Genomic DNA, 72,089 nt, shown 5'->3' with positions numbered 1-72,089 from the left:
TAAGCAAGTTTATTCTATCTACACTAATAAAAGAGAAACATGCAAATTGACCATCACTCCGCTACACCCACCAGCCAATCAGGAGCGAGTATGCAAATTAACCCAACAAAGATGGTGGCAGCCATGGAGCTGGAGTGAGCAGGAGGCTTGGGTTGCCCTCAGCGATGGAGGAAGCCAAGTTTCCCACCCGCCCTGGCCGGCCCTGGCCTCCGCTCAAGACTACAAAGTTTCAATTATAGAAGGTAAATAAATCCCAGATACCTTCTACCAGCCGGCCCTGGCCTCTACTCAAGGAGGCACTGGAAAAAAAAAAGAAAAGAAAAAGAGGAGGAGCTGGGAGCTTGGGTCACCGGAGGGTGTGGCCAGCCTGCAAACAGCCATCAGCCCCTCACCCAGGCTGGCCAGGCACCCAGTGGGGACCCCCACCCTGAAGGGGGTGTGGCCAGCCTTAAAATAGCCCTCAGCCCCTCACCCAGGCTGGCCACACCCCCATGGCCTGATCCCTGTAAACGGGCAGTCGAACATCCCTCGAAGGGTCCCAGACTGGAGAGGGTGCAGGCTGGGCTGAGGTACACCCCCCCCCGTGCATGAATTTTGTGCACCGGGCCTCTAGTATATTTATAAAAGGCTAAGTTGATTTGTGCATGCATGATACATATAAAGCTCTCACTGGTGCTAATCACACATGTGTGTTTTGATCTGTCATTGTCGATTGTGAATTTGGTTGACACTTTTATTATAGGGAAAGAGCGAATAGCAATATTAAAGTATTTCTTCTAATTAATTTCCTTTCAATGTGCATGAATCCATGCACCAGGACACTAGTATGTTCAAGTTGACCAATGTCACCCCAACAAATTTAACCCTTTGCACTCGCTTGCTTTTTTCTCAATTCCTTTATTCTACTCGGGATTTAATTTTTTAAATACCCCAGATTTTACAAAGCGCGGCAGTAGAATAAAAAACTGGAGTTTCTTTTCATACAAACTTATTTATTTGGATTTTTTTATATTTCAAATTATTGATACATTCAAAGAGTAATTTTAATCTCGACATCCGAGTGCAAAAGGTTAATAAATATAAAAAGTTAAAAATAATTAAAAATAAAAATCATTATTATAGAAACACTAAGGTTGGCAATCATTTCACCGATTGATCCTAATGTAAGACTTGCCATTTTTCAGAAGTGACTACTTATGCATAGGCCAGTGAAACAAAGTACTGGAGTAACAGAATGAATTTAATTGTCTTTAGTAGAGAGCTGAATGATCAGAAAGTCTGTGTGTAGCTTTTCCTCTCTGTAACTTCAGCCAACCAGTCAGACTCATTTTACAAGGAGAGGAAATGAAAAAACGGGGAGTTGTACACATAAGTAATAACGATTAGGAGCTGGGACACTCTCCCACTCTCCGTGGGAGGGAGGGAGATACTAAACTAAAATGCATTACAGCTCAATTCCTGATGAAGTCAATCCAGCCAAATTGCCTTATATTAGTGCCATGACGGCTCCGGGAGAAAGGCATCCTGCATGCCAAAATCCAGAATGAGAGCTGCTTTCTGTGTCTCTCTCCACAGATGCACCACAGCCTGAGAGCCACCGAGAGAGCCGAAAGGTTGTCTGGAGACTAAACAATTACCCCTCCCATACTGTGCTTGCTTTTACACAAAAGCAAATAGAACCTAAAGTGAACAAAATTGCCAAAGGTAGCGTTTGAGTTTTCATTCACAGGCCTTTAAGAGACTGTTTATCCCAGGGATAGAAATTAACTTGCTTTTTATAAGGTACTAAGCTAGAATCACTTTATGTTTGATCGCAGTAAAGATGCTGTTAATTTTCATTTATTCCTCACCATTAGAGGGAGGGGGGAAATCAGCATCATGCTGTTTAAATTCTAATTTTGTTCAAGGAAATAAACTTGCCTACTTCAAAATCTCCCTGACTCCATATCCCCGTCACATCCTCTTCCCCCACCAGCCCATTCCTGAAATATCTTAAATACAACATTATTTTATGCTGAGAAGACAAAGATAAAAACCCAAAAGGACGCCTTTGTGATATCTGAGATTTTAATAACTATTTTCCAAGAGGATTGATTCATACTTTCTGTTTTGGTCCATTGACAAATTTTTCTCTCTGTTCTCCCAGATCAGAAAATAGACACTGAAGTGGCCATATTAAACTGGAAACTATACCTAATAAGGTTAAAGTAGTTTTATGAGTATAATCAACTAATGTGTGTGTGTGTGTGTGTGTGTGTGTGTGTGTGTGTGTGTGTGTGTGTTTGGTGCGGGTATGTGGTGTTGGGGGTTTGGGGACCAGGGTCAAGGTGGGGAGTCCAGTCAGAGACAAAGCTGAAGAGACTGCCTATCACCAGATGAAGAAAGAAGAAGTTGCTGAACCAGCTCAAGGAGTTTGAATTTTCTCCTCTGGACACTATGAAGCCATTGGGTAAGTCTGGGGAATCCTTCGTGGTGTAATAGAATTGATGTGAAATAGGAAGGCACTAAGAACTGAACTAAGATGCTTGTTAAATAGAAGTTGTAGGATATTTTTAAAGGGGCCTTAAAAGAACTGATAGGGAGAGGGTCCTGTACAGGAAAAAGCAGCTGGGAATAAGAAGACCAAGTTCAAGATCACATGCCTGTACCACATTAACACCACAGATCATCAATTCTCCCTTTTAGGAAGTGCAGCAACTGCCTCTCACCTATGGGAGCATTAAATGAGACAACATACTAACGTACAGAACATTTTGTCATCTGTGATAAGCTGATCCAGCAGTAAATCCCGACCACTTTACCTTTGAACTATATCCCGAATATCACCACTTCCATAGCCTTTATGCTGGTCCAACTTTAACACTGACTGGATTATGGCAATTACTTTTTTTTTCATGTACATATATTTTGAGATTATTAATAATTTTTTATTGTTGAAAGTATTACATATTCATGTACACATTTATAATTTTATTTTTATTGTTGACACTATTATAGATGTCCCTGTTTCTCCGCCCTTTGTTCACCTCCACCCAGTCCCATTGCCCTCTGGCCATCACCACACTGTTGTCAGTGTCCATGGGTTATGTATATATGTTCCTTGGCGAATCCCTTCACCTTCCTTTATCCAATCCCCTTTGACAGCTGTCTGTCTGTTCCATGTATCTATGCCTCTGTTTCTATTTTTATCATCCATTTATTAGATTCCACATATTTGTCATTTTTTGACTGGCTTACTTTGCTTAACATAATAATCTCCAGGTCCATCCATGCTGTTGCAAAAGGTAAGACTTCCTTCTTTATTACAGCCATGTAGTATTCAATTGTGTAAATGTACTACAGCTTTTTTATCCACTCATCTACCAATGAGCACTTGGGCTGTTTCCATATCTTGGCTTCTGTAAACAACACTACTATGAACATAGAGGTAATTACATTCTTTCCAATTGATTTTGGGGGGGATTCGTGGGATATATTCCCAGAAGTGGGATCGCTGGGTCAAATGGGAGTTCCATTTTTAATTTTTTAAAGAAACTCCGTAGTGTTTTTTATAGTGGCTGCACCAGTCTGCATTCCCACCAACAATGTACTAACTAGGTTTCCCTTTTCTCCACATCCTCATCAGCATTTGTTGTTTATTGAGGGTAGCCATTTTGGCAGGTGTGAGGTGATACCTCATTGTGATTTTAATTTGCATCTCTCTATGATTAGTGACGTGGAACATTTTTTTATATGTCTATTGGTCATCTGTATGTCCTCTTTGGAGAAGTGTCTGTTCAGGTCTTGGCCCATTTTTTAATTGGATTGTTTGTCTTCCTGGTATTGAGTTATAAGTTCTCTATAAATTTTGAATATTAACCCCTTATCAAATGTATCATTGGCGAATATGTTTTCCCAGACAGTGGATTCCCATTTTATTTTGTCGATGGTTTCTTTTGCTGTGCAGAAGCCTTTTAGTTTGATGTAGTCCCTTTTGTTTATTTATTTATCAGCAAAAAATATTGCTATTAGAGATGTCTGATATTTTGCAGCCTGTTTTCTTCTAAGACTTTTATGGTTTTGTGCCTTACATTTAAGTCTTTTATCCATTTTAATTACTTCTTAATAGGGCTCTCTGCTTCCATCTTTGCCCCCACTACCAGCTTCCTTCAGTCTATTCTATGCAGAGTACCTGGAGCGTCCCTTTTAGTACTCAGTTGGATCATGTCACTCTTTCCACTCAAAAACCCACCACTGGCTTCCCCCTTTCATGCAGATAAAAGTCAAAGCCCTTACATTGCTCTAATGACCCTATGTATTCTGCCCACCTTCCACCCCCCACTTCTGTGGCCTCATCTCTTCCCTGGGTCTTTTTGCTGCTCATAAAACAATCTGGATGTTCCTGTCTCTGGGACTTTGCAGTTACTAATTCCTCTGCTTGGTATTCTCTTCCTATAGATGTCTTCTTTGCTCTCTCACTCTCTTCCCTCCTAACTGGACAGTGAGGCTTCATGGGATCACTCTACATAAATCCCAGGATTTCCTTTACGTAATTAATCAATGCTATCAATTCTTAAGTGTCCATAATAATGCCAACTTAATGTTGCTGTTCTTTAATTCTGTCTTCTCAGAAATTCATACCTGGAAATGTTACTTTGTGTTGGGAAATTCTGAAGTACACCATTCAGCTTCTAGCTCAAGGTTCCTTTCCAGCTCTATGCTGTTGATATTACCCTCAGGGTCTCTTCCAGAGCACAATCGTACACTGCTATGTTCTCAGCATTTTCTCATGCAAAGAACTGTTGTTTCTTCAGGGTGTCCCACCAGGCAGCCCCAGCCTATCCTAGACCCATGCCAGCTGATTGTACTGGGATAGCCCGCTATCTGCATGCAAATATGCTCCCCTAATGGAACTAATACAGGCCAGGTAAGCAAGAGAGCAGTAGGCTCCATAAAATAAAATAATAATTCCACACTTCTCATACCCTCCATCTTGCTTTATTTTTCTCTATTACACTGTTACCATCTCAAACACTGTATATTTACTGGTTTATTTATTGTCCATCTCCCTTCCCTAGGATGTATGCAAGGAAAGGTACTTCGTGTTTTGCTCACTGTTGCATTCCCCAGTGCCTGTAACAGTGCACATAGTAGACACTCAATAAACATTTGTGAAAATAGTTTTAAATAACTGAATAAATATTTGTGAAGAATGGAAATCTTCAGGGAGCCAATACAGTAGCAATTACATTTCATAAGTCCTTCTATGTGTGCATCCTACCCCTTTAAAAGTACCTGTCCCCTCTTCTGTTTCATCCATTCATTGGAATTGTGCTGGAGATCACAGCTCCAAGGAAAACTTAAAGCACACACACCTACACCCACACACATTCACACATACAAACACTTCCAAAGCCACAGACCAAGATCATCACTGAGACGATGTGTCTTAGGATGATGAAAACATATGAGGGACTATGCTCCACATTTTATATGGATATTTTGAGGAAATCTCTAGTAAAAAGAGTAAATAACTTCTCCAAGTTCCCACGGAGAACCTATTTGATGAAGGCAGTCCAACCCCACAAGCCATGCTTTTATTTTTTTTTAAATATATTTTATTGATTTTTTACAGAGAGGAAGGGAGAGGGATAGAGAGTCAAAAACATCGATGGGAGAGAAACATTGATCAGCTGCCTCCTGCACACCTCCCACTGGGGATGTGCCTGCAACCAAGGTACATGCCCTTGACTGAAATCGAACCTGGGACCCTTCAGTCTGCAGGCCAATACTCTATCCACTGAGCCAAACCGGTCAGGGCACAAGCCATGCTTTTAACTGTCATACCACTTATCTTAGCCTTTGTCATGCTTGAGATCTCTTCTTGGATACATACCAAAAGTCCAAGGCATTTTTGTTTGTTTGTTTTTATTGTTGTTAATCCTCACCAGAGAATTTTTTTTTTCCCATTGATTTTTAGAGAAAGTGGAAGGAATGGGGAGAGACAGAGAGATAGAAACGTTGATATGTAAGAGACACATTGATTGGTTGTCTCCCAAACACACCCCAACCAGGGCTGGGGATAGAACCTGCAACCCAGGTACACACCTTTGATCGGAAATTGACACTCTAAGTACTGAGCCATGCCAGCCAGGGCTATGACATTCATTTTTATGCTGTTATAGTACAGGTTACTGTGTTGACTTATATAGAATTAAAGAATCATTAGCTTCTGCATATACATGGCTTGTGCTTCTAGATTTGTGTGAAGCCAGACACTTTAACTGCATATACTGCATTTAACCAGGTAACAGAAAATTAATAATTTGGGATTTCAACAAAACTGTGCTCAAAATATGGTTTTAACTAATTAATTCTCATGCTAGGATTTTGTCAGCCATCTGCAATGGGAGGAAAGATGGGGGCTTTCTATGAACTGAAGAGAAGACAAAGAAGGCAACTGTTAGGAAGGTAGCAGAGCTCTTAAATCAGATTCTTGAGATTAGGGGGAAGGAGAGTTTGAGAAGGGCAGAGACCCAAGACAGAGGAGGAAAATGTAGCACTGTGGCAGAAGAGAGGAGTGGGGAAGAAGGAAGAGACTGGAAAGGTTTCAGATGGTGTAACAGATGGAATCTTCTGAGTTAACAGCTGAGGGTGAGGAGCAGTGAAGGACTGAGAAACATCTCAGAGTCCCAAAAGGTTTCTACTCATATAATCGGGTACATGTTTACATGGTGCTTTAGTTGAGCTGAAGGAGTTGAGTTTAGTGATTTCAATTTCATCGATGTCAACTAGTTACCTAAGGGTTAATCAACTAGTCATAAGTTCATCATGGGGAACTATCATCCTACAAGCTTGGTTTTATTCACATGAATATTATTAAGGTATCTTTCAAATGCTAGCTGAAATCTAGATACCCTTTGTATAGCCATTCTCTCATGTACCAATCTATAATTGGAAATAAAAATACTCTATAACTTAGCAGTATAATATAATACCATCCTATATAATAAAAGGGTAATATGCAAATTGACCCTAATGGCAGAAGGACCGATCACTATGATGCGCACTGACCACCAGGGGCAGATGCTCAATGCAAGAGCTGCCCCCTGGTGGTCAGTGCACTTCCACAGGGGGAGCGCTGCTCAGCCAGAAGCCGGCTTATGGCTGGCCAGTGCAGCGGCGGTGGTGGGAGCCTCTCCCGCCTCCACCGCAGCACTAAGGATGTCTGATTAAGGGCTTAGGCCCGCTCCCTATTGGAGCGTGCCTAAGCCCTTAGTTGGACATCCCCCAAGGGCTCCTGGGCTGCCAGAGGGATGTCTGACTGCCAGCTTAGGCCTGATCCCTTAGGGAGCAGGCTTAATCTGGCAGGTGGACATCCCCCGAGGGGTCCCAGACTGCAAGAGGGCACAGGCCAGGCTGAGGGCACCCCCCACAAGTGCAGGAATTTTCTTGCACCGAGCCTCTGTCTATATTCTATATAATAAAGATGTAGTATGCAAATGGTCATTATGCCATGAAGCGTAACGACTGACCGTGTAACGACCGGATCATGGATCAGCAGGAGGGTGGAGCAGTGAGCTACAAGCAGGCTACAGAGAGCTACAGGAGGGGGCAGGGCAGCAAGCTATGAGGAGGGGGCGGGGGCGGAGGGAGCTACAGGAGGGCGAGGCAGTGGGCGGAGAGCTACAGGAGAGCAGCAGCAAGCTACTGGCTATAAGCAGGCAGTGGAAAGCTACAGGAGGGGGCAGGGCAGCAAGCTATGAGGGGGGCATGAGGGAGGGGAGCTACAGGAGGGTGGGCAACAGGCGGAGAGCTACTGGAGGGAGGCAGCAAGCTATTGGCGAGCTACTGGCACACAGCTTCATGTTCAGGGCTACTAGTCCTAGCTAATAAAAGAGTAATATGCAAATTAACCATCACTATGCTACACCCACAAGCCATGCCCACCAGCCAATCAGGAGCGGGTATGCAAATTAACCCAACCAAGTTGGCTGCAGCCATGGAGAGAGCAGGAGGCTTGGGTTTCCCCAGCAATGGAGGAAGCCAAGCTTTCCACACTCCCTGGCTGGCCCAGGCCTCCACTTAAGGCTACAAAGTTTCAATTATAAAAGATAAATAAATCCAAACAAAAATGGCGGCAGCCACAGAGCTGGAGAGAGCAGGAGGCTTGATTTGCCCCCGGCGATGGAGGAAACCAAGCTCCCGCAGCCCTGGCCTGCCTTGGCCTCCACTCAAAGCTACAAAGTTTCAGTTATAGAAGATAAATAAATCCCAACAAAAATGGCTGTGGCCACAGAGCAAGTAGGAGGCTTGGCTCCACTCAAGGCTACAAAGTTTCAATTATAGAAGATAAATAAATCCCAGATACCAGGGCCTCCACTTGGGTCACCGGGGGGTGTGGCCGGCCTGCAAACCACCACAGGCCCTTTGCCCCATGCCCCAAGAAAACCCCCACCCTGATCTGGGACACCCTTCAGGGCAAACCATCTGGCCCCCAACCATGCACCAGGCCTTTATCCTATCTAATAAAAGAGTAATATGCAAACTGACCATCACTCTAACACACAAGATGGCTGCCCCCATGTGGTCAAAGATGGCTGCCCCCATGTGGACACAAGATGGCTGCCACAAGATGACCAGCAGGGGAGGACAGTTGGGAGGGACCAGGCCTGAAAGGGAGGGCAGTTGTGGGCAATCAGGCCAGCAGGGAGGACAGTTAGGGGTGACCAGGACAGCAGAGGAGGGAAGTTGCCCCCGGCGATGGAGGAAGCCAAGCTTCCACAGTCCTGGCCTGCCTTGGCCTCCACTCAAAGCTACAAAGTTTCAATTATAGAAGATAAATAAATCCCAACAAAAATGGCTATGGCGACCAGGCCTGAAGGGAAGGACAGTTGGGGGGGACCCAGGCCTGCAGGGGAGGGCAGTTGGTGGGGACCAGGCCTGCAGGGGAGGGCAGTTGGGGGGGACCAGGCCTGCAGGGGAGGACAGTTAGAGGTGACCAAGCCTGCAGGGGAGGGTAGTTAGGGGTGACCAGGCCTACAGGGGAGGGCAGTTAGGGGCAACCAGGCTGGCAGGGGAGCAGTTAGGCATCAATCAGGCTGGCAGGGGAGTGGTTAGGGGGTGATCAGGCTGGCAGGCAGAAGCAATTAGGGGCAATCAGGAAGGCAGGCAGGCGAGCAGTTGGGAGCCAGCAGTCCTGGATTGTGAGAGGGATGTCCGACTGCCCAATCGAGGGGTCCCAGATTGGAGAGAGTGCCGTCTGGGCTGAGGGACATAGCCCCCCCATGTATGAATTTGTGCACCGGGCCTCTAGTCCTACCTAATAATAGACAAATATGCAAATTGACCGTACCTTCGCTATGCCCGCGATTGGCCAGGAGGCGCGGGGGGGGCGGGACTTGGGGTGGCCGGGGTGGCTGATTGGGCCGGCGGGATGCTGAGCTCGCCTCGCCAGCAGCGGCTCGAGCTCAGCGTCTGCACCATGGCTGTGCTGCGGCACAGAAGGAGCCTCTGGGGCAGCGAGCTCACATCCCACCGCGGACCATCAAAAGTGGGGGAGCTGGGTGCCTGTCAGCTCAGGCACCAGGCCTTTCAGAAGCCTCCGCAGCGAGGGAGGCTTCTGAAAGGCCTGGTGCACCAGCAATCAAAAGCAAAAGCGTGGGAGCTGGGTGCCTGTCCGCTGAGGCACCAGGCCTTTCAGAAGCCTCCGCCCCGCCAGACGCTTCTGAAAGGCCTGGTGCACCAGCGGACAGGCACCCAGCTCCCCCCTTAAACGTGCATGATTCAATCATGCACTGGGCCTCTAGTATGTATATAAAAGCCTAAGTCACTGGTCGACCAGTAGCTATGATGCACACTGACCACTAGGGGGCAGACACTCAATGCAGGAGCTGCTCCCTGGTGGTCAGTGCGCTTCCACAGGGGAGCACTGCTCAGCTGACTAGGATGAGTAGGGCCAGGATGAGCAGAAGCAGCTCCTCCCTGGCCGCCTGCCACTTCCCGCACTACTACATCCCTTGGAGGATGTTGGATGCTGGTTTCAGCCCTATCCCCACTGGCCACGCCAAGGTACCCCAATGATGCGTGAATCCATGCACTGGGCCTCTAGTTTAATATAATGTAACTAATGATCCGGTGTATGAAATTCATGCACATTAAAAAGGAATTAATTAGAGGAAATATTTTAATATTGCTATTTGCCCTTTCTCTATAATAGGAGTGTCAGAGATGAAAGAAAATTAGTAAAATATATATGCAAATCTTCCTCCTGTCAGAGTCTGGGGCGCACCACGGGACCCAGAGTCAAGTTCCCACCAACCCACCTGTGCCTTGAAATCACACAAGACCCAGACCTGGCAGCCCCACCCCTATTGGGTTAGATCCAGATCCGGCCAGTCCCACACCCGTCAAGCCCCGCCAGCCGGGTGGCGCAGCATCAGGTCCCCCGGCCCGGTGCCGGGGCGGGGTGCATGACCTGAGGTCCCCCGGCCCGGGCGGGGACAAGGGGCACGCCTTGAGGTCCCCGTCAAGCCCTATGGGCGGGGGGCATGGCCTGTGGTCCCCTGTCAAGACCTGCCAGGAGGGGGGTGCAGCCTGAGGTCCCCCAGCCTGGTGCTGGGGCAGGGGGCGTGGCTTGAGGTCCCCTGTCAAGCCCCACCAGGCAGGGGGTGCAGCCTCAGGTCCCTGCTGATTGCTCATTAAGGCTTGTTAATGGAGCTTGGCCTCCACTGTGGGCGCAGCCATCTTGTGTTACAGAATCCCTGCCTCCGCTGTGGGCACAGCCATTTTGTTAGGGTGTGAAGGTCAATTTGCATATCCCCTCTTTATTAGATAGGATGTGATATATAGAAAACTATCATAATCTGTCCTGTTAATAATAACAGATCACCACTACTGAGCACTTACTGTAAGTCACACATGTTGTTTACTTCTAGTCTCACAATAAACATATGAGTTCGGCAGCACTGAAATAAGGCTTTGAATGGTCAAATAACTTTCCCCCTTCACAAAGAAGTGGGTGAGCCATAATTTAAGCTCATGTTATTTGATTTCAGAGCCAAGGTGCCTAACAACTAAGGTATCTTGCTTTTCTTTTCACTTTCTTTTAGTCATTCTCCTCAAAACATTTGTTAACTTATTAGAGACTTTCAACCCTTATACTGTATTTTCCGGCATATAAGACGACTGGGCATATAAGATTTTCCTGGGTTAAAAAGTCGTTTTATATGCCGGAAAATACGGTAGTCCAATATATCTAATCCATTATATCTAATCCTATCAATATAGTCCAATATACTGTATTTTCCAGCGTATAAAACAACTTTTTAACCCAGGAAAATCTTATACACCCAGTCGTCTTATACGCCGGAAAGTACGGTAACTATTTTTCATGTGATTTCTACTCACTATACTTGCTTTAATATGTTTGTAAACAAAACATCATTGTTAAATACATGAAAAACAAAGTTATTATTTTAATTCAGTCACAGGAACTAGAATTATATAGATTAGCAGATTGGTATAGAATATTTCTTTTTATTCTTCCTCTCTAAATTATCTTTACATTTTTATGTCTTGTGGTTGAAATTTTCACACTTAAATATTTGTCTTGATACACATAATTTAATTTAGAGCAATTCAAGCTTAAATGGCTACATTTTGACAGCACTAAATTAAATGCATGAGTTACAGTGATGGACTAAGATAGTATATAATTTTTGAATATCACTACTGAAATTTTACTCTCTGTTGCCTGAGCCCACCATGCTAATTTGATAGATTTAAAAAGAAAAAGCTCTTTGATTTGGAAAGATGCAGCAGAAAATTGATGAGCACAAATCTGGCATTTTGTCACTCAAGTGAATATGATAATGATGGTATCATTAGGCAAAATAATGTTGACAGTTTCATCTGATGAAGGAACAGAAAATTTAAATGGTGAGCACCTGGATTCCCAGATGTTTACCAGTTTCAGCCACACAAAAACCTCTGCTAACCTGTGCTTTCTGAATAAGAACTTTGAAAGCTATTAGCTAAATATAGAGCAGAGGCCAAAACACATAATCAATGCTGGTGGTGGGGGGATTAATCTTCCTTTGTTCATTTGTTAAGATCAATTTTTTTTTACCCAATTAGCGTATCATAATTTGGATTACTTCAGGAAGAGAGACAATGGAATCCAGTTGTGACCTTCATTTTCTAATAACTTTTAAGTACAGCTGTTCCTTTATAAAGAATATTTTCCATCTCCTATGCATATCAGTTTCTTCATATGTAAACAGTCTTGAGTGTGTGTGTGTGTGTGTGTGTGTGTGTGTGTGTGAGAGAGAGAGAGAGAGAGAGAGAGAGAGAGAGATGGGGTGGGAGTATCTTTCTGTTGGGAGTGATTTTTCTCCCCAATTAGAAACAATCCCACCTTCCTCCTATTGTCCCATGATTACTGGTTTACAGAAGCCCAGGGTTTTATGTGGAAGCCAAGTTCCTGAGTGGGCAGTGTTTATTCACCCCCTTACTTATATAGGTGTCCTGGCACCTGGTGGAACAGGTAATTACTAAGCTTCCTCTTCCATTGTCCTTCTAAGGTCCCGCCTTCTCTTTAGTTGAGAAATACAATGCAATCACCGAGCAGGTTTGAGGAAACAACTTTGTTCAGGTGGCACCAACTGTTCTTACCCAGTTCTGCAAAGCAATCGCAGGGCGCACACCTGCTTACCAACAGTGATAAGCAAATCGTGCCAACTTCCTTGTGCCCTTTGTCAAATGAACTTCTCATGCAGAGAATTCTAAATCCCAGTTCTCTAGAATGCATGCACATTTGGAGCAAAATGCCTAAGTAACCCTGATGTGCCTGGAGGTAAAACATCATTGGTATGCGGTAGCGGTTCCCTTGAGGCTGCCTTTTGGGGTCACTGGGACAGCCTCGAAAACAGTGATGCTCGGTTCCCTCCTAATTGGTCTGAAGTGTAGCCCAAGAGTCAGCACTTTTCAAAGCTTCTCAAGGGATTCCAATGAGCAGCCAAGGTTGAGCTCTTCCAGTCAATCTGCGTTCACTGTTTGAATGCCCTCTGGCCATTGGTTGTGGTTTTCCACACAGATATGGGCTCACTTCACTGACTCAACTACTTACAATTCTCAGGACACAGCAAATCACTCATTGGGAATGTCAATTTGTTGAAGAGTCCCATTAAAGCAGAAAAGATTAGAGTTTTTGACGCTAAAAAGAAATCAATCTAAGCTTATTTGCAAGGGATTTAGAAAGGATGTGCAAGTTTTCTTTCTTGTGACCATTCTATCATTAACATGTTTAGAGGTAAAAGAAAAAAAAAGGCAGAAAATTTTTACTTTGGGGCTGTTAGGCAGAATATTTTTAATGTAGAAAAATGACTTCTACCAATTGGTTTAGTTAGTGTTCTTATGACTTCTAATAAAGAGAACAAGGAGTGATTGATGAGCCTCAGTTACCTTTCTGGAGGTGGGGTGACTTTCAAGGGAATATAAGCAGTCATGACGTCTTACAGAAACTTCTGTCTAGATGCAAAGAGTTTATGGCTTTTTATCAAACAGGCTCCCTCTGCGGTATTCCTATAAAAAAATAAAAAATACATTTGAGTGGTAAATGTTAGTATTTGCTAAAAAATGTCACTTTGATTTGGAAAACGGCATCTGCTATTCACAGCCAGATGTCTAGGTCAAAGAATCTCATATCCTTCTCTCAGCATCTAGATCCTTTCCTGATTCAAACAGTTAGAAACTCTCCAGTAAGCTGAAAGCCAACCTATGAAGTCTGGTTTGATTAACAGATGATTTACTGTATAGGCTTTCCAGATTTTCTTAGGCTTGAGATGGCATCATTCGAATGTCTGGGGATAAGTTCAATTAGAAACTGGCTTTTCTACAAGCCAAGATCCATATGTAAACATTCTGCCAGGTTTCCAATTTTTCCAGGAGAGTTGGCGGGTTGCAGGCATACACAGCAAACACCGGAGCAGGCAGAAATCCGCCTGGCCTGGCTGAGTGGTCACGCCAGAGTCAGAACGCGAGTCCTGGAGAAAGCAAGAAAAAGGATATTTTTGAGGAAGGGCAGCAGAGAAGTGGGCTTCCCTAGCTTTGTTTGGGCCCAATTTTAAGCTTCTGACATTGAGATCAGGCAATCAGTCTTGATTTAAATGCTGCCAAGATCTCTATACTATGCATACCTCTGCTATGATATTGAGGGTCCTTTGCCTTGGTTGGCTTATAGCTCCCCTATGACACAAACTAGCCTGAATATTTGCCCAACATAATACCGTGACGCTTTCCTTTAAGGTCTGAGTAATGTGTTCTGCCTCCAAAGTATACCCCCTTCTCTCCACTGCTTAGTCGAAGTCACCACTTCATTGGCTGGACAGCTGGCATAGCCTCCTTATTAACGGCCTCCTCTCATCCACGTCTGCTGCTCTTCCCCCCACCACCACCCGCCCCCACCGCCCCCATCTATTCTTCACACAGTAGTCAAGTGATCTTTGCTCTGATCATGCTGCTTCTCTCCTTAATTCTCTCCACTTAGAATAAAACCCAAGCTCTTTACCACCCCCCTGCCTTCCTCCCAGCCGAAACTGTGCTCTCCTCTCCCGCCTCTCGGCAATGCAGGCTTTTCAAGGTCACAAACTTGCGAACATCTCAGAGCCTCAAGCCTATTGGTTTAAAAGACAGTGTTCTCCCCTTCAGGTCAGACACAGAGATAAACCCACAAAAAAGGAGGCGTTTATTAGTCTCCTAATTATCTCACAGGATTGTAGTGAATGTTAACTATACACGGAAATACTGATAGATGTATTTATATTATGTTTGATCCTCTGAAAGACCAGGCACATTTTATATGTGGCATGCAGAATATATTTTCTGAATTCAATTAAATATCATTTAAGTCTTCTTTTTAGCAAGTTTGATTAAAAGCAGCATTAGGGTTGGCTGGCAGAAACTTATAAACAGCCAACAGCAAGAAATAATGAGAGCCCCGGTCAGTGTGGCTCAGTTGGGCATTGTCCTGTGCACTGAAAGGTTGTTGGTCGATTCCCAGTCAGGGCACATGCCGAGGTTGAGGGCTCAATCCCCAGTGAGGGGGGGGGGGTGGGTTGGAGGAGGCAGGCAACCAATTGATGTTTGCTCTCTCGCTGATGTTTCTCTTTCCCTCTCCCTTCTTCTCTCTCTAAAAATTAATTTTAAAAAAGAAAGAAGGAAGGAAAGAAGAAGGGAGGGAGAGGAGGAAGGGAGGAAGGAAGGAAGGAAGGAAGGAAGGAAGGAAGGAAGGAGAGAAAAAAAGGCCCAAGAACTCAAAAAACAGCAACAAAGAGGGCTGGGCTCATGTCATGTAATAGCTCAGAGCCCTTTTTATAGCAACAGCCCCAGGCGCCAAACCTGTGTGCATAACTGTAGCCCACAATTATTAAAAGAAAGCTAAATTGTGGTCCATGTATCCTGCTTAATGTAGTAAAGAAATGCAAACGATACTTAAGTGATAGCTCCATCTAAAACATTAAAACTGTCCACCAAAATATCATACTTTAATTACCTAGAGTCTAGGTAATTAGACCAATGGTCCTAGACCATTCCCTTGGGTGGAAAATCTAATTCTTGGTTTTCTCTGGCTGCTGTAACAAATTAACCTCAAACTTAGGGGACTAAAACAGTTCAAAATTTACAGTCTTACACTTCTATAGGTTAGAAGTCCAACACATGTTTAACTGGGCGAAAATCAAGTGGACTATGTTCCATTCTGGAAGCTCCAGGGGAGAATCTATTTCCAGGCTGTGGGAACCTCGCCAGAGTCCCCAGGCAGCCAAGGCCACTCAGAGCATGGAGGCCTTAACTCTGCTGGAATGTCCACGGGCCGCCTGCGCTTAGGCCGAGATACCATAGCAGCTGCAAGGCCACAGCGGTCTCACGGCACGCAGTGCCCTTCTGTAACCCAAATGATTGGTGTCACTGTTGGCAACGAGCCTTCTTTGTCCCTAGAGTAATATACAGGTTACTGACCAGCTAGTGAGCGAGAGAATAGGCTGGGGTGGGGGTTGGGGGGGGGGGGGGAGCTAGAGAGCTTAGATGGAGCTGGGAGCTGGTACTGCTACGATGTAAGGCTAAGAGCTCAGATACAGCTACCATGTTAACCAGCCAGTGTGCTGAGAGAGAAGCTCAGAGGTAGTTACTATGTGAGGCTACAGAGACCGGCCACTGTGCTGGGCAGGGGAGACAGGAGAAGCTGCTGAGCCAGAGAGACAAGAGAAGCTGCCGAGGCAGAGAGCTCAGATACCGCTACGATGTGGCGGTGAGTCTGGAAGCGGCTTGCAGAGGCCTAGATAATAACTGTGGTACAGAGGCTGGTGCTGCTTTGTGGGAAAGAGATGTATTTACCAGCTGGTGTATGGCTGCCTGATTGGGACACTGTTATGGACTGAGTTGTCTGATGGCTATGTGGCCACTGGCTCCTGCAATAAAGACTCATTCTTATACACCCACAACCTCTCATGGCTTCTCTAAGATCCGGCGTCCAAGGAGGTCCTGCCTTAGGCAGAGGGGCTCCGACCCAACACCTGTTACTAGTGAGCAGAGGCTAAAGGAGGAACTGGACTAAGTTCCCAACTGTTAGTACAGTGGCCAGGGTTCGAGAAGGAACTGCCCTAGCGTAGTTGGGATGAATTTAGAAGAATATCTGGACTCAGAGCAGCAGAGCTGAGCAGGGCTCTGACTGTGTTCTCACACTTGCCTTTTCCCGATTCCAGGGGCCACCCACACTCTCTGCCTCCCAGTCCCATTCCTTCATCTTCAAAGCCAGCGACAGGGCTAGTCCTTCTCACACAGCATCACTCTGACCTCTTCTGCCTGCTCTTCCCCTTGTGAGTTCCCTTGGGTTTACAGTGGGCCCACCGAAATAATTCAGGATATACTCCCTATGTTAAGGAATTGGCAAACTTAATTCCATCTGCAATCTCAATTCTCTTTAGCCATGTAACTTTAATAAATTCACCGAATCCAGGGATTAGGATAATGATGTTTTGGGGAAGGGTGGGTAGGTGGTTATTCTGTAGACCACAAGTGTTATATACACTGAGTGGCCAGATTATTATGATCTCTGAACACATCATAATATGGCCACTCAGTATACTGAGTGGCCATATTATGATGTGTTCAGAGATCATAATATATATCCCGGTGCATGAATTTGTGCATGGGTGAGGTCCGGCCAGCCTGGCCAGGGGGAGGGGACATGGACTGTTGGCCAGCCTGCCTGCTGGTCAAACTCCAAGTCGAGGGGACAATTTTCATATTAGCCTTTTATTATATAGAATATACACTGAGTGGCCAGATTATTATGCGTTCAGAGATCATAATAATCTGGCGACTCAGTGTAGTTAAGTAATGTTTGTTGAAACAGCTTATAAGGAAAAAAGTGCATTGGGACAGTCATCAAGATTAATAATACCCACCTCACAGGGTCATTGTGAAAATTAAATGAGGAAACATTCATGAATATTTTTTGTTTGGAAACGACAAATTCCCCTTAAAGTTAAGTGCATGTAATGAGTCTATAAATGTGAAGAAAGTTCTGGAATCGACACTGGCCAAGATTTTAGACTTGCCAAAATGTCTGCTGTTGTGGTGAGGTTTGATGGCGAACGGCTGTGCTGCTGTATGACTTGTTCTTAGCACAGGCCAGGCTGCGAGGAGGCAGCCTGTGCCCCTCCTGTAACCACCCCCACTTGGGCAGAGGAGACACTCACTGAGAGCAGGGTGGGATCCTAATGAAGGCCTCCCGGCTGAGTAAGTCCAGACCAATGCCCCCCCAGCCCCCAGCTGGCCCAGCAGCAGGTGTCAACATAATATGCAACAGCCACACCTGAGAAGCCAGGGACCAACTGTCCAAATTAAGACTGTCAGCTGTGAGACTGCTATGCCTGTCCTGAACGCACAGGCTCCCATCCTGTGTGCGGCCGCACATGTGCTACAGAGGTGCCCAAATATTAACCCTTCAACTCCAGTGTTCTCTCCATACGTATCTGATCAATTTCTATGTAGACCTTGATGCAGAGAAAGAAGAAAACAAGACAGATACTATTGCAAGGTCAAGTAGTCACCTTGGTGCCTCCTCACCCCCACTGCAGCGACCTCATGACCATCAGGCCCCTCGGCAGCACTTCAGTCATTTCCAATGGAAACTCTCCTCCTCCCTTATTCCTCTGCTCGTTTTAAAATTCTATCGTGTGTACCATATTCTTGTAGGTCAGTTTAGTTCTACTAGGAAGCTTAAAAAACAATCTCACACCAAGACGCTCACTTTGATCATGATTCAGTGTATTTCCATTGCCCCCAAAGAAGCTTGGCGACCACTGTCTTTGGGTCCTGCCGAAGTGAGGGATGCTGGTACCTCAGTCATGGGAGCAAGCCCGAGATGAACTGACTTTGAGGAAGCGCTGTCACATCTGTGACCATCTTCTCCACCATCAAGTCCACTCTGTACGGCAGGCCCATTTTTATCCACAGTTTTAGGCTTTCGCAGACATAAAGGCCAGAACATAAGAAGTCGAAGTTACCAGTTACTTATTCAACAATGAGGCCAATTTTTATTATTGTTCCTGAGAATGAGTTATTTTTAAAATCTTGCCTTTAAGTTCCAGGTTCCATAACTTCTATAAAAGAACAACTCCAAATGAAAGTTAAGTACGTATTAAGGATATATGATTTCTGTATTTTCTGCCTCCAAACTCCTGCTGAGTAGCTTGTTATAAAGGAACTAGAGGCCCGGTGCATGAAATTCCTGCACAGGTAGGGTCCCTAGGCCTGGCCGGTGATCAGGGTCAATCTGTGGGGTGACCAGCAGGGCAATTGGGTGGGTCCCACTGGCACCTGCCTTGGCTGGCCTGGGGCCTGTGGGCTGGGGGCAGCTCCTGTGTTGAGCGTCTGCCTCCTGGTGGTCACTGCACATCATAGCAACCGGTCGTTCCACCATTTGGTTGATTTGCATTGCATATTAGGCTTTTATTATATAGGATGAAGGATCAGCTCTCCCCAGTGACTTAGAATGTAAATAGCTAACACTCTCATTCTCAAAGCTTCTTTCTGGATAAAGGCAGCAAATTACACACTGACCAGAGTGATTACTTGGGAGCAGATATGTGTATATATTTGTGTCCATGCCTATATATATATATTAGACACCTAGTGAACATTGAAAAATAAGAAAATAAGTTTAACAGGCATGACTTACTGCCTCCTTCAACGTGGCTAAATGAATGTGTCACTGCTTATTTCGTGAGTTCCCAGTTTGCTTTAATCACTTCAGATACCTTTCTGGGGCCAATTCCACAAAGGCATAGTTACATTCAGATGCATGCCCTGTGTATCCCAGCAGCAGGCAACTGACTAAACTTAAAATTGAGTTTCTTCCCTGGACTCTAACTTCTACATTTCTATTCCTGCTGCAACTGTTACATAGCATTAGGTCTGAGACTCATTTCTCTGCATCCTCCTGTAAAATATCGTACTATGGATTCTGAAGGAGTGACCCAAGTCCCTCAGTGCTGCTCAAATACCAGGAACCACATTCTGTACTGAAGGGAAATTGCCGTGGAGGAGAGCAAGTCTATTTCCGCGTCCTATAGCCACGCAAAAGAAAGCCTGATGTTTCAGGAGAGGCAACAGAGGGAGGAAACAAATACAACTTTCACATGTCAGAGGGGGCGAGGGGAAGAAGTGCTTGGGCATGAGTGAAGAGCCAAAGTGATCCATTTTGAGGCCATCATTTTACTTCGAGTCCCAAAGGGAGAACATGAGGAAATCCTAGTTAATGTCCTCATTACAAGTGTGTGGCACTCAGAAGTGTTGATTTGGTCTTTCTAGGATAGAAAAAAAAAACAAAAACACCTTTGAAAGTCATTATAGAAAGAACAAAATAAAAATGACTTCAAATTTCTGGTATGAATGACAGGACTTGAGAAGGAAAAACAAGTATTTAAGCAAATAACAGAGAGCTATGGCTAGGTAAATCCTATCATACAGAACTTCATTTTCTAAGCCCTGATATCAACTGGGAATAAGGGGCCAAAATGGGCTTTCCTTAGCAAAGGGGTAAAGCTCAGTTTCTTTTGAGTCCTCCACCCCTTCCCCTAAAGAGTATTAAATTACACAATTTAAACAGCTAGGAGATTACTTTTAAAAATCAAATTTCGATGTATGTCTCTTTTCTCTGACCTGCAAACTGCTCAGAGCCGAGGACATTGTAAACAATTGGAAATGCAACCTCCTTCTACTTTTTTGCACTCAGACCAAAATGAGAGATGCTGTTGAAAGGAGTTTTTAGGGGTGAAATAGGCAGGTTTAGGAAATTTTAGAAAATTAAGGGGTCCATGGAAAAAGAATAGGGCTACAGAGCTACAAAAGGTTACATTTCCATAAGACAAGGGAGCTGGGAGTGGCAGAAGTTACATTTCCGTAAGATAAGGGAGCAGGAAACAGCAGAAGGTCTATATTTACAAAATAAAGAAGGAGGAAGAAAGCCCAAAGGGAACAGGAAAACAATAAGGGAGGAGGGGAGGAGGGCCTCTCCTATCCCATGTGAGGTTGGACCTTTGAGCTCAGGAGTTACTATAGTAACCAGTCTAAGGGAATAGTGACCAATCAGAGGAGATACCAAGGCACAAAGATCTGAACCTTTATAAACCTTAGAGAAAAGGGACTCAGTGGGACTCTTCCCCTCCCCATGTGAGAGTCTGTGCTGTGGGACTCTTTCCCCCTCCCCACGTGGGAGTCTGTACTTGTTCTTCAATAAATCTCCACCTTTGCTATACCACCTTCCGTCCTTGGTTTCATTCTTTACTCCACCAGACAAAGAGCCCGGGAGACCATCCTGCCCAGAGGAACACCGCACATTCCAGTCCAACTTTCCCATATCACTGTCACACACTAGACATGATAGTGTTTACCAGGACATTTTTGAAAAGACTCAAAAGAAAAAAAAATCTGCATTTTATAAAAGGCCAAAGCCACTTGATTTCAACAGATTTGCACTAGGAGCCCTGGCCATGGTGGCACAGCTTGGAGCCTGTGGTTCTGCCTTCGTATCTGGCTTCCCTTGCTTGCTGGGGAATTCTGGGCTTAGTTTGTATCTCTCTCTCTCTCTCTCTCTCTCTCTCTCCCCAGACACATACGGGGAGAAACAGGACTGTCTGGCATCAGGAGAGGAACACGAGGGCGGCTTACTCTTAGAGGTGCTTGCAGCGATCATTGTTCCTGCGTGGGGGTGCGGGACACGGAGAACCAGGGACTTCTCAGGTTCAGAGCAGCCATTGCTGTTTGCTCCACCCTGGTGATTCCCAAAGACCCCTCTCTCTCTCTCCCTCTCCCCCCTTCCCTCCCTTCTTCCCTCCCAGCTTTTACTGTATTCAAATGGAAAATCAAGATCAAGTGAACTTTGGCCCTTCTTTGTATGGGAGGTTTCTGTCCTCCCTGAGCTCACCTTAGTTAGGTTTGCTTTTTATTAAAATGAAGAGATTAGAGAAACCAAGATGGTGGCATAGGTAATCAACTATACTTGCTGCCTCTCACAACCACTTCAAAACCACAACTAAACAGCAGAACAACTACGACCCAGAACCGTGGGAAAGGTGGCTGAGGGGAAGTTCCACAAAAAGAGAAATGAAGAAAGCTCATCGAAACCATAAGAGGTGCGGAGGCATAGAAAGTGATGCACCTGGGTGTGCTGCTCTTTAAACTGGGAGGGAGATACAAGCTCCCACTTGCTCTGAACTCCAGTTCCGGGCAAGACTCTGGGTGACCCAGACACATACAGGGAGAAACAGGACTGTCTGGCATCAGGAGAGGAACACGAGGGCGGCTTACTCTTAGAGGTGCTTGCAGCGATCATTGTTCCTGCGTGGGGGTGCGGGACACGGAGAACCAGGGACTTCTCAGGTTCAGAGCAGCCATTGCTGTTTGCTCCACCCTGGTGATTCCCAGAGACCCCACCCCACCCAATTTACAACCACACCCAAGCTGTGAGCAGTGGCTTTTGCATATGAATGGCCTGTTCTTTTGCCTAAACAAACTGCAGCTGGGTCAGAGAGCCCCAGAGATTCCAAAAGAAGGCCCACAACCTGGCAGCAGCAGCCTTGCTTCACAGCTGGGCCTCATCTGGGCACTTCCAAACCCCATACAAAGAGGAGGAATCTGCAGATGTCTCTGTAGCTCCTGCTGGGAAGCCCCAGACAGTGGCTGACCTTGCACCTCCTTGGAGACCCAAGAGCCAGTGTACCCAGTGGTCAGAGTGAGACCATATCGGAATACAACTCTTCACATCCATAAGAGACACACTCAAGGGGCAAACTCAGTGAGCACCAAAGCCCCACGGAAGCAAGTCCTGCCCCATAAGGGTGTCCCCGGTGCAACAGATCTTCCAGTGTAGACACAGCTAGTCCTCACAGCCAACTGGCCTGGAGGTCAATCCCTCCCAGTGATACCAACAGCAATCAAGGTTTAACTACAACAAGACTGTGCAAACAGCCCACAAAGTAGTGCACCAAGAGCATCCACCTCAGGTGACTGGGGAGGCTGAGACACTGGGCTCTATAGGACACCAACCATATAAGACCACTCTATCAACTCAAGGAGACTTAGCAGCTAACCAGTACATAGAAACAAACACAGGGAAGCAGCCAAAATGCAGAGACAAAGAAACATGTCACAAATTAAAGAAATGGATGAAAGCAAAAGACTAGATATAGAGTTCAAAACCACGGTTATAAGGTTACTCAAGAATCTTCTAGAAACCTCCGAGAAATTTAGTGAGACCCTCAAGGCTATGAAAAAGGACCAATCAGAAATTAAGCATACACTGACTGAAATAAAGAATAATATACAGAGATCCAACAGCAGACTAGAGGATCCCAAGAATCAAGTCAAAGATTTGAAATACGAAGAAGCAAAAAACACCCAACTGGAAAAGAAAAAAGAATCCAAACGTATGAAGATAGTGAAGGAGTCTCTGGGACAACTTCAAGCGTACCAACCTCCGAATTATGAGGGTTCCAGAAGAAGAGAGAGAGCAAGATATTGAAAACATATTTGAAGAAATAATGACAGAAAACTTCCCCTACTTGGTGAAAGAAATAGACTTACAAGTCCAGGAAGCACAGAGAACCCCAAATAAGAGGAATCTAAAGAGGACCACACCAAGACACATCATAATTAAAATCCCAAGGGCAAAAGACAAAGAGAGAATCTTACAAGCAGCAAGAGAAAAACAGTTAGTTACCTACAAGGGAGTACCCATAGGACTGTCAGCTGATTTCTCAATAGAAACTATGCAGGCCAGAAGGGAGTGGCCAAAAATATACAAAGTGATGAATAGCAAGAACCTACAACCAAGATTACTCTGCCCAGCAAAGTTATCATTCAGAATTGAAGGGAAGATAAAGAGCTTCACAGACAAGAAAAAACTAAAGAGGTTCATCACCCAAACCAGTATTATATGAAATGATGAAGGGTGTTCTCTAAGAAGAGGAAGAAAAAGGTAAAGATAAAAATTATGAACAACAAAGTGACAACAAATACATATCTATCAACAAGTGAATCTAAAAATCAAGTGAATAAAAAATCTGAAGAACTGGTGAATATAATAGAATCAGGGGCATAGAAAGGGAGTAGACTGACAATTATCAGGGGGAAGAGGGTGTGGAGGGTGCAGGAAGAGATTGGACAAAGATCTTACACCTATGGATGAGGACAGTCGGGGGGCGGGGGTAAGGGCATAGGGTGGGATGGGAACTGGGTGGAAGGGAGCTATGGGTGGGGGGAAGAGGAACAACTGAAATAATCTGAACAATAAAGATTTAGTAAAAAGAAAAATGAAGGGACTGAACTAGATAATGATCTTCTTCTTCTATTTCTTCTTCTTCTTCTTCTTCTTCTTCTTCTTCTTCTTCTTCTTCTTCTTCTTCTTCTTCTTCTTCCTCACAAATTTGTAGATTCTTTGCCACTTAAGACTTGTTTGCCCCTCGCCCAATCATTCACAAACATGAGTGCATAACTCCATAAGGCACTGGGCTTTAATATGGTGTCCTTGGGGTTGTCTGTGATTCCAAACAAATGAATGTCCCCCCCCTCCCCCCTCCAGGAGCACTGAATTGTGGGAAGTGGTTGGATTAGGAACTGTGTTAGCAGTTAGAAGAACAATTTGGGAAAGCTCTCTGACAGGAGAAGAATTCACCCATCAACCCACTATTCCTGTGCACTGAGCATTAGAGAAAAAAGAATCTCCATACTTATGACTAGACAAAGGATTGTCAAGGAAGCAGGTGATTTGGAATAAAGCCTACTTAGTAAGAGAGAAGAGACAAGTGGAAGAGTTTGGGGGCCAAAAGGAGAGATTGGAATGGGCAGGAAATGAGGCAAATCAGAATAGCACCTGGCCCCTGTGGGAGAGTCAAGAAAACGTCAATAGGGCCGCACTCCCATCACCACACTCCCATCACCACACTCCCATCACCGCTCTCTGCTCCGCCAATAGGAAGAGTTGAGTGGTTTTTTTTTACATTTTTCACCTAGAGGTTGAGGTTCCTCCAGCTGAAATAAATAACTATTTCATTCGCATACTTTTACTAATTGGGAGGTAAAAGATAACATTCCTGGCCCTGGCCAGCGTTGGCTCAGTTGGTTGAGAGTCCTCCAGTGCACCCAGAGGTCCCCGGTTTGGTTAAGGGTGAGAGTACATGCCCAGCTTTCAGGTTTGATCCCCGGTCTGGGTGTGTATGGGAGACAATGAATCAATGTTTCTCTCTCACATCTCTCTCCCTCTCTCCCTCTCCCTCTAAAATCAATAAAAACATGTTTAAAAAGATAATATTTCTAAAGATGCTTCAATTATTAGAAAAGGAAGATCAGAAAGGAAGTAGTGTCTAAGTCTTGAAAGAATGGATTAAATTTGCCAGGGAGTTTGGGGGGGCAAGTTTATCATCATGAATGGTCAATTTACACCACAACCATTACATTTTAATGTATCCTGAGGTTTCTATCTTCCCAAGTAAAGTACTTACATTTGCAGTTTATATGACAAACAATCCTGAAATATGCTTAGTGAAACATAGTTTTATTAGCTAAATGTCTTTCAGATTTACAAATAGAAAACAATAATAAGTCATCTCAAATCATCTCGATGGATCTATATTACCACAAAGGGTCTCGCAAGTGCATATCCTCTTAAGAAATTAGAAACATGCTTCTTTTTATTTTTAAAAAATCTTTATTGTTGAAAATACTACATATGTCCCCTTTTCCCCCTCATTGATCCCTTTGATGTTAATACAAAAATTTTAAAATCACTTGTTTTAGAGCAGTGAAAATCACAGTTTTCAGACAAGGCAGTGCTGTTTTTTCTATTGTTTTTCTCCACACAGTGATATCTTAAAATGTCATCCTTTTCCCCATGGTTGAAATCAGCTTCCCCACCCAGACTGCCTGAAAAACGCATCCTTCAAATCTCTGCTCAGACACTACCTCCTGTCTGAGATTTCTTCCTGAACCACCCCCACAGCCCACAAAGGAGGGTTTCATCCTACTTGCCATTATTTGTTTACCATCTCATCTGCTCAACTTTGAGCAACTTAAAAACAAGTAATAGCAAATACGAAAGTGATATGGGATTTTTGGGCTGGAACATGCGGTGTTCCCCTGCACAGTATGGCTTCCCCAGATCCTTTGTCCATCGGAGTCAAAGAATGAAACCATGGATGGAAGATGGTATAGCAGAGGTGGAAACTTATTGAAGAACAAGCACAAACTCCCACATGGGGAGGGGGAAAGAGTCCCACCGAGTTCCTTCCCCCCCCCCCCCCCATTTATAAAGGCTGCAGATTTTTATGCCTCGATATCCCCTCTGATTGGTCACTATTCCCTTCTGATTTTGTCACTAGAGCAACTCCTGAGCTCAAAGGGCAAACCTCACATGGGACAGGTGAGACTCTCCTTCTTTATTATGTAAATATAGACCTTTTGCTACTCCTAGTTCCCTTGTCTTATGGAAATGTAACTGCTGCCTCTCCCAACTCCCTTGTTTTGTGGAAATGTAACTTCTGCTGGCTCCCTGCTCCCTGTCTTATGGAAATGTACCCTTTTGCAACTCTGTAGCCCTGTGTTTTTTCCATGGACCCCCTTAATTTTAAAAATTCCCTAAACCAGCCATTTTCACCCCTAAAAATTCCTATTTCATCAGGAATAAAATGAGTTATCATTCCAGGGCATCTATTAGAGTCAACAAGCATAATACATGATCAATTTTCAACTATACCCACCCACCCTATTTACTTTGATAAAATATTTTGCATTTGTGTAAGCAAATTTCATGGACTCCTTTAGATAACTTCCTAGGCTATGGAATCAGCCTATGATCTAAACCCCGGACCACCCACCACAATGAACTTATTCAAAATTTCTGAATCCCAGTCAAAAGAATACAACATGATTGGGCAATTTTATTGTTCTATCATTCACTGAAAATCCTTTTTGTCTTCATTTCATCACCTGTAAAATAAAATAAAATAAAACGACCTACAGAATGGGCTATTGTGACAATTAAATAAGAAATATATATATAATGTACATTGTATTATCTAGCACATAAAAGGTGTTTATAAATGGTATCTATCAATTCTATTGCAAAGTGCAGTAGAGGGATTTGGTCTGGACCAGAAGATACTACTACATCTCCCTTCCTCCTGTGCCTATTCAAGAAAATATTTCTCATTTCCTTTCCTCTGTGCCTACTTAAGTATTCAATGTTTCACCACTCCTATTACTACGGTATGACCTGCCATAAATCTTGGGTGGTTATTCTTTATAACAAAGCAAAAAAAATTGTCATCTGCTAGAGAAAACAAACAGCACAGTGTACATTACCAGCTGTGTGATTTGAGGCAAGTTACTTAAACTCTCTGTTCCTTGTAAATGTGGGATAAAAATACCTATTTCACAAAATGTTATGAGAAAATGTATGAGGAAACACACACACATCTCCTAGATATTACCTGCATGTTGTAAACTCTACATAAGTGTGCGCTATTATCATGACTCACTTTAAATCAATAAATACTAAAACAGACAAGAACATACAACATAATCTGGTTAACAGTCCATCTATTCCTCAATACTCTAATCTTGGAGCCAAAGACTCAAGGGATCCATTCCTGATTATTGTGCTCTTTGAACCACAGCTAGACCCTAAGAATGTTACCTTGCATAAGATACCACATATCCCCCAAGAACTATATGCCTGCTATATTTTGTTTTTCTAAAAATGTTTCACTCTGCAACAACCAACTGTTTAATATAGAGAAAAAAAGAATAGAAGGTACTTAAAATTTACAAGCCACAGAAACAAATAACTTTCAAAGAGAAATTTTATGTTAAATACAGAGATGGAAGAAAGAATATTTAGATGAAAACAATTTTTTTTGTACTTTGCTGGTAACTTTATGAATTCCCATTACCATATCTCTGAGCTATTTTTTATTTTTCCATCAAGTTCCTCTGTTTGTTACATCAGAGCTTATTGCTATGGAGATGATAAAGATGGCACAGATTCACCAGCCTGGACCATTTTCCGAACAACTAAGCATCTTTCCCTCCCATATAAGAAATATATGCCTGTCTCAGGCATGCCTTGTATTTGCATTCTGCGAAATAAAAATAGGTAGATCTCACATGTTGCATTTAATAATGAAATGGGCCATTAGGCATGGTGAATCCTATATAATAAAAGCCTAATATGCAAAATGTCCCCTCGACCGGGAGTTCAACTGCTTGCTATGATGCGCGCTGACCATCAGGGGGCGGCCTGGAACATGGTGGGCATTGGCAATGTGGCACTGGCAGTGGGCAGCAGTGGAGGCCCTGCAGGCCCCAATGGGCCCCTACAAGAGCAGGACCAGGGGGAGGGGATGGTGGAGTAGGTGAGTGGGCAGTGCCAGGCCAAGTGGGCGTGAGCCACTGGTGGCCAGGCGGGGGCCCGATTGCCCCACCCATCTGATCACCTTGCCGCTGCCTGGCTCCCAAGCACTGAAGGAGCTGGGCTGGGGCTTGATGCCCCACCGACCTGATCCCAGGGCGACCAGAGGTGGCGGCAGAGAGATCAGTGGGGCAATTGGGCCCTTGCAGGTGGCAACCAGCTCAAGTGGCAGGGGACAGGATCGCTGCCTGGCTCCCAGGCGCTGAGGGAAAAAGGGTAAATAGCAATATTAAAATATTTCTTTTTATTATTTTATTTCCAATGTGAATGAATCCATGCACTGGGCCACTAATCCTATCTAATAATAGACAAATATGCAAATTGACCACACCTTCTCTACACCCAAGCCATGCCCACCACCCAAGCCACGCCCACCAACCAATCAGGATGAGAATGCAAATTACCCAACAAAGATGGCGGCTAATTTGCATATCAAGACAGCGTCGAAAGAAGCCGAAGGGAGTAAAACTTCGAAGAAGCAAGCAAGCTGGGGGGGGGGGGGGGGGGGGGAGGAGAAGGGAGGAGCGAAGTCAGGGCCGGGGGCGAAGGGAAAAGCAGGTGGGCTGGCGGAGAAGCGGAAGAAGGCGGGAGAAGGTGGGGCGGGAGACAAGGGAGGAGCGGAGGCGGGGTAGAGTGCAGCAGGAAATCCTATTGCAGGATTTTTCCTGCAACGGGAACGCTAATTTCTTAATAAAACATATTTAGTGATTTTACAACTCAAAATATTATTATCACATATGCTATATTATTTAATTCACTCAACCTCTAGTGACATAGAAAGATGTGGTTTTATTTTCCCACTTTATAAATTAGCACATAGAGGCCCAGAGAGGCACATTTTCCCAAGGGAAAATGACAAATACTGGAACTCACATCCAGGTCTCTTGATCGTCCTGCTTCTACTTACTGCACCTCCCCATGTCTTGGGGTACAGTGTTAACTTCAAGTCTAGTACTTAATTACAGTTTTCTGGCTCTATAATCTTCCTTTTCCTCCTCCTCATAACTAACTTTTACTGAGCGGTCGCATGCTCAGACACCACCTTAAGTACTTGCTTATGTATCATAGTTATCATATGGAGGCCCTATAACCATCACTTAACATTTCAATTAAGCAATTAAGGGTGTGTATTCTGCTTTCCCTCAAGGCTTCGGTCAACCCTGTTTTTTCTTAGAGTACGTAAAGCCCTGTATTTTCATGTCTTACCTAGCCTTTTTGTACAGCTTCGAAAAATCTGTTTCGGGGGAGAAAGGGCTGCTTGGCTCCAGGCAAGAGGATCCACAGGTGTCTGCAGTAATTCTACAAATTCCTGTTTGAAGAGAGATAACTACAAAAAGGGGAGGAAGCTCAAGAAGCAGCAGATTCTCCCTCCCTCAGTCCCCTCCCTTTCTTGGGCTCCCCCTTCCCAGGAAGTGGCACTTAGCATTCCCCTCGCCTGATCTCTTTTTCTGCTTCCCCTCTCCATCCTTATACAAGCCCCTATCTGCATTGAAATTGCTAAAATGGGTTTTTGAGGACAAAAAGTCCCCCCATCTTCCCAAGATGTCAGCACTCAAATAAACCATTTTCCTTCTCCTCAGTACCTGTCTCATGAGTTTGGCTTTCACTGCCATGGGTAGCCTGGACCTGGGTGTGGGTCATTTTCATGGTCTCAGTAACTTAGGAAATAACTGCTATGAAAGGCAGTATTTATAGTGTAATTTCTTCATCTGTTTGCCACTAAGTACTTTAAGGAAACTAGAAAGCTTAATTAAAAAACAAAAAACCTGTAATAAAAGTATAAACAATTAAGCTATAATCTAAGCTATATTTGTTTCATTCATTGTTTTATCTCCAGCACTGAACATAAGGCATGCTTTGCAATAAACACCCAAAACGTGGTCTCACTTTGCTCCATAGTAGCAGAACTTCTATTTTAATCTGAGAATATTGCCATGTAGGTGAAGGATTACATTTCCCAGGCTCCCTTACAGGTAAGTGGAACCATGTGACCAATCCTATGATCAACTAAAAGTATTGTGTAAACTTTTTGAATAGTTCCCTTAAAATGCAGGCATGGGGGCATTCCACTCAGAATAATGGGCTAGGGAATTCACAATAACCCTGACACTAAAAGCAATTAGAAAGGCTGAGCAATATATTTTGAAAAATAAAACAAGTTGAGATATTAGAGATTTAATAAGGTAAGAAAAATTATAGGGCCAAGATCCAGGAACCCCAGAAAAGAGAGTACAGTAGCACTTGTGTTATATTTTTCCCCTGGGTATATTTCTATCAGGGTGTGGCAAGTGACAGATGGCACACTCAAAAGCATAACTGAAATGTGCTTAATGATGGGACTATTTACAAAATTGTGTGGATGGTTAAGAAAAGCAGTACAAAGTGCGTGGTGAAGTTCCTAAGCTTAGAAACAACTATAAAAGCTACTAGGACTGAAGGAACAGGAAGGGAAGCAATTATTTGAACTTGGGAAAATACCTTGAGCTGTAGAAAGATATGATAGTGGGAAACAGGTGAACAAATGGGCTGTACAGCACAGGACTTATATAAGATCCTAAAAGGTTCTCTGAGAAGCTGAGCAGAGTTTTTGAGATACTTACTGTTAGAGAGTGGGAATTTTTGAGCACTACTGAGGCCGTGGACTATGCCCCAGATAGAGTTGTCAGTGCTGACACCAGGCCAGGCCTTGAGATACGGACTCATGGCCCCTTCCCAGCACGTAGGCCTTCTTTCATAGAACACTGTCAGCTTTCTGAAGAACAGGATGACCCTGTGAATAACATGGTCGTCATTGGCATGATCCTGACGTTGCTTGGGAAAAACTGTTTTGTCTTGGGTTACTTGTTCTGCAAAAACCGGATGTGGTTAATGTGCTTAAAAGCGGTCCTACACAAAGGGTCGCTGCTGCTCTCTGGTCTCCCTGCGTGGAGAATGGCAGAGCAGTCGCCGGGTCGTCCGGCCGCCCGGCTAATAAAGGCTCCCTAAATTTTAATTTGGTCTGGGCTCCAGTGGTCATTCACTCGCATCCACTCCACAACACTTACTGGGCTAAACTAATAAAATCTGGATTACAAAACCATCCCAAAATAGAGGTCTAAGACTTTAGATTGAGGCTATAAGGAACTATAGTTTAAGCAAAACGATGAAGCAGCAATAGACCAGAGTTACAAAAAATTACAGGAAATTGAGCTTTAAGTAATCCCAGGTTTTCATTGGATTAAAATGATCCAGGATGGCTATTAGTTACCAGCCAAAAGCAACAACAAATTCTCTTAAAGAAGATAGAATCATCCTAATCCTCAGATTATCTTGATAAATAAACTATGTCTAATAGGTTTAAATAAATAAAAGATAAGGTTAAAAATCTCAGCAAAAACTAATGCCTATTAAAAAGAACCAGATAAAAATTCTAACACTAAAAACAAAATAACTGATATTAATATCGCAATTAATGGATTAGTGGCATATTATTTATAATTTAAGAACAAATTAATGAAGTAGAAGGTAGGTCAGAAGACAATATCAAGAACAGAGAAAAATTATGGAAACAGTATTAAGCGATACAGGGCATATACACTGACTTATGTATGTACAACAGAATCTGAGAAGAGAAAGGAGGAGGGAGAGAAGGAAGGGGAGGTGTGAAGAAGAAAGAGGAACAGAGGAGGGGCTGCTGCCGCAGAGAAGGAACAGAATGGGGCAGAAGCAACATTTGAAGAGATAATCACTCATCGTTTCCAAAACTGATGAAAGATATCAGTTCATAGATTCAAGAATCACTACAAATCTCAAGCAAGATACATTTAAAGAAAACCAGACTTAGGCATATCATGACAAAACTGCTCAATATCAAAAGCCAAAGAGAAAAAGGAGAGATTACCTTCGAAATTTCAACAATAAATTTTACAGGTGACTTCTCAACAGGAACAATGGAAGCTAGAAGAACAAAAATAACATTTCAAAGTATTTGGATAGAATGTAGCTACTTACAAGAACATGGATTCGTTAACAAAAAAAAAAAAAAATCATGTTGCATGGAAGAACCCAAACACACACAAAAAAATACTGTATTGCTTCCATGTAGAAAAAATGCAAAAGTGGAAAAAACTCATTTATAATGGTAGAAGTGGGCATTCTGTTTGTTTTTATTGTTGTTGTTTAGGGAAGGTGCTAAGTTTATTGTAAATTTTCTTAAACTGGATTATAAAATTGCACATATAAAGTACCTTTCTTGTTAAAAAGAAAAATCCCAAACTATCCTTACCCATGTTTGTAAACAAAAGGAAATGGAAGGCTACCCATTGACAAGAAATTAGTGTTTCTTTTTGAATTATGGGATTATGGGCTCAGAAATCATTTTCTTCTTGCTTATCAGTATTCTCTAATTTAATCTAATAATAGACAAATATGCAAATTGACCGCACCTTCGCTACGTCCAAGCCACGCCCACCAGCCAATCAGGACGAGTATGCAAATTACCCCAACAAAGATGGCAGCTAATTTGCATATCAAGACAGCGTCGAAAAAAGCCAAGAGCTGCAGAAGGGAGTAAAGCTTCGAAGAAGCAAGCAAGCCAGGGGGGGAGGGGGGGGAGGGGGGGGAGGGGGGAGGAGAAGGGAGGAGCAAAGTCAGGGCCGGGGGCGAAGGGAAAAGCAGGCGGGCTGGCGGAGAAGGGGGGGCGGGCGACAAGGGCGGAGGGGAGGCGGGGTAGAGTGCAGCAGGAAATCCTATTGCAGGGTTTTTCCTGCAACGGGAACGCTAGTTTAGTTATATGCACATATTTCTTTTTTAGCCTGAATATATATTGTTTTTGTGAGTACATGTGGGAAGCTAGAGCCCAATGTTGTTAAACAACTACAGAGGCGGCCAATAGTGAATGCCTTGTTGCCCTCACAGGGATCAGCTATGCCAGAGGGTGTGCCCATCAAGGGGATGACATCAAAGTCAATGTTCTTGTCTCTGAAGGGTGAGATCACCCCTAGGAAGTCAGACAGAGCCTTGTTCATTTTCTCAGTCACCCAGGAGCCTACAATAGCCAGCTTGTCCTTGACCGCGCTGGCTGTAGCTACTCTGGTACAGACCATGTCATGCTCTACCACCTGCGTGATCTCTCAGGTCTCGCTTCATAAACTCCAAGGTTTCAAAGGACTTTTCCTTGACTTTTCCTTGAGCTCTGTGGCAGCCAGCTCCACCAACATCCTGCGTCCTCCCCTCCCACCATCGTGCCTGCCTCAGGAATTCTGTGTGTCGTTGAAGAGGAGGGGGAAGCTTTGGGGATGGGCAGAGGGCATAAGAAGGTTCCTATGATGCTGATTATATTCCTTCCATTCCTTGACCTGGGCTATGGCTACTGAGATGAGAGGTAATATGCAAATTAACCCTCACACCATCACAAGATGGCTACGCCCACAGCGGAGGTGGGGGTTCCCATAACACAAGATGGCTGCACCCACTACGGAGGCGGGGTTCCCTTAATGAGCAACCAACAGGGGCCTGAGGCTGCGTGGTGCCGAGCCGGGGCGGGGGACCTGAGGCTGCGCCCCCTGCCCAGTGGTGCTTGACGGGGGACCTCAAGGCACGCTCCCCACCCCACCCTGGACCAGGGGACCTCAGGCCACACCCCCTGCTCAGCAGGGCTTGATGGGGGACCTCAGGCCGCACCCCCAGCCCTGGCACCAGACCAGGGGACCTGAGGGTATGCCGGGGGACCTGAGGCTGTGCCCCCCCACCCAGCAGGGCTTGACGAGAGTGGGGCCAGCCAGGTCTGGATCTTGCCCAATGGGGGTGGGGCTGGCCGGGTCTGGGTCTCGTGCGATTTCGAGGCACGCGCAGGTGGGTGGGAACTTGACTCTAGGTCCCACAGCATGCCCCAGACTCTGACAGGAGGAAGATTTTCATATACATTTTACTAATTTTTTTCATCTCTTACACTCTTATAATAGAGAAAGGGCAAATAGCAATATTAAAATATTTCCTCTAATTAATTCCGTTTTAATGTACATGAATTTCATGCACCGGGCCACTAGTATTATAATAAAAATATTAAAAATAACTTGTAGAATATAAAGACTCAGAAATGTTTCATATATACAGGTAATTAAAAAAAATATACAACAAAATTTTTTACTAAGAAATGGAAGAATATAGTCTGGCTGGCATGGCTCAGTGGTTGAGCTTCCACCTATGAACCAGAAGGTCATGGTTCAATTTCCGGTCAGGGCACATGCCTGGGTTGCAGGCTCGATCCCCAGTGTGGGGTGTGCAGAAGGCAGCCGAACAATGATTCTCTCTCATCATTGATGTTTCTATCTCTCTCTCTCCCTTCCTCTCTGAAATAGAATATAGTTATGGTTGGGTGACTCAGTTGGTTGGAGTGTCATCTGGTACACCAAAAGGTTGCAGATTTGATTCTCAGTCAGGACACATACCTGGGTTTGGGGTGAGATCCCTGGTCAGGGCGCGTGCAAGAGGCAACCAATCAATGTTTCTCTCTCACATCAATGTTTCTCTCTCTTCCCCTCTCTAAAGTCAGTGAACATCCTTGGGTGAGGATTCTTTTTAAAAGGGAAGAATATACTCCTAAAACATTAATCTCTGAATTATAGATTACTAGAGGCCCAGTGCACAAAATTTGGGCACAGGTAGGGTCCCTAGCGGCTGCCTATTGCCGGCCGGGGCCTCTCTTCGTTCTGTGCTGTCCCTGGTGGTCAGTGCACGTCATAGCGAGTGATCAAACTCCCAGTTGGTCGAACTCCTGAGGGGACACTTTGCATATTAGGCTTTTATTTTCTTGTTTATGCTTTTTTGGTACTTTTATAGTATAATTATTTTACATTTGAAATTAGGAGGATCTATACTAATAAAAAGGTAATATGCTAATTAGGGCAGACATCTTCCAGACGTCCATCCTGACAAAGCCACAGTGGCTGTGAGGCCTGGGGCTCAGGCAGCTGTGAGCCCCGGTGGCTGCGAGGCCCGGGGTCCGGGGCTCAGGCCTCACAGCCACCGCGGCCATCAGTGGCAGCAGCAGTGGGGTGATGGGGGTGGCACCTTCCCCTGATCAGCCCGGTCGCCTCCTGCAGAGGGAGACCAGACTGCGGCTTAGGCCCGCTCCTCGGGGGGAGCGGGCCTAAGCCATCAGTAGGACATCTCCTGAGGGCTCCCAGACTGTGAGAGGGGACAGGCTATGTTGAGAGACCCCACCTCCCCATGTACAAATTTTTGTGCACTGGGCCTCTAGTATATTATAACAGAAAACCAGAAGAAAATAATGAAGAGAGTCCTCAAGGCTAAAACAGTCCCTTTGGCTCCTGGCAAAATAAGAAAAAAGGTTGAAACACTGTTCCTGTATATCTTCTGGTATTAATTTATGCAATAATTAGAAAATGCCAAGAGAAAACATTTAAATATCTTGAAACAAAAGCAATCAGAATCTTAAACACCAGGGTGAAAATGCCAAATTAACTTAAAAAAAAAACACACAAAACTTCCCCATTGAATTTCAAGTTGTGATTAGAACTAACATAACACTTACTGTGTGCCTGGAATTTAAAAGATATAATGCAGCATTCCAAACTGTAAAAACAGTGTTAAGTCAAATTATTTTGCATAAGAACCTGTGGTAAATATCAGTTGAAAGGCAATGAGAAGAAAAGAACACAGTCTGTGAGGTTGAATGGCAATATTTCTAGTCCTAAGGAGCTATTTGCACAGTCTACTACAGATATCCACAGCAATCTAACCCACATATTGACTAAATTCCCAATGTGTGAAAGAGATTATGGTAGTCCTTGTGGAAAATGAAAGCTGCATATTCTCTGCCCAAAAGATACTAGAGGCCCAGGGCATGAAAATTCATGCACTGGAGGGGGGGTCCCTCAGCCCACCCTTCCCCCTCTCATAGTCCGGGAGCCCTCAGGGGTGGGAGGTAACCCAGCAATCAGGGGAAGGCGATGCCCCATCACACCTCTGCTGCTACCACTGCCGACAGCACAAGCCTTGACCAGCCCTGGGCGGCTGGGCAGCTGCCATCCGAGGCTTGCCTGCACCTGGGGCCGGCCCTGAGCGACTGGGGAGCTAAGGGAACTGGGGGACTCCAGAAGCAGGCGCGCCAGCGGGGCTGAGAGGACTGGGAGCCGCCATCTTGTGGCTCTGGGTGCCACCATCTTTGAGGACGGGGCAGTCGATTAGCATATTCCTTCTTTATTAGATAGGACTAGGGAAAAACGAGCACAACGGAATTGTATGCAAGGCTGTCTGGGAGGTGGCTAGAGAGAAGTGTAAACAAGAACCTACAGAAGTTAAGCAAAGAGGAGTACAGACTTTGTCTCTATTAATAATCTAAAATTGAAAATTAATTTCTCAAAAACAATGATGATTTCAAATTGGAAGTTGTCATACCAATCTAGTATGAAAAAGAAAGATGATATACATTTCCCAGATGAGTTTGGAAATGGGAACAAAAATGAACAAAATGAGATTTGATTTGAAAAAAAGAAGGCAGAGAAGGCATACAGACATCTGAAAGGTAACCACTCAGAAGCATTGTGTATCCAGTGGGCAGAAACCTAGAAAGCATCATTGCCCCAAAACTATGGGCTAATGGATCACACATTAGTTGCAGCTCAATGTTACAGGCCAAGAGCCTAGAGTCAGGGTAGTTAGTAGGTGAAGAAGATGAAGGGACAACCTCAAGGAATAGAGCATGAATAGCAGATTTATCCCAGTGAAATCACAGCTAGCAAAGAATATTCCATTACCTCCGAAAACAAGATAAGCACATCAGAAAAAAGCACTGAAGATCTTTACCGAATCAAGAGCAGGAAAAGAAACAAAACTCCTCGCTTAGATAATTATATCATTTAAGTAAAAACAAAGTTAAAGTATAGTAGGAAGAAAAAGTTGAACAAATCAGAATCATATGAGGAAGAAACAAAACCAACCAATGGTGTTAGCTTACCAGCTAAGACATTGACATGACCATGTGCCACAACAGGGCTGATTCAGAAACTGTAGCTGATGGATGTTAACTAAACGTATTGTGGTAATCATTTCATAATATATACACATATCCAATCATGTGGTAGGCCTTCTACAGTGTGATATGTCAATTAATCTCAATAAAACTGATACTTTAAAAAATCTTACAACTGAAAAAATACTGTCACAAATGTCTTAAGCAGACATGCAACTCAAATTAAAATGAGCTAGATTATAGAGTATGTACATGTACAACAGATGCTGATTTATTCCCAGATGTCAGGTCCTCTCAAAACAAGACCTTAATTCTGGGTGCCAAGGTTTAGGATATTGAACAAACATTTAATTGAAATAATAGCATAAAACAGAACTACACAAACCAAGGGAATTCGAGAAATAAATGCAGATAGTAAAGTAATGCCAGACAATAGTGGTTTATTTCAGGCCCTGGTGATCTCATGAGCCAGTGTCCAGCCTGCTTGGGGACAGGTCTCCTGGACACCTTAGCCTCCATTATTGCCAAAGCTCAGACCTCCTAAGTGTTCCCTTTTCTGTAGCTCTCAAACAAGAGTGTTTCCTCTTTCTCAGTTTCTGTGTTGCACTTGCTGCATTCTGGGGCTTCCAGTTTTTAATATCACAAATCTTTATACATTGTACTTTGAGTTGAAATTCCTTTTTAATTAGCTAGGAGTTTGACCATGTCTCAGCTTATCATTTGTTAATCAATGCCTTGTTTTCTATGAAATAAGAACCTCAGGCATTACTACCTTTGATAATAAATAATAAATTGTGGGCTGACATCACTGGTCATTTTAATAAATAACTTGAGTAAGAAGAGCCTTTGACTTCATTCCAGGTCTTTATCTCAAACAGTGATTAAGTCTTAGGTGGCAGCTGGCTGGTCTGTCATTGTTGTCACTGAGAAGTTATCAGTGGAGAGCTGCCATTATGACCAGGACCACAGTGTTTCTATTTCTGCCTTCGGATGATTTTTAAGCTGATTGGCAATTAGAAAATACATCTTTGCTCTCCATGTCAAACCAATAATAGTGTACATTCATTCACAACACGATACTAAGAAACTGTGCACAAAGGTAAGTCATATAAGACAGTATTTTCTGAATATCTGACCAAGCGTGGTCCCCCTGGTTATTAACTACTCTATAGTTCACTGTTAAGATCACATGGATTTTAAACTCTAGGCTCCAAAGTGAATTTATTAGTGTTCTCCAGCTAGCCAAATGTCAGGAGAGAGGAAAGAGAGTCAATGCATACACAAGGTGGTTTTGGCAGCGAAGCCTAGAATATACAAACAGTGGGGTTGTGGGAGGCACAGAAAAATTCCTGGGAGGTTTGCTCTGCTAATATTAGCTTTAAGATAAATTGGAGTAAATTTTTTACTTCAAATAATTTCTTTTCCTCTGAGGAGTCACCGATCTTTACTAATATAATCTTTATTTACCAGCTGTTCTACTCATTTTGCAAATTCTACCCTGTTGAAATACAATACTAGGGAGAAGATATTGAGAAAAATTCTGCAATCATTTAATAGTTGATGTTTTCATATAACCAATATGAAACTCAACATCTGTAAATGTTAGGGAAAGATATAAAAATAAAGTTATCAGATCATCATTAGAAGCTACCAGAAAGTTTAGTAATTGTCTTATTAATAATGAGAAGGCAAAGTAATAATATCAGAGCAGGGATGAGGAAGCAAGATGGTGACAGAGGTAAATGCCTGTACTTGCCACCTCCCACACCACTGGTCATTTTAATAAAATTACATCAAAATCACAACTAAAATACAGAACAACCATCATTCAGAACTGCCTGAGAGCTGGCTGAATGGAAGTCCTACAACTAAAGAAGTAAAGAAGAAAGCACATTGAGACTGGTAAAGGGGGTGGAGGCATGGACCAGGCAGGACTGGCACCCACGTGTGCAGCTTTTTTAATCCAAAGGTAGATCATCCCTGTGGAGGCCACCTGTGAGGAGCAAGGGGTCAGCCCCAGCCCAGGGTCCCAGAGCTAGGAAGAGAAGTCCCTGTAACTACGGACTGTAAAAACAGTGGGGATTGGTGCTCAGTGACACAGAGGCTGCTGGAGACCCTGGTGTTCCTTTTAAAGGGCCAACTCATGAACTAAACTTACAAGGTCCTGCTTCCTTGAGCTCCAGAGCCAGTACCAGTGCGAGGCTCTAGGGGACACAGACACATACAAGGAGAAACTGGATTGTCTGGCATTAGGGCAGGAACTTGGGGGAGGTTTTCTCCCAGACAGAGGTGCTGGGATCTCCCTGGTGGCAGAAGTGACTGGCAGCCATATCTGTTTGCTCCACCCTGGTGATTCCCTGAGACCATGCTCCATCCAATTTGCAGCCCCACCCAAACTGTTTGCAGTGACTTTTGCATATGAATGGCCTGTCCTTGCTCAGGCTTCAGACTTTGCTAAAATCTCTCAAACAAGCTGAAGCTGGATCTGTGTATCCCAAACCTATCAATAAAAAAACCAAGATCCTGCACTAGCATGAGCCTGCCCTGCTCCACAGCTGGGCCTCATCTGGGTACTTCCAAGTCCAATACAAATAGCTCCTGCAGGGTGGCCCCAGGCAGTGGCTAACTTTACACCTCCCTGGAGGTCCTAGAGCCAGTGCACCTGGTGGATAGCTTCAGACCATACCAGGTTACAACTCTACACATCCATAAGTGACACACTCAAGGGGCAGACTCAGTGAGCACCAAAGCCCCACTGAAGCAAGTCCTGCTCCATAGGGATGTTTCCTGCACAGCAACTCTCCCAGTTTAGCTGAAGCTGGTCCTCACAGCCTATTGGCCTAGAGGTCAATTCCTCCCATGACACCAACAGCAATCAAGGCTCAACTACAACAAAACTTTGCACACAGCCCACAAAGGGGGGCACCTAGAGTTCCCAGCTCAGGTGACTGGGGAGGCTGAGCCACTGTGCCCTACAGGACACCTACTACACAAGGCCACTCTACCAATTCCAGGAGATGTAGAAGCTCTACCAAATACATAGAAACAAATATAAGGAAGCAGCCAAAATGGGGAGACAAAGAAACATGTCACAAATGAAAGAAATGGAAGCAAGAAAACTTTTGGATACAGAGTTGAAACCATGGTTACAAGGTTACATAAGGATCTTCATAAGACTTTCAAGGATCTTAGTGAAAAAGTCAAAGACATGAAAAGGGACCAGTCAGAAATAAAGCATACCTAACTGAAATAAAGAATAATTATAGGGATTCAGAGGAGTAGAGGAATCTGAGAATCAAATCAACAATGTGGAATATGAGGAAGCCAAAAAACACCCAATTAGAAAAGCAAAAATAAAAGAGAACCCAAAAATATGAAGATAGTGTTAGGAGCCTCTGAGGCATCTTCAAGCATACCAACATTCGCATTATTGGGGTGCCAGAAGGAGAAGAGAGAGAGCAAAATATTGAAAACATATTTGAAGAAATAATGACAGAAAACTTCCCCTACCTGGTGAAAGAAATAGATTTACATGTCCAGGAAGCACAGAGTCCCAAACAAGAGGAATCTAAAGAGGCCCACACCAAGACATATCATAATCAAAATGTCAAAAGTTAAAGAATCTTAAAAGCAGCAAGAGAAAAGCAGTTAGTTACCTACAAGGGAGAGCCCATACAACTGTCAGCTGATTTCTCAACAGGAACTTTGCAGTCCAGAAAGGAGTGGCAAGAAATATTCAAAGTGATGAATAGCAAAGCTCTCATTCAGAATTAAAGGTCAGAAAAAGAGCTTCACAAACAAGAAAAAGCTAAAGGAGTTTATCATCACCACACTAGTATTAGATGAAATGTTGAAGTGTCTTCTTAAAGACGAAGGAAAAGAAGAAGAAGGAGAAGAAGAAGAAGAAGAAGAAGAAGAAGAAGAAGAAGAAGAAGAAGAAGAAGAAGAAGAAGAAGAAATAAAAAATATGAACAATAAAATGGCAACAAATATATATCTGTCAACAATTGAATCTAAACATCAAAATAAACCAACAAGAAATCTAATGAACAAAATAAACTGGTGAATAAAATAGGATCAGAAGTATGGAAGCATGGAACAGATTGATGAATCTCAGAGGGAAAGGGGGTGGGGGCAGGAAGAGATAAACCAAAGATCTTACCTATGGACACAGATAGTAGGGTGGTGAATACATGGGGCAGGTGGGGAACGGGTGGAAGGGGGCAATGGGGGGATAAAGGGGGACATCTGTAATACTCTCAACAATAAAGATTTAATTAACATTTAAAAAATAATAATATCAGACCAAAAAATAAGCTCTACTCTGAAAAACAGAAGTGTGAGCTTCTGTCTTCTTAATCTAAAAGTGTTGATCTGTCTGACTTCCTCACTCCTTGATTCATAGAGACAAAGGGAAGTGAGAATGATACTATAATCTTGCACCTATAGATTTGGGGGATAATTAAAATATGAGTAAGAGGTTATCTTTGATTATTAATTAAGGCTTCTTTTTTCTAGTTCTCACATTTAAAAAAGCAGTGTTTGGGAGAGAAAAACCCTACTTACTCTACTAATAGGTTGAAGCATATGTAACTGTGACTATTCAACCATTTTTTACCTACAAATTATCAGAGATTCTTATGTCAAACTTTACTTGCTAACTCTATATGAATCTCTAGGAGGAAAAGGGAAGTTGAAGGGAAATAAAGTTAAAACTATGTACATCATTTGTTACTATTTCATAACATAATATCATGTACCAAGTACATGTAGCAACGACCTCCCTTAGATCTACCTGAATGTGACCAGAGAGGATACAGTGTTGGTATAAAGCAAAATCACAGGTCTTCTCAGATGATGCCCCTTGGGGTTAGTAGCATAACCAAGGTCTATCATGGTTAAGAAGGGTCTATGTATCTTGATATGTAGATTTTTATATTCAACTATAGCAATGCTAATAGATAAGGAGATCACTTGTGAACTTGATCCTTTGGTCTCCACCCTAGCTCTAAAGCCCTGGAACATTAATGTGGTATGTAAACTTTGAAAAGTCAGAGAACAAAACAAGGTCCTCTAAAGTAACTGAAGTGGCAGTCACTCAGTTTAATGTCTTAGTGCTGGTTTCTATTTGTTACCTATGCCAGGCTTTGCTGTTCTCACTTATTTCCATGAGTTGTTACAAGAGAAAAAAAAAATGGGAGAAACTAATTTAAATTGGAAACTTTTGCAAGAATCCATATTAAAGAATTACATAGATGCACTTGTTAATGTTTTCTCATTGCCTACTACACAGCAAACTCCCGAAGTCCATCCTATATAATAAAGAGGTAATATGCAAATTGACCCTCACGCCCTCGCACAAGATGGCCACCCCATGTGGTCAAAGATGGCCACCATAAGATGGCTGGCAGGGGAGGGTAGTTGTGGGCAATCAGGCCAGCAGAGGAGGGCAGTTGGGTGGAGCCAGGCCTGCAGGGGAGGGCAGTTAGGGGTGACCAGGCCAGCAGGGAGGGCAGTTGGGGTGGACCAGGTCAGCAGGGGAGCAGTTAGGCATTGATCAGGCTGGCAGGCAGGCAAGCGGTTGGGAGCCAGCAGTCCAGGATTGTGAGAGGGATGTCCCAGATTGGAGAGGTGCAGGCTGGGCTGAGGGACAACCCCCTCCCCCCCCCCCCCACCCCAGTGCACAAATTTTGTGTACCAGGCCACTACTATATATATATTCTTTATTGTTGAGAGTATTACAGATGTCCTCCATCTTCCCCCCTTTGCCCCCTTCCACCTGGTTCCAACTCCACCTCAGTCCATATTTTAGCTGTGAAGCATTCAATGACAGATATCACAAATATCTTACCAAATATGCTTAGGATTGAAATTACTTTCACTAATTAATTACACTTTGAAATCATCAATCAAAGCTTCCTGTCAATGGCTAAAACATTTTTAAATACACAAATCTTCATAATTCTCCTTTAAGTAAATATTATTAGCTTTGTTCCAAACTGCAAGTCATTTGAAGGCCATAAAACAATGTGGTTTGATAGGTGGAGCCAAGGCTAAAATACAAGTAAAATGATTCAGAGACATTGTGATAAGTTTGACCTAGTCAGTATTTTTATAGGTTCCTAGATTAAAGGTCATGTATATTCCCTGAAATATATCAACTTTAGCATAATATTGTGTGAGAGATAATTGACTGGTGTGTAGATAATTAAACTCTCAGTTTGTGGTATATAGTGCCATCATGTAATAAGATAATTATCCACAAAGTAAAAAGGTAAATGTTTTCATGAGAATTATTTGGATAATAGGCTGACTGACCAGATTAGATAAGATATATGAAAAAGGTATAACAAATGTTAAAAATAAATGTGATATTTGATAGAGTCATTACATAAATTATTAATTTGTCATCAAAATATGCAAAATGGTGACAAATCTTTGCTTTATAATAAAAAAACACATAGCATAAGATATATCTAAGTTTTTTGTTTGTTTGTTTGTTCATTCCTTTAAAAAAGGATAATACATACTCACCCACACACAAAGATCTGATTTCTCCTACTTCTGCTTTCCAGATGTAAACTTGCCTTTTTACCTCCTCCAACTCCTAGATAGTAGTCTTTCTTCTTCCCTACTAACTGAGAGACTTCTCTGATACTTATCAAAACTTTCCACCCACATCCACTTCTGTGTAGATGACATGGGTACCTACATGTTCGCTTAAAAGAAAACAAAATCAGGGGAAAAAATGGAGAGAGAAAAAAACTAAATTACTGGATGCTGCTTCTTCCCCCAGATTTCCCTGTCGGTGGAATAAATGAAGAAAGACACCCCACTGGCTACTATTGGGCCCATACTCCATTTTCCATTTAAGATATACTATGTTGGAAAATTCCAACCCCTCATATAGGGAGGATCTCCAGAAAATGGCAGATCTTCTCACCTCCATTTTTGCTACTCACCACCCAAACTGGGCAGATGTACAGGCTCTCCTGAACATCCTGCTAATAGCAGATGAAAGGCGGCTGGTTATAAATAAGATGAATGAAGAGGTTCATTATCTCCATCAAGAGAATCCCAATGTGACCCCCAACCCATCCAGGGCAATTCCCTCAACAGAGCCCAACTGGAACCCTAGTAGTGGGGATCTAGCCTTCCTAGAACATTACAAAAGGTGCATATTAGAAGGACTTCAGAAAGGGGTGCCTAAACAAAAGAGCCTGAATATGATACAGGCCATTCAACAGAACCAAATGATGATTCTTCAGAATTTTTAGAAAGGATCTACCAGGCTTTCCCTATTGAAAGCACACTGATGGTGACCCTCAGGCACTGGAAAATGTCTGGATGGTAAACATGACTTTTATTGGGCAAAGTGCCTGGATATCAGAAGGAAGCTCCAACATTTAGACCAGACTTTGGGAATGAATCCCTCCCACTGGTGGACATGGCCTTTAACATTTACCATACCCGGGAAATAAAGAGATCAATGAAGGCCACTGTTTTTTTAGATAAAGTGCAGGAAAACCAGAAAGAGAGATGAGACTTGAAAGGATAAGGGAAAGACCCAGGAGGCGCCAATCAATGCACCTATTGCAAAGAGGAAGGCCACTGGAGAAAAGACAGCCTGGAACTCAAGGAGGAAAATTAAAAGGATAGAAACACTTGCCGAGAAATGTTAGAAAGGAATGACAAATCTGATGACACATGAGATGGCTACCGACCTACTACTGTTTCCCCACAGGAGCCCCAGGTACAATGACAGTGGGAAACAAGCTAATTGATTTCCTTATAGATATGGGAGCTACATACTCAGTGCTAAATACATAACTAACCAAAGAAAGTTCAGCTGTGGTGCAGGTTACTGGAATGACCAGACAATTACAAAAACAGGCATTCCTTCAACCTCTAGCTTGGGTATCAAAAACATGAGCGTAGTTTTCTCTATATGCCAGACTGCCCCATTCCATTGTTGGGCAGAGATTTACTTTGTAAATTGCCTAGACAACACCGTAACTTGTTCCCCTGAGAAGCAGCAGTTATGTTTAGAAGACCTGCTGGAACATGCTCTCCAACTCCAGATGCTCCTGCCTTGCCTGGAAGGACCCAGAGATGAACTCTTCCCACCTGAGATCAAGAGCAGGTTGATGGAGCCATTTGGGCCTATGGAACCCAATGTAGGGCAGTCAACATCCAACCTGTAAAAATTAACCCAAAAGAAGGGGCACAGATCCCTCCCAAAAAAACAATACCCCCTTAAAAAGGAAGCGTTAGAGGGAATTCAACCTCCATTATTGCAGAAATATTGCAGAAATTCTTAAAATCAACTATTATTTGCCTTTTTTTTAATTAATTAATTAATTTATTTATTTATTTTTTTTTTGATTTTTTATTTTATTTTTTATTTTTTTTTAATTTCTTTATTGATTAAGGTGTCACATATTTGTCCTCATCCCCCCATTCCCATCCCACACCCCTCCCCACGGTTGCCCCAACCCCCTGTTGAACTTAACTGTTGGATAGGCTCATATGCATGCACACAAGTCCTTTGGTTGATCTCTCCCCCCTCCCCCCAACCTCCCCTATCCTCCCTCTGAGACCCGCTAGTCCGATCGATGCCTCCTTGTTTCTGGTTCTGTTCTTGTTCATCAGTCTATGTTGTTCATCATTTCCCCTAGATGAGCGAGATCATGTGTCCCTAGAGATATACTTATAAGAACTGAATGTGAGACGAGCAATAATAGTTATGCTGACAGGCAAATGAATCAGTCTGTAGTGAGTTTCTTTCTGGACCAACAGTTCCTTAGAGACCCAATTTCAATGTCCACCAGTTCCTTATGTGTACATGTCAGCACTGACCCCTCAGCTCTGGATGGTGGACAAATGGTGGTAACGTAGGTCCGACTCCCTCTGGTTTGGTCTCGGCCGGACCCAGGGGCACGGCTTCACCTGGACTCAGGGGCACGTGGCCTCACCCAGACCCAGGGGCGCGTGGCCTCTCCCAGACCCAGGGGCGCGTGGCCTCACCCGGACCTAGGTGCGCGAGACCTCACCCAGATCCAGGGACACATGGCCTCACCCGGACCCGGGGGCGCGTGGCCTCTCCCAGACCCAGGGGCGCGTGGCCTCACCCGGAGCTAGGTGCGCGTGGCCTCACCCGGAGCTAGGTGCGCGAGGCCTCACCCGGACCCGGGACCCAGCCTCACCCGGATCCAGGGACACATGGCCTCACCTGGACCCGGGGGCGCGTGGCCTCTCCCAGACCCAGGGGCGCGTGGCCTCACCCGGACCTAGGTGCACGAGGCCTCACCCGGATCCAGGGACACATGGCCTCACCCAGACCCAGAGGCGTATTATTTGCCTTTTAATGGCAGTAACTAAAGTCTTATTCCAATACTGTTGGACTGGGTTGCCATAAGGACTAAAGAATTCCCCAACTATATCTGTTGAAATACTAGCAAAGGAGTAAAGGGAACCCTAACCACTTTGGCTCTGTGGATAGAGCATTGACCTGTGGACTGAAAGGTCAAGGGCACATGCCTGGGTTGCGGGCTCCATCCCCAGTATGGGGCGTGCAGGAGGCAGCCAATCACTGATTCTCTCTCATCATTGATGTTTCTATCTCTCTCTCCTCTCCCTTCCGCTCTAAAATCAATAAAAAATATATTTTAAAAAAAGAGTAAAGGGATGTTCAGTTGAAATCAGGGACTCTTCTACAATATGTAGATGACTTACTAATAGCTAGCAATACTTACAAAGACTGTTTGCTCAACACTGTCACAGTCCTGAATCATTTGGCAAAAGAGGATATAAAGCATCGCCTCACAAGGCCCAGATTTGCCAGGAGCATACCTGGGATTCCAACTGAAACAGGCACTAGGAGTTTGATGGCTGGTAGAAAACAAGCCATCACTACAATAAAAATCCCAGAGTATCGGAGGCAGCTTCATGGATTCTTAGGGATTACAGGGGATGGCCCAATTTGCATTCCAAACTTGGGCCTTATAGCAAAACCATTGTATAACTCTTTGAAAGGACTAGACTCTGATCCTCTTGAATGGACAAGGGGCTGTCAGGCAACATTTTACAACTTAAAGAAAAAACTAGTTTGGGCTCCTGGAATAGGATTGCCCAATTTACAGAAAGTTTTCAAAGCATACGTTCATGAAAGGCAAGGAATTGGACTTGGGATACTAACCCAGACTCTGGGAAATACACCTCAATCCATAACCTATTTCTCAAAGAAACTAGATCACACGACAAAAGGATGGTCACCATGCCTCCGGGCAATAGCAGCTACCTGAGACATTTTACAGGAAGCAAAGAAGTTCACTCTGGGGAAACCTATTATGGTATTTGTACCACACCAAATCCTAAGCCTATTGGAACAGAAAGGGGGGGTACTGGCTGAAAGCAAGGAGCATGGAATATCAGGCCATTTTATTCAATAACCCAAATGTTACCTTACAAACAAACCATCACTACCTTAAACCCAGCTACCCTACTCTCAGACTCAGAGGGAAGTTCAGACCTCAACATGATTGCTTAGAAATCACTGACAAAGTTTATTCCAGCAGACCAGATCTAGTAGACCAGCCGCTGACAGAACCTGACTGGGAGTTGTATACAGATGGGAGCAACTTCATGAGAATGGTCAACAATGAGCTGGGTACGTGGTAGTCACCACAGACAAAGGAATAGGAGCCCATGTCCTTGCCATAGGAACCTCACCACAAAAGGCTGAACTGATAGCCCTCCCCAGAGCCTTAGAATTGTTTCAGGGAATCTTAACATCTACACTAACCCTTCCATATGGAAGACCAATACTCATGGTATGATCTTACTCCCTGAAGCTCCAGTATATCCCATCCTCAAACACCTACATGAAGGGACCCATTATGGAAGAGATGCTTTAATGGAGCTCATTAGACAGCATCTGAAGGGCCCTGATTTACAAAACACCATTCAGAAGATTATCCAAGCCTGTCAGGTATGCACCAAATTTACCCATTTTTTCCTTAATAGCTTCCAGAGATTTTGTCATCATTGGGAAAGGTGTTTTTTGGTTTTGTTTTTTTTCATTTCTAGTTTATAGAGGAATTCACTTTTATTTCTAGTACATGAAGTGGACTTTTTCATCTTCATTTTTAAAAAATTCAGATTTCTGATCAGAGTAGTTTATTCTTGTGTATAATTTGAATAAAAATAAAATTTTAATATTTTAACCAATATTTCTCCTACCACAATTTGTTGACATTTATCTTTCCCCCAGTGATTTAAGATATATACATTAAAAGAAAGACTCATGGACACAGACAACAGTATGGTGATGGATAGAGGGAGATAGGGTGAAGTCGAAGGTAAAGGGGTGATAAATGGTGATGGAAGGAGATTTGACTTGGGGTGGTAAACACACAACACAATTTACAGATGATATAGAATTTTATACTTGAAACCTGTATAATTTTATTAACCAATGTCACCCCAATAAACTCAATAACAATAATGCATAAATTCCTTACACAGTGGATCTATTTGGGATTTTTTATTGTGCTCTCTTAAACTGTTAGTCAGTCCATTCCTGTACAAGTCCAAGCTTTTAATGTATAAGTCACACAATATGTTTTAATATTTATTAGGGCTAGCCTCCTTACTTCCCATTGGCCTTTTCCCCTCCATAACTATTCAAGCTTCATTAATTTTTTTTCACATAAAGTTTAGATTCAATTTATCTAACTCTGTTTTTCAAAAGACTTGGTATTTTCATTGGAGTTTTATATTATCTTGCACATAATTAGCATCTTTATAAAGTTTATTCTTTCTAAGAATATGAAAAAAATTCCATTTGTTTAAATAATGATTGCATATATCAGAAGTGTTTTAAGGGTTCCCTTATGCTTTTTGCACATGTGTTAACTTTACACTTTCCTCTTCTATTTTTTAGTTGTATTTCTATATATGCAGAGCATTTAACATTTACATTCTAATCTTCTTCTCATCTTTACTTTACTCGTAGGTATACAATTAAATGTATGCAACAATACTTACTAGAAGTCCTTTTGCTAAAATTATCTCTTGAGTAGATAAAGTCTATTCTCTAGCACAATGATTTTCAACCTTTTTCATCTCATGGCACACATAATCTAATTACTAAAATTTCACAGGACACCAAAAAATATATTTTTTGCCAATGTGACCAAAAGATGGGTATAATTTTGATTCATTCATACTGGACGGCTATTGTTGTGTTAGTTGTTGTCATTTTTTATCTAACAATCTAAAAGAAAAGAGGTCAGAGCCCCAGACTAAATAGTCAGGTATTGCATGTTTTAAAAATTCTTGTGGCACACTTGTTGAACATCACTGCTCTAGCAAATTCTTCAGGAAGAACTTGTGAGTGCAATAGTCCCTGAGTTCTTAATGGTTAAAATGGGTTTTCTATAGCTGAAGGGTGGCATGTAAAACCCTTGGCTTACTTTTTCTTCCTTGAACTTCTTGAAAATGTTACTCCACTTTTATTTAACCTTGTAAGCTATTGTTGACAACTTCTAGTCTGATTTTTTTAAATTTTCAGATTTGTGATTGTCTTTTATATCTTTTATTACTTGTTTAATTATATTCAATTCATTTTTCAGTACTGTGTTACAATTCTCCTTTGCTTTAAGCTTTTTCTCAGGTCAAGGCAATTATCATTATCTTACACAACTCTTCTATTTTCTTTTCCTTTATTTTTTTAAACAAGAAAGTAGTGCTCACCCTCTCATTTAGAGCAAGATAAGAGATGTTTCTATGTCAATGTAAAGAGCTGTACAATTTCCCATCATTACTGCACATGGTTGCACTTCACTTCTCTTACAACTTGATTTTCTCTCCCAGGACTCAGATGTCTCTTTGCTATCAAATAAACCCTCTTGCTGGACATCCATTACCTATTTTCAATTATTCTTTCTAATACTGTTTTCTTTCTTTCTTCCTTCCTTTCTTCCTTCCTTCCTTCCTTCCTTCCTTCCTTCCTTCCTTCCTTCCTTTCTTTCTTTCTTTCTTTCTTTCTTTCTTTCTTTCTTTCTTTCTTTCTTTCTTCCTTTCTTTTTGTATCAGAAATGATGAGAAATTGAGCATTTTTCCCTTGGAGAATATAAGTTGGCCTATCTTGCTAGTGAGCTGTAGATATCCAAAATCAATAACCTCAGTTTCTTCCCTCATTCCCTAAGTTTTAAAGAAAAATTAGGATGCTGTAAATAAATGTGGTACCAGATGCACTCCAGCAAATGATAGCTCTTGGGATAGCATCTGAAATGACAATATGTACTCACTTGGAATTCAGAAATGAAAATGTCCCAGTGCCTTGCTTCATTACTGAAGGGAATCAGCCTTATACCACAGCAATTGCCTGTTCCCACCAGCTGACAATGAAATGAATACTCTGTAGGAGCTGAGATGATTACGGCATTAAACTTAGCAGTCTCTCCATGATCCTGCACGACTGCTACTGAATCTAAACTAAATCAGTTCTCAGAAGAGTCTGTACAGAACTTGCTCATCGTTTAAAATATGGAGAGTGAAAATGAGTGAAATCAAATGAGTTAGGGAAGGTATTAGCAACTAAGAGACAGCTCAGGGATCTGTTTTAGATCAGGCTGAGAAAACAGAACGGAAATAGCCAAGGAGAATTGACATCACCTACAAAAGCCTGAGAGATTGTTTTATTGTTGTCATCAGTTGCAATGATGATGATAATAATAATGATCTGGTATCAAGTGAACAAAAACAATGCAATTGCAACAGCACTGGCTATAAAAAGAAAAGCATAATATACTAGTAGATTCCCTGGCTGGCAAGCTTGGCATCTAAGTCTCCCAGACTATGACCCAAGGCAGGGACACTGAGGGAATGAAGAACAGATGCCTGAAGGCTCAGTTAAGATCAAATTGATCTTTGTCAGGGAAGATACCAGCCTCAGACGTGACTACCCACCATAAACTGCTTTTAGTTAGGAAAAAACTTAATTAATTTCAGACCATCCTTTGTGGTTGCTTTAGGTGTCTGAGTTTACAAGGCCACCACGCAGGCCTTCCCTGAGCTAGTATGAGCCTAGCTCCTTTGGTTTAGCATGTGGTAACTTTTCATCCACATGGATTAAAGCACGCTGCCTAAGGGCTGAGCTACAAGTCATCTCAAACCTTCCCGTGTGCCTCAGCCTTCACTTCCCCATCCACAAAGTTTCTTAGTTGCCTAGGAATGCCTGATATTTTAACCCTCCAACCCCCATCATCCTGGGAACCAAAGGAGCTAGGCTCACATTCATGCAGTTAAAAGATTTTATTCAGACCCCTAAGCCAGCAGTTGGAAATCCCCCAAGGGATCCCAGACTGCGAGAGGGCACAGGCCGGGCTGAGGGACCCACCCTCCCGAGTGCACGAATTTCATGCCCTGGGCCTCTAGTATTACTATAATATCAAGATCTTTTGTTTGTTAGGAAAATCTTTTCCTTCTCTTTGGTTTTCAGAATTTCTGGATCATTGTGTTTAGCTGTGCCTTTTATTAATAAGACTAGAGGCCCGATGCACGAATTCGTGCATGGGTGGGGTCCCTCTGGGTGGCCTGCAGGGATCGGGCCGAAACCCACAGTCCAATACTGCCTGCAGTTCCTACCTGTCACTCCTGCTCATCCCGGCCCCACTGTGCCTGCCGTGGGCTTGCCCCCAATCAGTCCTGATCAGGAGAGGCTTGAGCTGCTGCAACAGTGCTCACCAGCCATGAGCCCTGCATCTGGCACTCCCCCAAGGGGAGTGGCCTGTGGGATGGGGTTGAAACCGGCTCTCTGACATCCCCGAGGGGTCCCAGATTGCGAGAGGGTGCAGGCCAGGCTGAGGGACCCCACTGTGCATGATCAGGCTCGGGAGGGACCGTGGGAGGGCTCCAGGGCGTGTCTGGCCCATCTCGCTCAGTCCCTATTGGCCAGACCCCAGCAGCAAGCTAACCTACCAGTTGGAGCATCTGCCCCCTGGTGGTCAGTGCACATGATAGCGACTGGTGGGCCAATTGACTGTCTGCCCCCTGGTGGTCAGTGCACATCATAGCAAGTGTTTGAGCAGCCTTAGCATATCATTAGCATATTACGCTTTGATTGGTTGTTCAGTTGTTCTGCCGTTTGGTCTATTTGCATATTACCCTTTTATTATATAGGATATAGCTGAGTTGCATGTATGTGTGTTTTTAAATCCAGTCTGAGAAAAAATTTAATTGACCCAATCTGCCAATTATTAAACTGGAGCATTAACTCCATTTATATCTATAACTAGAGGCCCTATGCACAAAAATTCGTGCAAGAGCAGGCCTTCCTTCCCCCAGCTGCCGGCACTGGCTTCCCTCAGGCACCCGGGACCTGGGCTGCCTCCCTCCAGCTGCCGCCACCAGGCACCTGGGACCTGGGCTTCGTCTGGCCCCGGCTTTGTCTGGAAGGACATCCGGAATGACACCTGGAAGGGCGGTCAGTCTAATTAGCATATTACCCTTTTATTATTATAGATAATTAGTGACATTTTTAACTTATTTCTGTGACTTTGTTTTTGCTTTCAATATTGTTTTCCTCCCTTCTTGCTTTTTTATTGATCATATATTTTTATTGTACATCTTACTATATGTTTTGAGACTACCACATTCCTATTCTTTTATTAGTTACCTTTAACTAGCATAAGCACTTAGCTTTTTAAGAGTCTGAAATCTCTAAATATCCTCATCAACCTCCCAAACAATGCAAAGACCTTAGGACTCCAAACAGTCCGACCTATTTGATGTTGTCGAGCATCTGAGTTCTTTGTGGTTTTCCTTTTATCCCACAACATAGCATTGTTCTTATTGTTTTCTATTCAATGTTTGTTCAGCAAATTCTTTGCTCCTTATTTCTTTGTTCATGTCAGATCATTCCTGAGATCACTCTCCTGCTGTCTGAAGTATACCTTTAAAATTCCTTTAGTAAGGATCGCTTGAGGCATTTCTTTTACATACTAGTGATTTTCTCCTATACAGCTATCAACATCAGAAAATTAACATGCATATAAGGCCACTATCTAATCTGTATATCTTATCATACTCAAACTTTGTCATTTATGGCAGTAGTGTTTATTACTGCCCCTGGTCTCCTTTAAGCTGGAATCATTCCTGACTTTTTTTTTCTTTCATGAGTTTACCATTTTTGAACAGGACAGCACAGTTATTTTGTAGACTTATCCTCAGTTTGGGTTTGTCTGGTGGTTTCTCATGGTTAGATTCAGGTATCACCTTTGGCAGCAGTGACACAGAATGAATAGTGTTCTTAGTGCATCAGATCAGCAGACATGTGGTTCTGCTTTGTCCCATTGCTGGTTATGTTAACCTTATCCTATCTAATAAAGAGGGAATATGCTAATTGACTGTCACACCCTCACAAAGATGGTGGTGCCCACAGGCAATAAGGAGGGAATATGCTAATTGAGTGCCACGCCCTCAGAGATGGCGGTGCCCAGTCCCCTCAGCCCTGCCTAGGTGGCAGGTGCAAGGTCAGGCCGCTCCGTGTGCCTGCCTCCAGAGTCCCCCAGTCCCCTCAGCCTCCCAGCCACCCAGGGCCAGCCTGAGGCGCAGGCAAGCCTTGGATGTCGGCTGCCCAGCCACCTAGGGCCAGCCCAAGGTGCAGGCAAGCCTCGGATGGCGGCTGCCCTGCCGCCTAGGGCTGCCCAAGGCTCAGGTAACCATGGTTGGCCGAGGCTTGCGCTGCCGGTAGTGGCAGCAGCAGAGGTGTGATGGGAGCATTGCCTTCCCCTGATCGTCAGGTCTCCTCCCATCCCTGAGGGCTCCCGGACTGTGAGAGGGGGCCGGCCAGACTGAGGGACCCCTCTCCAGTGCATGATTTTTCATGCACCAGGCCTCTAGTTATTTTATGAGGGTGATGTCTGCCGTGCTCCACACTGTAAGTTGATAATCTTCTCTTAGCAAGTACTTGCTTGTAAGTTCTTACTGCTTATGATTAAGTAATCTATTTTTATTTCTTAGTACTTCAAAGGGAACTTGTCAGTTTTGATTAAGTTGTGTTGCTTTTTCTCAAATGGCAAATGTAAGAGCTTGACATATTTGGAAAATAATTGTAAAGCAGAAAAGAAGTCCTGGCTGGGTAGCTCAGTTGATTAGAGCATCGTGCTGATATGCCAAGGTTGCAGGTTTGATCCTGGGTCAGGGCACATACAAGAATCAACCAATGTATACATAAATAAGTGGGCCCAGCAAATCTCTCTCTCTTCCTTGCTCCTCCCTCCATCCCTTTCTCTTTCTCTCAAATCAATACATTAAAATTTGAAAAAAATAATAATAGAGTAGAAAAAGAAATACATTTAAATATAGGAATATAGATTTGGGGAATTCCTATCTAGTTCCCTCAAAATATCTAAGCTATTAATAAGATTTTGATAAGGAATTTTGAAAGAATGTGTACTTTCAGAAAAAAACAAAATGTTCACCAATCATCTCAACCTATATAAAACCTGTGCAGAATCTTATAAATTTAGGAACATAGCTAAAGGCATATTTTTTCCCAATAAAATTTTATCTGGTATGTAATTTTACTTTGTTTTTATTATGATAACTTTTTTCTAAAATTTCCTTTCAGACCATTAAAAGTTATTTTCCTGCCTTGGCTGGTTTGGCTCAGTGGATAGAGTGTCAGCCTTCGGACTGAAGGTCCCAGGTTCGATTCTGGTCAAGGGCATGTACCTTGGTTTCGGGCACATTCCCAGTGGGGGGTGTGCAGGAGGCAGCTGTTCGATGTTTCTCTCTCATCGATGTTTCTAACTCTCTATCCCTCTCCCTTCTTCTCTGTAAAAAATCAATAAAATATTTTTTAAAAAAGTTATTTTCCTAAAGTAATAAGATGAGTACTTAATTTATTTTCTATATTTTTAATCACATCAGAAATATTTTTAAAACTGTTAAATTCACTTTGATTACTTATTTGGCCTCCTTCCATGGAGTTCCAATTTATACATAGGTTAAGTTATTATCATTTCAAAAACAATCTGTTACTGTTTTCTTGGCTTAGTTTTATTTTAATCTTTCTTGATTTCTTGGTGCAGTTGTTACTTCAGATGATGTGGTTGTTGTTGTTTTTAAATTACAAACATGTCAGCTTTCTTTAACTAAATATACTTTTTTCTAGTTTTATTGAATAATGATCTGAAAATATGTTCTTTAAATTTTTGTCATTTTGAATATATAGATTTTTTTATTTTCTGTTATACAGGCAATTTCGGTAGATAAACAATGTGCATTTTTAAATGAATAATCCTTGCTTATAGTCTATAAATTTTGATAAATATTAATCCTTTTCAATCATTGACTACTCATTTTTTCTATGTTTTTGTTTTATTTTGAATTAGACACAAATACTCGTGAGCTAAAATCAGCACAGGTTCAAATCTTAGGCCCACTATGTGCTTTAAATTCCATTTGAAATTTACATTCTTTTTTTTTTTTTGGTTTCTCTATTTAAGCTTTTATTCTTAATTTTTCTGCTTTAGTGTTATGTCAGAATAATACAAATTACTGTATTTTATATGCAATACACTATTTTTGGTGAGTGATTTAGACATCCTCATTCACAGAAATAATTGCTGTGCTAGTCTTAGCAGATGTCATTCTACATTTGCTTTATTTTAACGTTACACTTTTTTGGGGGGAGGAGCGGTCTATTGTCTCAGATTGCATATTTTTATGTAGACTTTTTTTAGTTTGTAACATTAAAACTTTTATTATGTTATTTTTGAAAACATTTTAAAAATCAAAGGAAATCACCCATGACAGCTATTTCAAGCTAACTGTTGATTTTGTCTTACAAACAAACTCAACAACTTCAAACCCTTTTATGAGGGAAAAGCAGTCCCCATGTGTGGCTTTCCCTCCTTGCTTCCTCCGAGCTGCTTCCTTGGTCTGATCTGAGGATACCTTTTAGTGAGGTGGAGGAGAAAGTTGAATTAAGCCCAGCTTTTGGTCTAACAATGAACTAAAACAATTCCTCCCTGTTCTCAGTCCTCATTTCTTCTGTGCCATCATTATCAGCTCTCTCAACTCACTGTTTTTATTTTTGCCTATGCAAATTCTTACAGAAAGGAAAAAAAAAGATACTTTATTTTTAAATGGCAGCTGTTTTTGCATTATAGGGTGAGAGGGAGGCTGCTGTTTTGTTTAGGAAGAAAAGTGGGAATTTAGACTCAATGAATTGCTTTACTACCGTAAATAATAGGAAATAAAATAAAATTTGTGGGCCGGGTGGCACCTTCACAAAGACATCATGATTTGGGGCTGGAGGAGGGAGATGATTGAGGAGTCTGGGACTGGAGGAGGGAGAGGAGAGAGGTGATATCTAAAAGAGAGAAAAATACTCTCCGATGCATAAACCTCAAAGCGTAGGGATTGGTTGGGTTGGAAAATTTTTTGTAAAGGGACAGAGGTAATATCCCTTAGAAGCTATGCTTCATGGTATCCAATTTATACTTATCTTTGCTTTGTTAAAATTACTTCGAAGTTTCAGCATGTCCATTACCTAGCATTTGCTGAGACCTGGTGCATGGCAGGGGTCTCTTGGTGTAAAGCTGGCCTGCCACATAGTGGATGGAGTGGTATAGAGATGGCCAGATATGTCTAAGAACCCTAACCAGGGTCGGGAGCAAGAAGGGAGAAGTGATTTGCTCTACACATGTACCCTCATGTCTCATAAACAGTGAGAAATGGGAGTGGATTGCCTACAATCGACCATAATGGAGCTAGGTGTTAAAACAAATTGTGACCATGGAGAATATGAAAATTAGAAAACTATACAGGCATTTTCCCCCCTTGGTCATACCGAAGTCCTTAACAGATCTCCAATTTGAGAACATTTGTTTAAAACGCTTCTTTTAAACTTGTGAAAAACAGCCTCTACTACAATAATGGTTTTGAACAGTTTGGAGTCAGAGATCACTTTGGGAAAAAGAGGTGGGGTTTTTCTTTCAGGGGAGGGGAAATACTCTCACCAGAAAAAATGCATTTTCATTAATACATACAAAATTTTATCTAAAGTTTAATCCTTGTTAAAAACCCAGAAACTTAGATCATTCTTTCTCCTTCCTTAAAACAATAATTTTACATGGAAATAGGTTTCTGTTTGCTAGTGTTTTCATGTCACAATGAGCACCTTCAATTTCTGGTCTCATTTTATTTTTAAGTTGCATTTACTCCTCAATTAAACTCTTGATGATAGTTTTACTTACTGTTTTCAGGAACTTCTATTATTCCTCTTAATCTGCCTTCTTGTAAGTCATTTGTCTCACATTGTCTCAGTGTATTTTAATTGTGTTCCTCAATCCGTCTTTTGTGAGCTGACTAAAAATTCCATGATGGTGGTAAGGAGTAGGATTATTTTGCTCATCACTTCATCCCCAGCATTTTGCACAGCAACTCAAATGTTTGCTGAATGGAACTGAGTTTTACTCTTCTGATAATTTGCATAATAATAATGTTATTATTATTATTATTAATAATATAATATTATTATTTTATATGTCTCCTTTTTCCCCCATTGGCCTCCTCCCCACCCCACCCACCAAGCCATCCCCACCCTGGGCAAGGCCCCACCACCCCAGTGTCTGTGTCCATGGGTTATGCTAATATGCATGCATACAAGTCCTTTGGTTGCTCTCTAAACTCGCCCCCACCCCAACTCTCATGCCATTTGTCTCTGGATCTATTTTTGTTCATCCAATTATGTTGTTTATTCCATAAAGGTCAAATCATTTTGGACAGCTAATTTTGAATAAAAATATGATCAAAGGCAAAAGAAAGCAGCATGCATTCCTATCATCTCCAGTAATTATTAATTTTTTTAAAAATAGTAGAATATAATCTGCTAAAGAATGGCTAGTAAGTCTTTTATAAAATATTCTTTGGGTTTCTTTAAATAAAGTGACCATAAATCTGTTAACCAAACAAGGACAGCTTTGAGAGAGGAAGCCTGTCTGTTAATATTTATGCCAATACCAGGCATAAAAAGGGACTGTGGTGAACATAACAGGATATGCAGTTATGCCTACCAGGTGTTAGAGTCATCAAACAAGGAGGCCATTACCTTTACCAACACCTCAGAATGTGACGGTTTTGGGGAAAAGGGCCTTCAAAGGGGTAGTTAAGGTAAAATACGCTCATTGGTGGGGCCCTAATCCAATATGACTGATGTCCTTATTAGAGGAGACTAGAACAGTCAGGCACAAAGGGAAGACCTTCTAAAGACAATGGGAAAAGACAGAAATCTACAAGCCTAAGGAGAGATATCTCAAAATGAAACCAACCCTGCTGACATCTTGACCTTGGACTTCTCTCCAGAATTGTGAAGAAATACATTTCTGTTGCTTAAGCCACCTAGTCTGTGGAATCATACAGTGCCTGTCTTTTTGTGACTGATTTCTTTCACATAACATAACTTTCTCATGTTTCATTTATGTGTACCATATGTCAGAATGTCCTTCCTTTTTAAGGCTGAATGATATTCCATTGAATGTATATACCACAGTTTGCTTATCCATTCATTCACCAATGCACACTTGGGTTCATGGGCAGGAATATTGATCTGTTTTGTTCACTGCCCTGTCCCTAGTCCTTAGAAATGTTCCTGACTTAGATTAGGTTTTCAGTGATTATTTGTTAAGTAAATGAATGGTTAACAGTTAAGTGTGTGGTCTTGATTGTGCTTATAGAAGCATAATGTCCACTGAATAAATTATAAATCTTGACATAAGCTTGCTTCTGGGTGACCTGTGCTTTCTTATCTCTTCTGTTCCCACACTTTATCTCTCTGGTTCTTTCTTTTGTTATCTCTTCAATATCCATTCTATTGACTTCGTCCATTGTCTCTATTCTGTCTCTCAGACAAAATCAATAAAACACTGCAACATTTATGTAGCAATGCTGGATAAAGGCAGGGTTGCTTGATCCAATAAATAGTCCTTGAGCATCTACATTGTGCTGGACTCTGTGCCAGCATGAAAAACATGGTACCAAGTTAATACTGTCTACTGAGATCTTAATTTCATATCTTTAAAAAGCTGAGCATTACACAAATGAAGTTCAGGACTTAAAAGTATTCACTAAAACCACTTAATTTAAGCCAAAAAAAAAGAAGTAGTAAATCTATTTTAAAACTAATACCTCCTGAAAATTGTTTTAAAGCTTACTGTGTACTTTTACCCTAATTGATGTACCTGTGAAGAGCATTTTGTCACACTTATATATCCCCAAAATGTGTCTGAAAGAAATCAACTTCAATCCCAGGTCAAATGAGGTTGGGCACATTCAGGGTTGTTTAGCAGTAGAGCAATTTACAAGGCCTAAAGTTAAAAATGATTGGAGGTATATTATTCAATTTTTCTGAAATTGCTTGCTGGCTAGAATCTAGTGTATTTTATTTCAGGTCTAACTGAATTTTATAAGCACCCAAAAAAGGGAATTTGTAAAGTCAACACTGACAGAACAATAGCTCTGTTGGGCCCAACTATTCAATTCTCAAACTGAATTTCTTGTTTTCCCTCTTATTTTATTATGTCTTTCAATACTATAACTTACAAAAAAAAAATCTTTCTTATCTTCCTTCACTAGACCTAGAAGTATTATTTTATGTCATATCTCCTTTTTCTAAAAAATAATACCAAGAACCCTTTGCACTTGTTCTTTTTCTTTTTTTTCAGATTCCTAGCTTCCTTAAGCAAGGCCTGTCTTCATCCAAGCACAGGAATATTGGTAACAGAAAGCAATCTGCATTCCTTACCCATATCAGCAGCAATCATGCCCTGGTGGATTGATATTCATAGATTTACAGTAGCATCACTGAAAGTACATCAATCTTCATCAGCAATTTAAAACCCAGAATTGAGTAAAATACAGTAGAGGGTCTCAAAGTATAGAGCAGCTATCGTATGCAGATCTGACAGAAACAAAATTCTATGGGCAGTGATTAATTATGCTTGCTAACAATTTACTATCCACATAGTCAAGCTGGGTAGCTGCCTACATAATGCCACTAAAGGATCCCCAAATTGCCTTTCTTATCCCCAAAAAATTGCCCTCACACATTGCCATTTTACCAACCTTCTCTCCTGCTTAGCTTGAAGTTCCCACCATCTCTTCTGGGTTATAGAACTAACGAGTCATTTGCTTAGAAGTACTATGAAAGTTTATCCAATGGTTGAAGGAGATGAAAGAAAAGTTCTCTTCTCATAGTCCCATGCATTATTATGTGAAATTAGCTCATATCACCTGAATACATCAGAGGTCCTGGAGAGACTGAGGGAAGTAGGTGCTAACAGGTTAACACAAGGTCAACCTGAGGTATCTGAACACCTGAAACTGCTAACGACCAGTTTGACCAGCATCCACCCGTTTTTTCTTATTAGTCATTTGTCCTCGTGCCCTATGGTCTGGGAAATTTGTAAGTGAATGCTAGACATGGTATATGGAAAAACTCTAGAGACATTTAGGTAGTTAGGGTAAGGGAAATTCATCTTAATCCAGTCTGCAGTTGAAATTGAGAAAATTTGAAACTGAGTTTAGTCTGTATGTGGGCCTGTATACTAGTATTTCTGGTTAGTCTTTACTATTAGGGAGTAACTCTTTAGCAGTCACCATTGAAATCCTAAATGGTTAACTAAGTTTTGATCTCTGAATTCCAATTTTGTTTCCCAAGCTCTGACCAGATAGATTTCAAGCCTCTCAACCATTAGCTACAAATTGGCAAATGCCTGGAGTGGGGTCGGGGTGGGACAGAGTAGCACTGAATGCTGCACTCATTCACTTTCCTTCCTTCTCTTCAATAATCTGGTCTTCAAGTCCATCCATACCGCCTTGGACTCTCTGATGTCTTCCAACAGGTAATGTGTGGTATGTGTGGGGTGTATATTAATACAGCTCTTCACTTTTCTTGTTTTTCTCAGGAGTATGATCATCTCCTGTAAGTTAGTCTGCCCTCGCTGGAAGCAGAAGTCTTCATGGCTATTTGTAATTAACATGTCATACCAATGGAGAAACCATAGAAAAGGAAAGAAAGAATAAGATTTCATATTTTTCTACACATTTTCTCAGACTCTTCCCTCTGAGAGCCAATCCTTCAGAAACATGGCTGCTTTGACACCTTCTCAACTGTAATGAATTATTGTCTCCTAATTTTTGGAGGGGGTCAAATCTTTCATTCATCACTCGTGTGTGGCCTCTGGAATTCTCTTTGAATCAACCTATAAAAAAAATAATGACTGTCCTAATAATTTTTTTATAAAAGATATTTTTATATATCAATTTGAGAGAGAGCAAGAGAGGAAGCGGGGAGAGAGAGAGAGCAAAAAAAATACACCATTGATTTGTGGCCCCACTTATTTTTGCATTCATCGGTTGCTTCCTATATGAGCCCTGATGGGGGATTGAACCCACATCCTTGGTGTATTAGGAAGACGCTCTAACCAACTGAGCTACTCGGCCAGGACAATGTCCTAATAATTTTTTTGAATTCTCACTCAAGAATATGTTTGTTTGTTTATTACTGATTTTAGAGAGAGAAGAAAGGAGAGGGAAAGAGAGAGAAAGAAACATCTCATCAATTGGAGAGAGAAACATTGATCCATTGCCTCCCACATGCACACCAACTGGGATCGAACCTGGAACTTGGGCATGTGCCCTGATTAGAAATAAAACTTGAGACTCTTCAGTGCACAGGACCAACTAAGCCACACTGGCCAGGGTCTAATATTTTTAATAGCTAAGTATAAGTTGTAGTTCTATTACAAGTTTAGAAAAACATCATAGACACATGGAATTGGAACACAGTCCAGTCTCTCACGAAGAAGCCAACTTGCCCCAGGTCCCACACTGATGCTGTTATGGAATTCAAAGGGTTTGTTGTTTGAGTTACTAAAACGTGGTCATCCCAAGGTTATTTTATTTACTTATATCAAGTGAAGGAGACAGGGGATTCCTATCCAAAGCTCTGTCTCCTGGAAGGAAGCCTTAGGATTGCTTATATGCTCTGTTTGATCAGTTACATGTTGATTTCTTCTTTGCAGCTGGCTACTTTCATCTGGTTGAGTTCCTGTCAGCTTATCCTGTTTACAGTAGTTTACAAAATACTATGCTCCATTTTAATATTTAGCAAGAAATAACATTTAGATCTGCCCGGACCTTAGACCATTGTCATATCTAACATTTGGAGAAAGGAACAGTAAGTGTCTTCTTGTGTAGAACTCTTTATAAATACCCTGAGCTTGCAGGAGATAGGTTATTTCATGGGAAGATTTGTGTTCACTGATAATTCTTGAATTCTGAAGCTATAATGTCCCCCTTGGAGAAAAAGAAAGACTTTTATGATTGTTGCCTATTATAACCTCACTCTATTCCATACCCAAAAGTTTATCTTTTAGATATTGGTGTAGGGTGTCAAAAGATGATGGTGATTCTCAAACCTCATGTTACTGTGTACTATATGAAGGTGTTGTTTTCAGTCAGTTCTCCATGAAACAGACATTTGCATGCAGGAAGTTTACTTGGAACGTTTGTAGGGGAGTATAAGAAGAAGGATTGGGCAAAAGGAAGATTTAAACTGAATGAGGTCACAACAAAGACTCACCTGATCACATGAGCACCAGGACTGACCAGCAGACCCTGAGAAATGGATGTATGCATTACTCTGTGAAAGAGAGAGCTAAGGGACTGCTTGGCTATAGGAACCAAGCAGTCCCCTTTGCCTGCTTCCTTAGGCTTTTATTGTAGCAACAGCTTGAACTAAAATCAATCTCTAGATACAATCAGCAGAGTAAGTGTCCTTGAAAAAGCACATGCTTCTACAAGGTCATGTCTAAAGACTAAACATAGAGATTCCAGTAAAACACCCGGGGGCTCGGACTTGATTGGAAAAGTCAAGGCAGGGGCCTCCACCTTCGGCAAGGTCCCCCTAAAGGCCCTGACCTTTTGGAGAATCCTCCTTACAGACTTTCCAACCAAGTCCCATGCTTCCCCACACATGAGTACTGCTCTGGAGCAGGATGGTGCCCTCAGAGTTGTTTTGCCTTTAGGCAAGGGGTTCAAATCATTATGCCTCTACCTGGATAAGTCAGCCACTCATTTGATGCAGGCTGACCTCAGGAGAAGGGTATGATCTTGAACAGAGTGGCTTTCTTTGGCAAACGGCTCAATTGAGTCACCAATGATACATCTCTTAAGCCTCATTCCTGGAAGGGGAACCTGGGCAGCACAGTAGAGCATCCACCACAGATTGTTAGTTAAACCAAAATCTACAACAAGAAAAATTAAAAGGAACTAACTAAAAATGGAATCAAAACAAACAAAATTGGATCTTTATTTGTCTCTCTGTTGGGTTGTCCAACAGACAGCAACAGTCTGGATATGAAACAACCTAAAGGTTTTATTCACAAACATTTTTCACTTGTCAAAGATAATTCAGGAGACATGCAAATTTCACATTCATCTGTCCAGCAGAAGACTATCAAAGTTCAGGCAATTGTTTTCTCGAAGAGGACCTGCATTTTATTCATGCTCCTTGGGCAAGTTTTACTGAGAGGCTTAGTGGAATAATGAAAATGAAGTCAAAGAAACTAAGGAGAAGACATTATCCTCCAGTCATTCATATCACCATCTTTAGAGCTGAATAAATGGTTATTTAATAAGAACAGTCCCTGTATAGCCAAAAAAGAGAATTTTTTTCGATAACTTTGGCAGTGACTGCATATATTCATTAATATATTTAATGAAAAGAATTAATGTTCTTCAATAGAAGGGCTATCGTGTTAATATCTTTATTGAATTAGAGTAAAAGCATGAATCAAGCACATAATCTCTAAAATTGTTAGATTCCAAATTTTAAAGACAAAAATTTGGCAAATTTTAATGATTTTTTTACATACATTTTCAACTTTCTCAGCTGGCTTTCTTCCAACCAAATTGAAAAAGAAAGTAAGTTTGTTTGGCCATCTTGAATTTTCAAAGCTTATCTATTATTAGCCCTTAAATTGCCTTCATTTGGATGTGGGTGTGTATGGAGTTACTTTTAGAAGTCAAATTGAATAGGCTATGTATTTTAGATCAGTATGTTCTCAGAGAGAATAAAGAAATAATATTTCATTGTGAGAACATCAAATAAGAAATTAAGGATCAGTTTGAAGGATGAAAAAAAATCTCCTTTAATCTGTGACCTCTTTAACCTGCCTAAGAATCCTGATTTTTAAAACCCAGTCTAATCTAGAAACAAGAGTTGGTGGTTAGAGGACTATAAAGCCGTCTTATTTCTTTGTGTTCTCATAGTCCAAACAAACTCCCAAAATTTCAGGCTCTTAATCTGTCCAGAAATACCCTCTATTGGAGGAACTAATGGGAATGCTGTTACCATTAAACATAACACTTGGAAGAAAGCCCCAGTGTTGCAGTAGTTTTTATGCACTTAGTAGCCTGCAAGTGTTTGATGCTTATACATTGTTTTTATTGTTAACACAGAGAAATTAGCAAGTTATGTATTGAAGAACATCTGAGGAGATGACAGAACAAAGTAGGTACTTTCCAGTTAGAAAAGTACTGTAAAACAATTGGTAGAAAGGCGCTGTGGGCATCTGATGAAGGAAGCCTAAGAATTCATGGCCAGGAGTCGGAGTTGAGAATATAAAGACATACTTCATAGACTTCATGGTTTCTCCTGATGCCAAGTATGTTAGCTGACCTCCTATTTTTTAATGCTCTCTCAAGTAATAACTTTCTCTAACTTACATTGTGGCTTCCTTGCACCTTTTCATACTTTTATATTTGAGAATGTTAACATGCCTCCAGTTCCTTTCTCTTCTTAACTCTGAAGACATTTATTCCCACGCACAACCAAAAGCCATACTAAGAAGTATGATTGTCCCTGTAAATATTGGCATTTTGTAGTATAATATTCTACTGAAACCATAATCTGATTATTCCAATAATTTCTCTTTTCATATTTGATCAACCCTGGATGAAAGCTTTTATGACTTCTGGTAAGGAAGTGGGAAAACTTAACATGGTTAGTAATGATGACCTTTATGAGAGTATCTTGGCAATGAATTCATATTCTCGATTTAGATGAGTTTCTGCTGTAGTTGTAGACTTCTTTTATGTGAGAGCTGTTGGTTTCTTATCTGATTACACAGAAGTTAACCTCACTCTTTGATAAATTTTATTTAAACTGTTTTATGTGTATCATGTATAATGATGGGGGAAAAAACCTCTGAAAAATGGTTGTATGTGGGCATGTGTATGTATATGTAAACTGACATATGTATGGGGGTACCTAGTCATGTAACTATTGTAAAAATAAGAATTTTTAATGAGCACGCCTCAAAAATTTGAATACTTATCTACAGCATTTACACATGAATTTCTAACATGGCTTCCAAAGTGCATTACTCTCTAAATCTTAGCAATAGAAATGCATAAGCTTACACAGGATTGCTTCCTTCAGGCTCCAGGTATTTGAGTAGAAAAGGCTACTCTCTAAAGTTCTAAGAGCTAAACTTCAGAGGCACACTAGAACTTCGAATGTTCTGAGATTTAATATGAGCAATTGCCTTGCTCTTTTGCCTCGCTGGTAAATCATTTACTCCAGAGAGTAACATTTTTCTTTTAAAAAGGCTCCTTTTGGGGAAAAAAAAAACAAAAAAAAAAACTCAAAATAGGGCTGAAATAAGAGCACTGTGTACCTTCTTCCAATACAAACCTACCAAAACAGGAAACTGGTTGGCTTTTCAACTTAAAACCCAGTAGGAAAAAGGGGGTAAGGGGGATGAGTTTTAATGAAAAATGTATCTAAAGTTATTTTTACTAAATAGAAGGAAAACTACAAATTATTGGCTAGAGAGTTTAAACATTCTTGTTAGTGGAGGTATATAAGTATACGTACATTATGTCTAAAAACACCTGGAGGGCAAAATAACCCTTTATTCTGGAGTTTAATATCTAGTCCTACCCATGCCCCACCTCCAAGCTTAAGAAATAGGACAGCCCTGTAGGAAACTGACAGTCCCGAGTCCAAGTTGCAAGCATTCCAACAATACCTGTGTATATTTCTCAGGCAGAATGGAGAGGAAAATGGTTTTCAGAACCAAAATCATAACCAGAAAGAGGTGTTACATAAAAGAGTAGCCAAAATTATACCACACTAGATGAAAATCTTATTTCCTTAGCTTGTGTATGCATCTCTCCAATCTCTGCATCCATCTTCCTGTGCCCGACACGGTTGCATGCTGCTGGGAGAGACTGACCTTGGCCTGGATCCTGGCTCCAGCGAATGCCTTGCTGTGACAGCATCATTAGAGACCATGACCTTGCTAGCAGTGATCACCATGAGGACCACTTTGCAAGACTGGCCTTCCCGTCAGTGTCCAAGGTGAAATTGGTCACCAAGCCTCGCTTTCCATCAGTTAGAATAATACATTTAGTGTTCATTATCCAAACCGTCTAAACTCTTCAAGTAAAAACAGTTGCCTAATCCATAGGTTCAATCAGAGCATTGAACTTTTAGTGCCAACCAGAGATAGAAAGATTGAAGTTTTAAACTTCAAAATGCGATGGAAGTTTTATTGCTAGTACTACACAATTCTCAGGAGTTTAAGTATCTGCTTATGGGAAAAACATTTATGCAATATTGTAATCCCTGATAAAATGCAGGATAATCCAATAATACATAGTGTATTTTGTGCAACTACCCATGCCACTGACAAGAAGAAAAGAGAAAAATAGCCTCCAGGCATCCAGACTGAAATTCACCCCAAATAGAGAAGGAAACAAACAAAAAGAAAATACAATAGAAAAATGTATTCTCTTAGTTATTTCAGCAAAATTATTCTGGTTTGTGCCTTATCCATCATAGATGAAAGATGTAAACAACACCAGAAATCATCCTTTCAGCAGAGATGTCAGTCATAAATGAGGTTTCATCATTTAGATGCTTGTCCAAGGTGGTAATTTAGAACTACTGCTACCAACTCTGGCTGTATCCAGAATGATAATTATGAATTAAGTGGTGAGCAGATGCTTGGAAATAAAAGTTTTCTCTGGGCTGCCAGGGGCCTAAGGACAAAGCTAGCAGGCCCTATAAACCATTAGTCTAAGAACAGAATTGTCAGTACAGCCACAGTCTACCAACCTGCTAAACATTGATGGGCATTAGCCATGACATTACAAATATGAACGATTTTAAGAAAAATAAACTATCTCTGAAACATAATCTGTTTTGCTTTTCTTTTTACAGATCTGAGCCTACTCTGAATATCTTAAAGCAGCAACTCAAAATTAATTCACCAGAAAAAGAGAAGCAAGCTAATAAAAATTGTATTTATAAGCTCACAGCAAGAAATATGTGCTTAAAATGGGATTTATTCTTTCTTATTGCTATTGGAATGGATGCTTAATTTTCTCCCTAAAATGAAATGAAACTTTTAGAAAATGTATGGTGCTGGAAGAGCGGTTTCTCACGTGCCAAGTGATGTAGCAAAGTTGGGAATAAATCATCAAAGAAATCTGACTAGTCCTACACTGCGGTTCACGTAAAGTCGTACTTCACTTCTTACCCACATGCAGCAACAGTAGGACAACTGCTGTGAATGAGTTCACTGCATTGCACCAAGTCCTATCCTCCAGCCACTGGCAATGAGCATTCTGCCCCTTTACTCTCAGCTCCGATTGGTCTTTTAGTACCTTTCCCTCTTCACACTCTCTCCATTGCTACTTCTCAAAAAATATCTTCCTTGTTCTGAGATTGGAAGGTTTGCTTGGCTACCCTGGTGGCCTTGGTTTTTCCCCTCCTTGTTTTTCTTCTGTCACTTGTATTAATGCCACTTTCCTCCAAGACTTTCCAGAGGACAATTTCCAGAATCACAGACTTGTCTTCCACCTTCCCATACTGTTCATAGAGCTTGTATTAATCGTTTAGAATGAGGACCATGACTGCTACGCTTTCTACAAATCGGCTTAGATTTCTACGCTTTTTGCTTCAATGCACCTTGAAATTTTTATCCAAACAAATTGAAAAATATTTGACTAACAATTATATAACCTAAAAATTTTTAGATGAAGCGTTGTTTTTGTCCTTTTGTGGCTTCTGATACATATTTCACCATTGATTGGGAAAAGAGATTCCTGGTTAATAAATTATGGATCCCCTTTATATTAAATTTAAAAACCAAACAAACATGCAGTCCATTAGAGTAAGAACCCATTGTAATGTAAGAAAACAAGGTAATAATAAAAACCATTTTTTGAGTGTCTACTGTGTGTCAGAGACTGTATTCCTTATAAGCACATGCACAGCCTTCTGACTGTTATTACTGTCTCTGTTACAGTGATGAGCACACTCAGCGTCTGAGAAGTTACATAGACTTTTACTATAATTTCACTCCGGTCAGTCTTACTAGTAAATGGCTCTAGGTTTGAGATTCTTAAATCATAAGACTAAAATCTACACTCCTTTTTCCTTTGTGCTGCTTAAGAGTCTCTCTCTGCAAAATTCAGGGAAGGCCAACCTGTCACCTTAGTAACAGGTTCTGCCAAAAATTCTTTGCTAACTCGTGTTCTGTTTAATCCAAGGGGCAGGCAAAACTAAGAGACTTCTTCTTAGCCATCAGGGTGTTGATTCTGGTGATAAGGGAAGTGCTGTTGAGGGCAAAGCATAGCTGAGTGCCTAATACCTTGCCCTTTGAAAGGAAAATGGCAATTATTTGTACTCTAGACATTCAACTGGTCACAGGGCAGTCATGTGAAAATGAAAATCAAGTTAATTATCTCTGTCTGTGAGAATGTGCTTCTAGACATACTGAACATTAGGGCTTAGAGAAATCAATTTTTTAAACTGCCTACCTCAGAGATTACAGCAAGAGGCAGAAACGTGTATAGAAATTATTTAGAGGTGAAGTTGTATAACTAGAAACAGGGCCCTTCTGCTCATAGGGGATGTGTGGATCACTTTCATGGTAGGAAGGTTCCATGATCAATTTGACTCTTCATTCTCCTTGTCTACAAGGCACGGAGAGTTGATGAGGATCTAGAGAGTTAAAGTCAATTAAGAGAGGCACAAAAGTGCTGTTTTTCTCGGTAAAAATATAAACCCCTTAATACCACAGACCCTGTCTTATTTATCTTGACATCGCCAGAGTCCACCACAGAACTTAAGTAGTTAGTAGGTCAATTCATATTTGTTAAACTGACACAAAGGGAGAAGCAATGAGATGAACAAAGTAAATGCTTCCTTAAACATGAAATTGTATTTATGGTAGCCTGATATCGAATACACACAATTCTTATAACTTGATATGCATTTAGTTATTTTCTGCAACCCTGAAATGTGCCCTATTTTTAGTCCCCATTTTATAGATCAGGAAACAGAGGCACTGGAGAGTTTAAGTGATTTCCTTGAAGTTGTATAGTTAGTAATAAACTCAGCTGGGATTTAAACCCAGGGTTCTCTTGTCCCAGAGTCCACATTCTTAACCAATGGGTGATCATTGTGCCTCATAAAAGTCATGTAAGAGAAGGTTTCCCTCTGGCACTGTACACTTGGTCATGCATGCAGCTGTCTCTCCCCTTATTATACTGTGACCTCTTGAACTATTTTTCAGGAAGGATCTGAGGGCTACTCACCTTTGACTCAGATACAGTAAACATACTGAGACCTGTTCATAGTTGAACAAGTATGTCAAAACAAAATCCTCACCTCGGGGGTAAGGAAAACCATAGTGGCAAACTTCAGAGGAAGCAGAGAGGTATGGAAAGTGATCGTGTTTGAGTTCTGCATGCTCAGAAACAAAGACATTCATTCACTCAAATATTTCATAACTAAAAGCCCCTAAGAAAGGAAAAGCAGGGGCGGTGCCCAAACTAGGATTGAGACCAAATCAAGGAAACCTGAACTCTTTGGGTGAAGCTTGAAACTTACAGAAGTAGAAGCAGAGTTTTCTTAGGGTCAGACCTAATGTGGCAACACTTCAAAGAGAATGTTTGAAGAGAATATTTGGGGAAGAAGACATGAGCAGCCAGCTCAGAAGTTTTTGCTAAGTCGTAACGTATGGGGGGATCTTTTCCTATTTGGGTCTTTCATCTTCTCCTATTAGCAGACTGATTATCAGTTTATCAGATTAGTCAGTCGATACCTGTGAAATAATGTACAGATTGTGAAGGCTTCAGTGGGTGAGTGGAGGAAGGGATGTAAATAGCACAAGAACAATGACTCTCAGACATCAATGAGCCAGGTGGTAGGAGGTGGCATTATAGGGCTGAGCCGGCCTCTGGTGATGGGGAACCTGAAGGGACACCTAGCCACTATTTGTACTTCTAAGTACAAATGAAGATCTTTCTGGTAATGTACATAGTGGATGAAATATTTCACTAGGTATAGGAAGACCTGACATTTCTACCGATTGTATAATATTGAACAAGTGGCTATGTTTCTTTGGGTCTTTGTTTTCTCATCTGTAACATAGGAGGGAATTGGACTAATTGGCTTCTATGGTCCCTTGCAGTTCTAACATGCTGGAGAATCTACCAGAGGGACTAGGTCATCAGGTCCAAAGTCTACTTGAATCCCTCAGCAATCGAGAGAGAGAGAGAGAGAGGAAGAAGAGAGAGAGAGAGAGAGGAAGAAGAAGAAGAAGAAGAAGAAGAAGAAGAAGAAGAAGGAGGAGGAGGAGGAGGAGGAGGAGGAGGAGGAGGAGGAGGAGGAGGAGGAGGAGGAATGTCTTTGTCAAGAATTTGCAGTGTCTGGGAAGGCTGAAGGCCTAACCCAGCCCTCCCCTTATCCAGTGCTCTTTTTGTCTTTCCCTAACCACTAACTATGAATTGCCTGTTTTAATATCTTCAAAAGCTACCCCAAAACAAGTACTATCTTAAGTACTCAAAAACATGATTACATTCAAAATCACTGAAAATCTTCTCAAAGGAGGCATCAAAAAAGGATGTGCTTATTCTCATTTTAGAAACCCCTTCAACTATTAAAAGCAAAACAGTACAAAATCCAAAAATAGTTCTCAATTGTACAGTGTTCTGTCATGCTGAGGTTTAGCACTGGGTTGAATATGCAACAAACACAGTGAAAAATTATCTTACAGGTCCTCTAAGGGCCCAAAGTTTTCTAAATGCAAGTCCATGTTCTCTTCTAAGAGAGTGATAAATCTGAGATGAAAGCAGGTCACACACAGAAGGGATCTAGAATCACAGACTGTTAATTTACAAATACATATTGTTCTTACACCATTTGGTATGAACGGATCAGACTGTAGGGCCTCAGAGGGAGGGTAGGAGAGGGTGGGGGTAAAGGGGAGAGATCAACCAAAGGACTTGGATGCAAGCATATGAGCCTATCCAGCGGTTGGGGACAACAGGGGGGTGGGGGCATGTGTGGGGAGGGGTGTGGGATGGGAATGGGGGCATGAGGACAAATATGTGATACCTTAATCAATAAAGAAATTTTAAAAATAAAAAAAATAAAAAAAAAAAGTGGAAACAACAGCAGGTCTCAGGCAGAGCTGCCACAGAGATAGCTCCGTTTCCATGTCTGGCCTGTTCTCAGAGCAACATCCACTTTGTCTGTCCAGGCCCAGGCTCTTCTGCTTTAAGAACCTGTCTGTGGAACTCCACTTTCCCTTTTCTCCTCCAGGAAAATTAAATGCATGCTTCTCACACCAGGTTAAAAATTTGACCCTCCCTGTTCCAGTGGTTCTTCCTTTCAAGAATATTTCTTTGTCTGCTCTAGCTGGTTTGACTCAGTGGATAGAGCGTTGGTCTGTGGACTGAAGGGTCTTGGGTTCAATTCTAGTCAAGGACACATGCCTGGGTTGTGGGCTCAATCCCCAGTGTGGGGCATACAGGAGGCAGCCAATCAATGATTCTCTCTCATCATCGATGTTTCTATCTCTCTCTCCCTCTCCCTTCCTTCTCTGAAATCAATAAAAATGTTTTGTTTTGTTTTGTTTTTAAATGAATATTATTTTGCCTGGCTATTCCCATACGGTTGAGAACAATAGATGGCCAGGGCACACCAGAAATGAATCATAGACA

Source organism: Eptesicus fuscus, chromosome 14, assembly GCF_027574615.1.
Source record: "Eptesicus fuscus isolate TK198812 chromosome 14, DD_ASM_mEF_20220401, whole genome shotgun sequence".
In the NCBI taxonomy this organism is placed as follows: Eukaryota; Metazoa; Chordata; class Mammalia; order Chiroptera; family Vespertilionidae; genus Eptesicus; species Eptesicus fuscus.
This window is presented reverse-complemented; position numbering follows the sequence as displayed.